Source organism: Armigeres subalbatus, chromosome 3, assembly GCF_024139115.2.
Source record: "Armigeres subalbatus isolate Guangzhou_Male chromosome 3, GZ_Asu_2, whole genome shotgun sequence".
NCBI lineage: Eukaryota > Metazoa > Arthropoda > Insecta > Diptera > Culicidae > Armigeres > Armigeres subalbatus.
Genome location: NC_085141.1, coordinates 398,742,114 through 398,814,202, shown reverse-complemented (window position 1 = coordinate 398,814,202; position 72,089 = coordinate 398,742,114). Strand labels below are relative to the sequence as shown.

General features: G+C 39.6%; 2 protein-coding genes across 2 annotated transcripts; one reads left to right on the top strand and one right to left on the bottom strand.

The window, feature by feature from the left end:
* Nucleotides 1-8,525: 8,525 nt before the first annotated feature.
* On the top strand, nt 8,526-10,000 carry LOC134223012 (uncharacterized). Its single transcript, XM_062702150.1, has 4 exons — nt 8,526-8,661; nt 8,770-9,448; nt 9,509-9,710; nt 9,770-10,000. The coding sequence occupies exons 1-4, from the start codon at nt 8,526-8,528 to the stop codon at nt 9,998-10,000; spliced, it is 1,248 nt and encodes a 415-aa protein (XP_062558134.1).
* A 20,447-nt stretch (nt 10,001-30,447) lies between these two features.
* On the bottom strand, nt 30,448-31,257 carry LOC134223011 (uncharacterized). The gene has a single exon (XM_062702149.1). The coding sequence runs from the start codon at nt 31,255-31,257 to the stop codon at nt 30,448-30,450; it is 810 nt and encodes a 269-aa protein (XP_062558133.1).
* Between the last annotated feature and the right edge of the window lie 40,832 nt (nt 31,258-72,089).

The following is a 72,089-nucleotide window of genomic DNA, read 5'->3' as shown; positions in this document are numbered from 1 at the left end:
GCTTAAGGAGTCCGTATTGTAGGAAATTCAACTATAATTACACATCATCAAAGCCAGTGACACGCCTATTTTAAAATAAAGATCACTAAAGACCGATGTCAACTCTGAAATCGACGGTGACCGCCTTTCCGCTGCAGGTACAGTGCTGTGCAGAAGCTCATAAACAGAAACAGATTCAAACTAAAAGAGTTCATCAACATTAATGGAACTGCTTTGTATTGAAAAGTGTTTTCAAAAATTAACCATTTGGTCAATGTTCGAAAGTTGCTAGTTTACTCTCGGTTTGTTTGAGCAAAATTAATCAATGCGACGTAACATGAATTCGGCCAGCACTGTATCTTCGATACTTCTGTGAACATGATTAGATACATACGAATAAACCGTGTTAGATTAAATTGCCCCGGCGCGTTGTCATTTCGCTGCAGTAAAAGACACCGCGTGGTGGATCAGGGCGGCCTAACGGGGGCTTACTTTCGCGTGTTTCCCCGCTCGGCATGTGTAAGGCAACGACATCGTCGGCGGCAGCAATAAACCATTCCATGTTTTAATCAATTAGAACAGAGAATGGGTTTGGATTTGATTGCAAGATTAGGCGGTATAGCGGATTTCGATGACAACCTGTTGTGCCGTGCCGGTTGGCCGTTTGGGGTGTCGAGTATAATCACAAAGGACGGACCCGCCATAAATCGCTCTTGGTTTCTGTGCGGTGGTTGTCTGTCTCTATCGGACCCGGTGCGTGATTGGACGTGCCGGAGGGCAATGATTAAGCATTCAATTATCAGCCGGGGATTGGCGTCGAAGCTGCTAATAGCTTAATTCTAGGTGGCATTCTGTGAAATTGAACTGCTGCTAGAAGCGCATGTTCTGCCGGCAGATAACGGTCCCGCAGTCATTAAGCTTCAGAAGGATTCGATTTGTGTGTTTTGTGGTTCTAATCACGAAGCGAAATAAATTCATTCCAGTCCAACCAACTCTGCAGAAATGCAAATGTTCTAACTTAGAGCGTACTACATAGTTAGACTCCACCCAAGAAACGTTAACACCCGGTCATTGTCGTTATTGCTTGGAACGCAGAAAACGACCGCGCAAATATCTCGAGAAAAACGCTCACTTTTACCTGATTTAAATTCTAAGTAGAACGTTCCGAGACACTGCGAGAACCGGACCCACAAACACCCACTAAGATCACCGGCACCGCACCGGCCGAGGCAGTGAATGGACACAGAACGCAATCTAATTTGTATGCGATCTAGACGATCAGAATTTTAAATGTGTGTATTGAAATAAATTCTGTCTATTGAATCGCTACCAACTGACTGGCGCTTGGATGCAAGTGCCGGTCGACCCCTTCTCAAGCGAACACTTGCAATTCGAACGGTATCTGGAAGTGAAATCCAATGCGAATGCTGCCGCCGTCCCTTCGTGCTCTCGGTTCGCTAATGCACGGGTGTGGTGCAGTGGGGCCGGGCAGTCGGATCACACCCAAACGGCACCTCGAACTGTGAAGCATGTGAACAGAAAAAAAACATTGAATCCTTATTTCTACACAGTGTATATGCATGACCTGAGCGGTTTATGTTTAATGGGTAACAGGGTTGCATTTAGGATGCTATACAGAACCACTTGTGAAAACGTCTTCTATTGTCTGGCTTTAATTATGAGGGATATGCGGTATTTCGAAAAATTTCGTTTCAGGTTTCGAAACGAAATTTCGCTGAATTTGAGCATGGCGAAATTTGATTTTTTGATCAAGGTTCAAACGAAATGAAACGGAATTCCGAAACGAATTTTGCCATATACCAAACTTTACATGATCAAGACGAGCTCGATAGTCTAGTGGCTACCGCTTCTGCCTTATAAGCAGGAGGTCGTGGGTTCAATTCCAGGCTCGTCCCTTTCCTACTTTGTATTTCTATCTTAGTTCTTTCTGTGTTTCACGTTCTACCAAAACGATTCTTACTGCTATAACACAATCCCAAAACCTCCCGTGGCACCTATGAGAGGTCGTAGAATTCTCTGCATCTTTCTTAAGTAGGTGTCCAACTAACCATCCTTCCCCTTCCCAGCATTCGCAAGGACGTGGCCAGAACAGATCTCGACTATTGGAGAGTGCTATGCTTCCATCTAAGAGATAGTGATTAGTCCCAAATCAATATCTGAGGTAACGGATGAAAGTAATGCTACTCTCTGTTGTTCTTCGCGCGGCCACTTGTTCGATTAAAGGATCGAGATCGACCACAGGGCATGACCACCGGTATGACCCATGAAGCCGACTCCGGTCCCTTGAACCACCTCTTATTTGCTGCCTGAACTAGCCATCCTTGAGTCCACGCGCCAACTTCTGTGTAGCTCCGGGACGATTTGGACAATAGCCGATAAAACGGCGTTCCAGCCAACTTCATCTTTACACATCCTCCGAACTAGGTTGTCCGGGATAGTGTCCAGACCACATGTGGCAAGCATGTTGTCACGCATTGCGCGAAAACGTGGGCACACGAACAACACGTGTTCCGCCGTTTCCTCTAAACCTGCGCACACCAAACACTCGGGCGAGGCCGAGCAAGCCAGCTGCGTTACCTGCACTGTGATTTTGCAGCACGCTTAAACGCCGGGCACATCGAACCCCCCATGGGGTGCTTGCTGTTCACAGCTTTGCTGGAACAAATCCAACAATTGGGAGGGTTTGTGCACCATTGTGCCTTATGTCCCTCCAATCCGCAGCTTCGGCAGAGATTGCTTTTGTCAGGGCCTTTGCAGTCACATTGCTTGTGCCCCGGTTTCAGGCACTTGAAGCAAACTTCGGGTTGCTCGTATATGCCCACAGGGCATACCGACCATCCCACCTTGACGCTCTCTAACTTGACTATCTTGGAGGCGTCCGGCAGATAGCCGAACCAATACTACCTGCGTCCCTGCCGGACCTTTCCGTAGCCGAACGGCTGCGGTGGGCGTCTCCACTTCACACTGTCGCCGCAGTGCCGTGACGAGCTCTTCGACTTCGGTGATCTCGTCCAGGTCTTTAACCCTTAGATTCACCTCCGTCGTAAGTGCTCTCACCTTGACCGTCTCGCCTAGGACTTCCTCCGCCTACTTCTTGTAGGCGGCGCCCTTTTGCGAGACGCCCCGCTTCAGCTCGAGGATCATCTCGCCCATCCGGGTACGTCTTATTCGAAGTACGTCGGCGCCAAGTTCACCGATCTTATCGTCACTCCTCATCGCCTTCAAGACGTCCGAGTACTTAGCCTCGTCCACCGTGATGACTAGGGCATCGCCCCTGGAGCGATTGGCGCCTACCCTAGACTTCTTGCTACCCTTATTCGCCTGGGCCTTCTTTCGGCCCTTGACGTCTTCGGCTTCCTCTTGTTCTTGACCAGGGTCCAGGCCCAGAGCTCTCAGCCTGCCGTAACCCCTTACCACCGTCTTTCCTGGGTGGACGGACCTTTCCAGGTCCTTTCTCCCCCGGTTTTGGAGGTACTTGGCCGGGGTTCAGCTTCCCAGCCCCACTACCTTTGTTCGGGGTAGTAACCCTCCGCGTTTTGGAGCGGCCCCAGGGAGCTCATCCCCTGAAGACTGTCTCCCCCGTTTTTGTGTCTGCTCCGTTGGAGCAGTCACCCCTAGAGATGTCGTAAAATAATCGATTACTTCGATTAATCGATTACTTCGATTAATCGATTAATCGTTGTAATAATCGATTAATTTTGAATCGATCATTACCTAACGATTAATCGATTCAATAATCGAGAGAGATCGAGAGTAATCGATTTGTTACTAATCGATTAATCAGGATTTTACGACATCATAAGGATGTCGCAAATTAATTGATTACTTCGATTAATCGATTCATCGTTGTAATAATCGATTAATTTTGAATCGATTATTATCCAACGATCAATCGATTCAATAATCGACAGGAATCGAGAGTAATCGATTAGTTACTAATCGATTAATCGGGATTTTACGACATCTCTAGTCACCCCCGACGTGCCCGCAAATACTTGAGCCTCAGTCTGGGTAGACTTTGGCACCACCGTCTTCGCTGGCACGCCCTCGGTCGATTCGACCTTGCCCGAGTCCGCGAATCCTTGGGCCTCAGTCTGGGTACACCTCAACTCCACGGATTTCACTTTCGAAGTTTCAGCAAGCTCCTCTTGTGTTCCTTACTGATATTATGCTTCGATGACGCAAAGTCGATGATGGCGTCCAGCTGTTCCGTCGCCACCTCGAAGGCCGAAAGTCCATCGCGTTTGCGGTTCATCGCCTTCACATCGCCATGGGCCGTCTATAACCTCTACCGGCGGAACCTGGGAGATGGTTAGGTGACCCACGCTGGCGCTGCGCACTGAGCTGCCGACTATTTCCTCTGGCCTTCTAGGCGGAGACCTGAACAACTCACCTCTTGCGAAGGGGTTGTCGCCTACTCTACTACCACTAATTGAAGAATTGACTTGGTTTTCCATTTTGGTCCCACGAGTTGCTAGCGAAAAGAGGTCCACCACGCCAGAGCCCAGCATGACGCGGTAAGGGACAATTACTATGGAGGGTGCCCAGGTACCCCACAGGCTCCATTAAAGGCCTAGCTTATTATTTCACCCTCCTGGCCATGCATCTCCTCGGCACGGGTCGCTTAATGCCTTGGGATTAGGGGTTAGGGACGATGGTCCCTTTGGTCGCACTCACTCACTCTAGCTGATGTCAGAAGGTCAACAGTGCCCAGGCTGCACTACCAGCTAAGTACGCAACCCTTAGCTGGCGGTCAATTGTCATCGGAAGATTCGTGGAAGCGTGAGATTGGAACTTGTGAGGACCAGAGCTGTGTAGGTCGCTCCTTCCCAGATGTCAAATCACTATTTTGCAGTTGTAGTAGCAGTAGTAGTGGTAATAGATAGCTAGCCCTAATCTCTCGAAAATGGTAGTCCTGTATTACACCCAAGTTGGGCTTACAATGGGCTGGACACATTTCTAGTGTGCCGCTAAAAAAAAAACAGTTTGCTCCAAATCGAATTGAGCTTGAGCTTGAGCTTGAGCTTGATTGACTGCTCGTAGTTGCTACTCCATTATGACCAGATCAGCTGTTCTTGCACAGGGAACCAACAGATGTTTGCTTGGGACTAGCACACATCTTCAATGTACAAGTACTGGTGATCTCATTTGTTAGGTCATACTGGCGCCTGCCACGTCAGAATGCAAGTCAATGTAGGGAAGGATGATGCAATCACTCGCCCACTGCAAGCCGAATATACCTCTGCACTTGCCACGAGTTCATGCGGAATTTGTTAGAATTTCTGGGTTAGGTTGGAGAGGCAAAGGTCCGTCTTGGTTAACGAGCTGCCAATGTGATAGATAGGAGAAGGTAACTGATGGAATTTCTAATTGGATGTAGGAAACGAGCTCTATAGTTCATTTCCAATTCTAGCAAATTACTGTTAGAATACTCAAATTGAAGGTATAGGAATAGTAATGGAAACGGTATGGAAGTCCATTTCCAGTTCTAGCGATTGCTAGAATATGAGAAATAAAGAGAAAGAGACAAAGTAGGAGAATGGAACGGACCTGGGATTGAATCCACGACCTCCTGCGTATGAGGCAGAAGCAGTAGCCATATGACTACAAAGCCCGCTACAGTTTGCTCCAAATCGAATTGGTTGAAAAAGTATTGAAATCGTCTAGACAGATGATGGACAGAGTTAGAACGAGTGTGACATCACAGCAAGTTGAAACTATTCGCTGAAAAGCTTTAATTATATATACAACCATCGCCTCCCTCCTCTTCAGAAAGTGGCGATACCCTTTGAAACATCTACAGATCTCCATTCAGTAGTCTAACATTTTCCATGGAATTCCCTCATAATTCTGCTAGAGGCAGGTAACCAAGACTGGACCGTTTGAAGCCATCTAGATTTATGCGAAGGAACAGGAAAAATCATACAAAAGCTTCAAATAACCACATTTTACTCGCTTCTTAACTGTTTTTCTCCTAGCATGTACAACTTTGACCCCATAGACACTTTTTCTTGGTTTTTAGAGATCTTTCAACTAAGGTATGGGTCATATGTGTACAAAAATGACCCACAGTCCATACATTTTTGACCATTCTCCTTTGCCGACTACTTTTTAGTGTGCTTATAATTTCTGGAACTGTCGACTGTTCTGGTCAATAATCTCTTATATCTAGACCAGCATTTGAATAGGGCGTAACAGCCAAAATTATTTCTTTCTGATTCTTCGTCTACATATATAGCTTTATATGTGGACAAAGAATTAGAAGGAATACATTTTGGCTGTTAAGCCTTTTTCAAATGTTGTTTTAGAATATATCAAGATCAAATCTGAATATCTCAAAATCTAAAATGTTTAGATATCTTTTAAATTGTGTGTTTAGAGCATCCTCAGACCATGTGGATCAGTTAGTAAGTCTTTGTTAGAAATCCCAAATTTCTTTCAAATGTTCAAGTGGTACATGATAGTGCAAAGCTTATTCATTCATAAATAATTTATGAATGATTAAGCTTTGCACTATATAATATTATATAATTATCATATAATTTTTTGACGATTCTAAGATTCTACCCTGATATTCTAACCTTCAATTTAGTAGCGTATGAGCAATGGTAACGTATTTGCAAAAATAAAAATCAACCAGGTTCAGTGTAGTCCGATTACGTACCAACACCGTCGCAGTTCGTTCGCATCCCAACAGAACGCGATCCCGACGACTAGAAGTGAATGTTCTCAGTCACCCACAGCGACGCCCTCCTTCCAACTTCCAAGCTGCGCGAAACAACAGTTAGGTGATTTGGTGCTTGTCTCGCTGCCGATTAACGACCGCCGCCCGTTGCCGTTGTTTGGTTGATGTGGGGTGTTTGTTGTTGACTGGACTGCAGCCAGCAACCCCTGGTTTCAAATGCCAACCGCCCCACGGAAAGCTGTAGCGAGCGGAGGGGAACCAATTGAAATCAAAACACTTAGGAAATTTTGCACGATTACTTGATAAACAATTCCAATTCCAACCGAGCGTTTTTGTTTCACAGCCAGAGGGCTATATAACGGAGCAGTTGATTCTGGTTCTTAATTGAATTACAAGGCGAAAATCAATGCAACAGCACAAAAAGGGTGTACATACCACCTTTTAAAGAATGTTGGGTGGGGTTCTGTCAGCATCCAGCTCAGAAGCAGGCTTGTTACCGGCTCGGACGTGCGTCTACTTGCTGGCTCCGTTCAGACCGCTGCTGCCCATGTCGGAAGGCTAGTTTCGACTTGAGTGACACATTTGCCTTAGCACAAAAAAGCTGAAATACAGTACAATTATGAACGGTGATGGATTTTGAAAATTTATGTCTAGTTCATTTATTTGCGACAGTATCTGATTCCGTTCAATCAAATTGATATGGTGCGAAATTTTCATTTCATCCCAGCTCGAACACAATCCGATATCAATTAAATCAAGCATCAGCCGGTTGCCAACATACCCGAAGGGAGTCATCACCATCTGAGGCAAATTGATATGTTGAAAATCCAACTGTCATAAGGAATTCTTCTATCATAATTTTCATCGCTTGTCATCCGGACACCTCCCAGGTGAAAAAAACGACACTCCACTGGAAGCGGGAATCAGGAAGCATATGCAGACAGAGCAACTCGGGAACATTGTTATCTCGCGAACGTTTTATGCATGTCGGGTGTCATCGAGTGAAAATTACACTTTTGTCACTATTTTTCCGACATGCTGCTGACGCGTGTTTTATTGTGAACCCGTGTCACGATTCTCCATTTGGCAGTTCAGCACTTCAGCCAGTAGTGCCGCCATAGCGCGACCGGTGAGACAGCGAGTGCAGACAATAAATGGCGCAGGTCAGTCAGTGTGAGAAATGCATTATGTGAGGCTTCCACCTTCTGCTGACGCTCGGTGCTACGAAGCGGTGGTTGACACGTCGGATCTCAGGGATGATGTTTTTACGTTTGTCATCCGTGTTCAACAAGCGCGTCCTGGCAGGACACGAGCATTATGTCATCATATAGTGCGAGTGGATTGGTCTGAGGAAAATAATGATAATGTTCCTAATTTCAAGTGGAAGGATTATTGCTTCGTGGTTTGAAGAAACCATTATGTAGTAAAAAAAAATCATTTAAAACATTTCGTCTTGTATAAGAAATTTGCCTTCGTCACTACATATAGAGTATACAGCTTCTTCTCTTTTACCTACATCGTATCCACATGCCCCTGCAAAAATCGATTCAACGTTTAAAAATTGATATTTTTCCACATGGTAAAATTAAATAATCATAGAAAATAATTTCTAACAGGATATGCTATAAGAATGTACGATTCAGATATACTTTTGGTGTGTCGGTTTTATCCTTAGAGCATATAATTTTCAAATGTGTCACTGTCACTGGTTTGATTTATAACAAGTTATCATTACGAAAATATAATTCGCTAGTTCAAGTAACAGTGAGGATTGACATTTGAACAAATTGCACTCTAGAATTTCCCACGACTACAGTTCAAGTTGAAGCAGCAACGCAGAATGTCCGCTGTTCTGTATTCGTTTTGGATGCGTTTTAAAGCTTGGTGGGCATCAACGAAAGCTAGAACCCACCTCTATCGAGTGCAACAGGAAGGTGATTGTTTCTGGAGTTTGGATGTGTTGCTGCTCGTGGCAGGTTAGTATTTCTGCTTCATATTTTGGCCTAATTTGTAGGTTTTGCATTCAATAGAGGCAAGTAAAATATCAACAAATGATCCAATCTAAACATGTTAACTTTGAACAGGGCTACCGAGTACGTTAACATCTCAATGGAGCAATGAACGCTGTATTCGCTATTCTACCATATGTTTATTTGTAATCCAAGCGATTATGTACATATTGCAAGCAATTCATGTTGTAATTTTGAAAAAGGAAGCATCCTTCATTCTAATGGAAGGTGTAAAAGCTTCCTCCATCGTGTTAATTATCTTGAAAATGGTGGTCATGGTTCGTCTCAGGGAACCGATTGCTTGCGTCAGAAGTTTTATCAACAGTAGTTGCGTGAGCTCCGGAGATGAAGCCTACGATGGACACGAGCTCAATAAATTCAATCGTTCCGCAACAACGATGCTGCGAGTTATATTTGGATTCATCGCCGTGGACACCGTTTTGATTATGATCCCAAACAACACTACCCAAGCAGTGTTTGAATTACCTCTTCAAATGTTGGGTGTCGCAAAACAAGAATCATTGATCGTGCATGTTTTGTTCCTTGGCCTATTACCACTTGGAATGGGACTGAAAGCTTCGACCAATATGGCGAGCATCGGAACTCTGCTCATGGGAATGCGTGCAAAGTTGAAGATTTTGGCTCATCGTTTTGAACTAACATCGCTACGATCATACTTGGACGAGGCGCATTATCTTGAGCACTTGGAACTGGAAGTGCGGGAAATATATGATCAACATCTGGAATACTGGAGGTGATTTATAAATATTACTCGAGCATGTGATGCCACCAACTTTCTGAATATTAATTGCAGACACTTGAAGATCCTGAAAACTATGATCGAAGAAGCATTCTGCCTTGTTCATTTTTTCTCGATTTATGCGATTGGAACAATGTTTTATGTGTCGAAAATAATGGGAATCAACACTATGTCAGCCATGATCATTGCGTCCATGGCGTGTCTGTTGCTGGAATACTACATGTGGTGTCGACTGGTGGACTCGCTCCAAGAAGAGGTTAGAAGCTTTATTTCAATTAATTTTTCACCATTCCTACGCGGTTATGAATGTTACAGGCAGAGCCCATCGGACTACACATTTGTCAAATCTGCACTCGGATGCCATTCAGCAGAAAGAATGCATCGCAATACATCCAGCTGCGTACTTCTTTGATGATAATTTGGATTAACACGCGAAACGGATTGACGATGGACTGTTTGGGCTTGTTTCAAATTTCGACGACTGGCTTCGTCGGTTTGCTGAATATTGTTTACACTGTGTTGACCTTTTTGATTGAAATGAACTAAGCAATATTTTATTAACAAACAAGATGAGATAGCAGTAAATATATCTTGATGTTTTAAATTAGATGTTGAAAGCGAATTAAATTTGAGCAAGTATCCTTAAGGTTTTTGTGATCGTACGGTAATTGCAACTATCCAGTTCATTTGATTGTCACTGATAATAGTCACAGAATGGTGCGAAAAACAAACTTGATTTTGGTTCTTTGAATTTAATCTAACTTTATTTTCCATGACGTTTGTCGCCAAAAACACCTGTACTACCTTTCAATTTAGTATCGTTTTCTGAAATCTATATAACGGGTGGCCACTATGGAAGAAAACTACAAAGAAGTACAACTCAATCTATTTTACGATATATCCGCTGTGCGGCGTAGTTTAATCTTGCAGGTACCACATGACCGCTGGACGGATGCCATTTCCGGATGCTGCTTCTTAGCCAATTGATGAGTTGTTTTGTGTCTTTGGCCTTCCAATCACCTTTGTATTGTAACGTTCGGTGGATATTTTGAAATAAATTTATTGAATTTGCTTAAAGCTTCAGACGTTTTTATCTCTTTAAGCAAAATCACTTGTAAATATATTATGAAATTAGATTATTATTTTTAATTAATTAATAGCTTTGACGTTTTTATCCTTTTGGGTAAAATATCATTTAAATGAGTTGAAGCTTAATTATTAGTCATCAATTAATTTTTGCTTAATTTTTGGTTGTAATTAGGGGGAATGACGGCTTTGGCAGGTTTTGTTCTATTTTTGGCAGGGGGGTTTTTTATGACTGACTAGGCTCAAATTTGAACTAAACATTATATGTATATCAAACAATATTGTGGCCAAATTTCATAAAATTTTATCGGCAAAAACCCCCCCGCCAATAATAGAACAAAATCTGCCAAAGCCGGTTTTCCCCCTATTAGATTATTTGAATTCAATTAGCTTTGGACGTTTTTTCTTTTTAAGCAAAATAAAACTTGAACTTGTTAAGTAGGCTTGACGATTCACAGTCCAAAGCGAGACCACAGACAAACAGACGTAACAGCTAGAACAATTTGTTTCAAAATCCATCGCCCAGTTATTTTACCACCACCTAACGTGCATGTTGTACGAAACAAAGTTTAGTACGACAATGCCAACAGAAGGCGCTAGTGTAAGATGTCAAATACAAAGGTATACGATGCGCGCGCCTCTGGATGTGAAACTCGCAAGTAGTTGAATTTAAAACGACCCACAATGGGGAAATCCGATTTCAAAGGTGGAAAAAATTGATAACTTTCTTCACGAACAACTTACAGAAGAGATCAAGAGCTTATTCGAAAGGGAATTTTGGAAAGAATTCAGTGAGTGCTGTTTCATGGACGTGGAACGCTACTGTATGTAGTTATTGAGCTCGTTTTGCCCTAGTGCCCCACATATCGCGAGTTTCCAAACAATTTGTCATTTTATCTTTAAGACATTGTTCTAAAATTGTGTTTATCTCTTCACTGTGGATCCACGGAAGGGCACTAGATATATTTTGTTGGTAAAAGTTGGAAATTTAATGGATTTTGGGGTCAAATAAGCATCAAAGTGCATTTTATGTGCAATTTTCATGTATTCTGTAAAAAATAGTTATATTTCCAGATAAGTGTTGATATTATTGTCTAAAAGTGTTGAACAGATATTGATAAATGTTTGCCGAACAAAAATTAATGAAATAAATCCTTTCACAAATGTTTTATTTGGTTATTTATTGAGTAAAAAACGATTTTTAAAAACTTTTGAATAGCACCGATGCCAAACATTTCCAAACCATACCCGATTGCACAACTAGACAAGAATAGTCATATGTTATGAGTCTTGATGTGATCATAGATAGGAGGTGATGGGAGATACTCTTTTTTTACCTTTTTGCCCAAATTCCCCTATGAAATAATATAGCTCAATGATTCTGAGGGAGGAAATGATGTAGTAATGTTAATTCAATTGATATTTTCCAATGATATAATGAAAATAACAAATAATCATATAATTCATTAAAAATATTGAATTATAGGGGATTTAGGGGTCATACAGCTCATTTAATGTAACTTTTTATACAAGACAGGATAACTTTTCTCACGAGCGACTCACAGATAAGGTTAAGGGCTTATTCGAAAGCAATTTTTTCAAGAAATTCAGTGGGCAATGTTTTATAGACATGAGACACTTCTGTATGTAGTTATTGAGCTGGTTTTGCCCCAATGTAATAATAATACATCAAAATTTTTCATATCTTGGAATTTTCATTTTTCAAAAATTACACTGAAATTCTGTTTTCCTCATCATTGTAGATCCATACATAGCACTATACATATTTTGTTGGAAGAAGTTGGAAATTTAAGAGATTTTGGGGTCAAATAATCATCAAACTGCATGATTGGCATCGGCACTTTTCAGAAGCATTTAAAAAATCGAGTTTTACCCAATAAATCACAAAACAAAACACTTGCGAAATGATTTACTTCATTAGTAATTGTTTCGCCAACATTTATCAATGTCTGTAGAACATTTTGGCAGAATAATAATATTTTTATTATTTTTTACAGAATACATGAAAAATTCACGTAAAGTGCAATTTAATACTTATTTGACCCCAAAATCCCTTAAATTTCCAACTTTTACCAACAAAGCATGTATAGTGCTTTTCTATGGATCTATAATGAAGAGGAGAACACATCTTTAGTACAATACTTGGAACATAAAAGCACGAAAAATATGATAAGCTATGATGTATGGGACATTGGGGAAAAACGAGCTTAATAGCTACATACAGAAGTGTCTCACATCTATGAAACATATCTCACTGAATTCCTTGGAAAACTACCTTTCGAATAAGCCATTAATCTTCTATGTGCGTCGTCCGTGAAAAATGTCATCCTATTTTGTATAAAAAGTTACATTAAATGAGCTGTACGACCCCAAAATCCCCTATAATTCAATATTTTTAATGAATTATATGATTATTTGTTATTTTCATTATATCATTGCAAACTATCAATTAATTTAACATTACTACGTCATTTCCTCCCTCAGAATCATTGAGCTATATTATTTCATAGGGGAATTTGGGCAAAAAGGTAAGAAAAAAGAGTATCTCCCATCACCTCCTATCTATGATCACATCAAGACTCATAACATATGACTATTCTTGTCTAGTTGTGCTATCGGGTATCGTTTGGAAATGTTTGGCATTGGTGCTATTCAAATGTTTTTAAAAATCGTTTTTTACTCAATAAATAAGGGGTCGTTCAACAATGATGTCACAGGTTTTAGGGGGTGAGGGGGTCTAAGATTTTGTGACACTGCATATACACTGCATATACAAAAAAGCGTGACAGAGGGGGGAGGGGGGGTCTAGAAATCTCAAAAAGTAGTGGACGTCATATTTGAATCGTCCCTAACCAAATAAAACATTTGTGAAAGGATTTATTCCATTAATTTTTGTTCGGCAAACATTTATCAATATCTGTTCAACACCTTTAGACAATAATATCAACACTTATCTGCAAATATTACTATTTTTTACATAATACATGAAAATTACACATAAAATGCTCTTTGATGCTAATTTGACCCCAAAATCCCTTAAATTTTCAACTTTTACCAACAAAATATATCTAGTGTCCTTCTGTGGATCCACAGTGAAGAGATAGGCACAATTTTAGTACAATGTCCTAAAGATAAAATGATAAATAGTTTGGAAACTCGCGATATATGGGACATTAGGGCAAAACGAGCTCAATAACTACATACAGAAGCGTGAAACAGCATTGAAACAGCACTCACTGAATTCTTTGCAAAATTCCCTTTCGAATAAGCTCTTGATCTCTTCTGTAAGTTGCTCGTGAAGAAAGTTATCAATTTTTTCCACCTTTGAAATCGGATTTCCCCATTGTGGCGACCGTTGAGCTCATGATCGATGGGAATTTTCTCAGTGTTACGTCTGTTTGTCTGTGGCGAGACCATAATATAATCAGTATTTTCCCGACTGTTTGATTGTCTCGGGTGAGGAAATATTTCGAACGGTTTGCGTCTCGGCTAAGCAAAGTGGTATAGGGCACTGCACGGACTACTTTGTCTCTTTTTCGCTGCAAAGAAATTAGAAAACAATAAGGCCAGTTAACGTCAAAATGTATGAGGAACGAAAGAGAAAGAGGTGTTTCCGTGCAGTGCCCTATACTGTTTCAGCACAGACAAGCAGACATAACACTTGTCAAATTTCCATCGTTCACTGATTTACTGGTCAATTCAAATAACCATTAGTTGGCCAATCGATCACTCGTGGCGCGCACATCGGATTTGTTCTAGTTTGACGTTTGCTCACTACCGCCATCTGGTTTGTGATTTGCCCAACTAACTGAAATCAACAGATGTCGTTAGTGTTTAAACAACGATTAATTTGATGAGTGAATGTTCAATGTGTTATGTCTGTTTGTCTGTGGTTTCAGTGAGTGCAGTAATGGCTCCTGAAACTAGATTGCTCTTTTTCAACCATTTGCTCGATCCTGGGAAGGCGCCAAATTGATATCGCCATTTGAATCTGTGTACATAACCAGCAATTGTCCTTCAAGGTTTCTTGAAGGTAGAAATCCTTAAGCTCGTTCATTTTCGCTCGCACAAGAGGAAAAGAAGTATCGCGGTTTCCATGTTCCGAACAATTTGAAGTAAAATATATTAAGCTCGTTTAGTGGAATGTATTAAACCGTCTAAGACGAATTAAGTACTGTCCATTTAATTCCACCAGTTAATTTTCGTTATCTTTGCAGATACGTATTTCGACCACAACGACTTTCGACTTCGAGTCGAGTCAAGTACAAGACACTGAAGACGACCACACAGTTGTGGTCGAAATACGTATCTGCAAAGATAACGAAAATTAACTGGTGGAATTAAATGGACAGTACTTAATTCGTCTTAGACGGTTTAATTTGAAGTATTTCTACAAAAGTGAAACGTGTTCCTTCAAAGTTTGCAGAAGGTAATAAAAATAATTGAGAACAGTGGTGTAAAGTGAAGTGCTTGAAACAAAATCTTTTGGTGTTTTCCAGATAGCTGCTTATTTCGGTCAGTGCGTCTTAGTTCGGCCATTTTGACACAAGCTCACGCCGCCATCGTGTGGAGCATCGAACGCCCACTGGCAAGCCGCCGGTACCACGACGCCATCACTACAACTGCGTCGCCAGCACGGTCAGAAGAACCTTCGTCTTCGGCACACCGCCGGAAAACTCTTCGTCTTCGGCGCTCCCCCGGAAAGAACATCGTCTTCGGCACCCCGCCGGAATCCTAAGGTCTGTCTCATTTGGAGAATTAAACTTAAAAGTGACAGTTCGAAAATTAAAAAATCACCCCGTTATAAGAATGGCTGGTGCTACCCAGCAATTCCAATAGGACATCGATGGAAAATGATTCGATATCTGTCAAAAGTAATCTTGCTCTGCGAGCAGGGTTATTCGATAATTATTGAAATGTCACTTTTAAGTTTAATTTCAGTTTAACTATCCAATTGAGACAGACCCTAAGTCACCGAAAAATCCTGCGCAGGTACGTGGAAACTTGTATAATCATGGCCATGAAATAGTTTCCCCCTACCTAGTACTTAAATTCCGTCCAACACGAATGAAGTCGTGTTAATAAATTTGATGAATTAGAAGATCTGAGAGTCAGTTGATTTTGTTCCGGCAGTTCCGTGAGAACCTGCTGTTCTCTTTTACGTTTCCGTTATTCCGTTGGTAGATTGCACCTCAGACTTCTATTCCCCTCTTGGTTTTGCGGTTATTGTTGAGCGAGCTTAAGGCTTCATGACGTGTCATTCAGAATGGCTACCTTGCGGCTTACCAACACAGTCAAACAATCAACCACCCCACCCACCCCGATATGCACAGATAAATTTAATTCATACGTTGCCTACATACCTGACCATTGTCTCACTAAAAAAGTAAAGCTGGACTTAGTTCTAAGTTCAATCTATGCGGCGGTATGATGATATTATCACATAGCGCTAATTTAGGGAAGATATATAAGCAAGCGAACAAAGTGAAAAAAAAATCCCCCTATTAACGCACTATGCCAACGACGTCGCCGGTTTCAACACTCTGCACGTCGTCGGTAGCGTCGTATGAAACATGTAAAATGTCGATTTAATTAATCAATCTTTTCCTAACGCATTATATACTGATGCAACAATAACATCTTATTGATTCTGTTTTGGGGTGCATTGTAAAAATTGAAAAATCGAGGCAAAAAAAGTTTTTGTTATTGGTGCGTTTGAGCAGCTGGCAACAACGGTTGAGGATGTAAACATAAACAGCCAGCATCGTGAAAACATAATTCATAAATATTCACCTAAATCAAAGAAAAACTGATGCTTTTCTGACAAATTCCACCAGTTAATCCCATACTTAGACTGTATTGATTAATACTGCTTCTAAATTGAGCTGAATTCTTCCGCATGCGTGCAATGTTTACTGTTGTCGGATGTTAACAAAAAATAAATCCCACGTGTAAGCTTACTGAATTGGTATTGGAAGTTTCCACCACTACAAATCCATGGTTGATGATTTTTATGACACAATCACATAGCAATTTGAGTGTCACAACGCTTCACCTTAAGTGATTACGAAGGTCACCAGGGCAAAGGATTTAGGGTGGTTTTCCAACTTTCAGCGGATAATTTTGAAAATTCAGCCAGCAACCGTTCGAGGATTTCCCCTGAGGAATTGTCTCAAAAATAGTCGGGCAAGTCAACAGACTGGTAGTCTCTCGAACGCGAGAGTGGCGCTAAAGCCACCAAAGTTTATTAATTCTCTCAGACGATTTGCGAACGGTTACAGTATACAATGGTGCTCAGTAGACCAAAAATACTTTAGCACACGCAAAAAAAAGCGTTCATGAATTCGTGAACTAACGAGTTCACGGTGTATTTTTTCGTGAACAAGAGTCATGGATTCGGGAATACATTCACGTTTTCTGGAACGTTCTGGAAAACGTGACTGGTGTTCTCGAATCCATGAATTTAATCACGGTGTATTTTTGCTGGTTCACGAATTCGGGAACGCTTTTTTTTTGCGTGCAGGTTTCGAAACATTTTCACGCTTAATATAGTCCACCGTGTACTTTCCACACGATCTTTATTTGCTTAAAAGTAATGTACAATGCGTGCCACAGTACTTCCTGTTTTGATAGCATGTTTAATAACTGAACAGTAAAGCTGGAGTAAGAGTTTCTGGGAGACAATTTTCTGAATATTTTAAGGATTCTTTCACATAAGGTATTATTTCTCTGAAAGCATTAATGTTCTCATAGAAAATAATTGAAGTATTGAAATTCCAGATTTTTAGTGGCCACCCGTTAAATACCTGAGAGGTCTCCAGTTAGCGATCAAAGGTGTTGGATTGCCAATCCGGAAATAGCGAGTTTGATTCTCGGCCTGGTCAAGGATGTTTCGGGTGGGAAGCACTCTCGTATAAGTACTCGTTTTTAAAATATGAAAAAAGCTATGATTTCACTCACGGGGGAAATATTTACAAAACAATTAAAAAACTCAAAGGTGCAGCCCAATCGGGTTGTACGCAAAGATGACGTAGAACTACGTGCCAGTTTTTGTGATTGTCTGCTGAGATTGAGTGAGCATTACGAACCCTGGTGATGTATATAATGTTTAGACCAAAATTTGAAAAGGATGATAAAAATAAAATTTTCAAATAATCGATTATGAACAATACTCTCAAGCGATCACATATCCAAATTATCAATTGATAAAAACTCGGTAGAGAGTAAAAGTCGTTCGATAATTGTATCTCGATTCGAAGCATTGCATTGGTAAATGCTACTTTTGAACTTATTTTCCTAATGCTAAAAGATCACTAAGTTGAAAAGCAGGGCAAGTTGTAGTTGGAATGTAGTGCCATGTAAGAAGAAGCTTGCGATGCACTTACGAGTTACGAGATTGATTGATTCACCAAAACCGATTGCTAAACTGTTAGAAAGTGTTCAGTAGTAGATAATCATACATAAATATTGTAACACACTGGAGTCAGCTTTTACGCGGAGGATATGGGCCGCGTAAACTAAAACAATGTAATAAACCGCATAAATTCCAAAATATGTCTAAATGAACCGCGATTATCCCGAAATTCTAGTGAAAAAAATTCGTAAAAAGCGATTCGTGTATAAATAAACCGCGTAAAAACGACTTCAGTGTACATCGGGAATAAAGCGTTGACTCTTCCTTGATCGAATGGTCCAAGAAAATTGAAAATCTATCGAGAAACGGCTGAGATATTAACGATCAAAGTCTATCATATTTTCGTGACGTTTTTCGATTTTTTGCAATCGTAAAGTGTACCCCAATATAGAAAAGACAGACGTAGTTCTACGTCAAAATGATCAATGTTCCCCCGGATTACGGTACTTATCTTTAACCGATTTAATCTCAATAAGTAGATTTCGTCAAGGGATGCTGTTCCTTCAGGGCAAGCCAGAGTAAACGCGACGTGCGATGCGACGCGACGCGACAGTGCAATTTGACAGCCTGTTGATAATGATTGTTATTCTTTTACGTGTGTCGCATCGCTCGTCGCGTTTATTCTGGCTTGCCCCTTCGATCCTCTATTGAATCTGCATCGTATTGAATAATGTGTTTAAAATACACCCGACCCGGAGGATGCGTTCCGTGTAAAATAGTTTTCAGTTCAAAATTCGAAAATCCGTGTAAAAAAGTTTTCTGATTTCTCGACAAATCATGTAAAATAAAGCAATTTTGCAAAAATAAATTTGAAATTTTTTTACACGGCCTTGTAAAAACAGAATCGGGTGTAGCTATGGCCAACATACTAATTTGAAAACGTGTATAGCAAAAATCACGTTCTGCCTTTCTCTTAGAATAAGTGTACATAAAGGCTAAAGGATCACTTTAAAATCGGGTATGCGTGCTTGTGTATGTATGTGAGGAAGGGTCGTTTTGATGACATTCATTCTACTGGAATCCAATTGGCTAATTGGAATCATGAGGCTAACACGATGATACTTTTATGCCCAGGGAAGTCGAGACAATTTCCAATCCGAAAATTTCCTACACCGGCACCGGGAATCGAACCCAGGCACCCTCAGCAGAGGCATTCCACGGAGGCATGCCAGTCGATCCTGAGCGACCATTTCGAAAATATCTGAAGCTTTGTACAGTTTTTCAATTTCGATTCAGATCGTCATTTTTCGATATCAAATCTTCATATTGAGTCCCCAGACAACCAGAATGCATGCATAATAGAATTGTTTTTCTGTTATGCGATGCCTATGCGCACAAATTTCATCGCTTACCAGTCGCGAAAACACTTTTTACGTACAAAAGTGGAGGCGATATATGTGTATTTCTTATCCGACGTTGCACGGAAGTGTATGCGATGTCCACGATTTTTATGCGAGTTTGTTCGTTATGCATTACGATGTAATTTGTGATAACAAACTCTGTTTGACAGATAATCCGATTTCATGTGAGTTTGATTGCAGGAATATGCGATGTCAACAAATGAAGCTGGAATAAACTCGTAAAATAGCCTACTGTGCGGGAAAATTTATAAATAAACTGATAAGCTTTGCACAACAATGCGATTCTGATGAAATTTGGATCGGTAAACGATTTTGATCGTGCATTCTTATGCGATGTGTGGTTGTCTGGGTCACGACTAACTTTTCAAAAGGGTGTATGTGAAAATAGTTCAAAAATATTCAAAACGCTGCACAGTAAAAACGGAATGTTCGATTGTCATGATTTTTTCAGCAAAGTTAGACAACTAAATGGTGATTCTTAAGAAAATGTACAAAGACAATTTTTTTAAGATTTAAAAGAATATCATTTTTGTCAGAAAAACTCAAATATCTCAAAACCCTATCTTTTTACGAACGTATTTTTTAGGGAAAACAGTCCATTATATTAGCTATCTACCATAAAAATTTGGTGATGGTAAACTAATAAACAAAACAGTTATGACATTTCAAACATTTCACAATTTTCACATTCAGTAAAAAAAAATCCATTTAAATTATTTCGAGAATTGCGGTTTGATGCTGATCTTATTGTTAATGGCTTTGCGTGATTTAAAGTTGTTTTCATGATATTTTGATTTAATTATTCATAGCATCTATTAGACACTTAGACGCGATCCAGTGTTGTGATCAAAAGTATTGATAGTGTCATAATATTGTACGTGACTGGCGAAAAATTCTCGTAATAGTGTTGAAACCTGTTGAAAACCTCTTAGAGAATAGACTTTATGATCGGGAGGAAGCGGGTAACTCCAACAACAACAAGTACATGATAGGTACATACCATGACAATGCTCATGAAAAAGCCAAACTTCAAATCAAATGCGCCAGCTTATGCCATAACCGATTGAACTGAAATTTGGAGAGATTGTTTTTCTCACCCAAAGACACAATCCTAGGAGGCCCCGTGGAATTGGACAACTTTTTGTTTTCTGCATCTTTCTTAAGTAGGTATCCAACTAACCATCCTTCCCCTTCCTCAGCATTCGCAAGGACGTGGCCAGAACAGATCTCGACTATTGGAGAGTGCATTGCTTCCATCTAAGAGATAGTGATTAGTCACAAATCAATATCTGTGGTAACGGATGAAATTGATGCTACTCTCATTCAATAGTCTTGGCTTGTACCACCTACGAATTTGAGCGAATTGCTCAATGCCAATGCTAATGATAAGAATAAAATAGTCAAAAAGATATATTTCATGTCTGATGGAGCAGCGTCACAGTACAAAAATTGTAAAAGAAATTCCAGCCTATGTCAATTTAAATCAATGTACGGAATTGATGCAAAATGGCATTTTTTTGCTACGTCACATGGCAAAGGTCCTTGTGATGCTATTGGAGGAACAATAAAGCGCATGGCCACAACAGCAAGTTTAGTCAAAGAACGTGAGAATCCATTAAAACTGCGAAAGAACTTTTGATTGGGCGAATCGTAGAAAAGAAAAAGATTTAACCAAATTATCATTTTGTTTTACTACTACTGAAGAGTACGAATTAAAGACTTCAGAGCTCAGCGAGCAATTTAATAACGCGAAAACAATCTCATCGATAATTCTCTGCAAAAAAAAATATTCTGGTACTGATATAAAATGCCAAATCTAAGATTATTTTTGTGATGATGATGAAATTAAGATGATTAAGATGAAACTGAAAAACTGTGCAAAGTTTGAACTCAATAGAAAATCATGAATTAAAAATTTTCTTAAACTCTGATGTTGTTGCTTGGAATCGCTCAGCATGGTTTTGCTTTGCAGCCATGCGCCTTAACGCACAACTAAGGATGGAGGGTTGTATGCATTGTATAATCGTAAATTATTTATTATTTATTCATTAGTGACACTTTACCAAAACATTGGCATTCGTTAACACACACAGTGAAAAGTTATAAATGAGAAGCAAAAAATTTACAGTGAGAAACGGGAAGTGAAACGTTTTTCTTTTTATTTTTCCTTTGTTCAGATTTTTTTATTTTTAATTAAGTTCAACAACGCGGGAAGTGAGATGTCTTACTTCAGTGATTGAACGGCCCTGACCCATGTACATATTTTGAAAAAGCAACATTTTGTCAAAATTCAAATTAGCATAACTTTGTTTTAGATAATCCGATTCCAATAAAACTGGTACCATTAGACGCAGACGTTCTTCTAGTAGTTTACTTTGAACCTGGTTACCAAAGATGTTTCGAGTTTTTTGAGGTTTCACTCAGAAACTGTAACTTATTTCAAAATTAAAAAAAAAATTTCATACGATGGTGAATTCATATCCAGAATTCGTTAGAAGTATGCGATATAAACTGATCGATAATAAGCAAATATGGGTATCGAACTTTATTCTTGATGATGATTACAGAAGCAGGGTTGTGCTGAATCATTCTCATACGATAATGATTGGAATTATCATTTGATGACTTCCCAGGTATGAAAGTAGTCGAGTTGTCATCGGCGATAACTTTTCAAATTTTGGAATCAATTGATAATAAACACAAAATTATCAATCAAATGTAAACCTTACAAATACAAATTCAATGTCAACAATGAAGTTCAATCTGATGTTTGGCATTGTGTTTTAGTGTTATGTAGAAAAATTAGTTCAAAAAGTAACGGTAAATGTTTAAATCGAGATACAATTATAGAATGATTCTCACTCGCTTGCGAGTTTTTATCATTTGATAATTCGGATATGTGATCGCATGAGAGTGTTGTTCATCTTCAATTATGTGAAAATTAGATTTTCACCATCCCTGTACAGAAGGTTTTACAGGATCGTTGTGGCCATTGTAATTGGCATTGTAGTCTCGCAGCAGGTTCTAGGTGCTCCAGAGAACATATTCTTGCGTATTTTTGGTGGGTTTTAGTTAAGCAGCCAACATTGATCGAAAAATGAGTATTGATTCTAGGGTAAAGCTAGATAGAAGATAAAAGTTTACGCCACAAACAGGAAAAAATACATTTTTAACATACCCTTGGAACTCCTTCGGTGTCTGGGGACCGATCAAATATATAGAACAAAGACAGAAAACAAGGAGAATTTGGGCTACAAATGATACCTTTTTTTTGCCCAAAAGTTGAAAAAAAATGTGCACTCCAATTGTTTGTTTTCGATAGTAATTTGGGATTATGGTGTTCTACAAGTAGTAACCTTTACAAAGAAATATATTCTCTCTATGCCAAAACTACATATTCTTTGATGCATTAACTTTGTTACCATCCATTAGCCATAGTTTTACCATAGTAGCCAAATAAGATTGCCTTAAATCTGCACCGCACCTAATTGATATGTCAGATGAACAATTCAATGCTTCAGATCATCCTTGAAAGGGTCACGACTAGCTCTCGGTGGCGTGTACGCACGCCAAGCCCATGCCGTCACCCTGAGAGCATGTCATCCATGCAATTAATCGAACGTCATTCGTCGATCATAGGTCACTGAGCTCTGCCGATCGACAATCCATCGATTCGCTCCGTAGTCTGCGGTCGTCGCGATCTGATGTGACGGAATAAATATTTATGGATATCCTCGCACTCAGACGGTAATTCTTCCGCATTCGATTTTTGAATTGGTGCGAATTAAGCAACTATATTGACGCACCTTTTCTTGTCAGTTTTGAATTCTTTCGCACCACCGCCCGACCCCAACCATATAGTTGTTATGGGCGTTTGTATCTGGTGCGATACTTGAATAACATTCTTCACACAATTACGGTTCAGCGAGCGATTTGTGGTTCCTTTATTAGCACGTATACTGTTTAGTCAAGTTTATATGCTACCCAAGTGATTAAAAATTGTGTTTGCCTTATGATTGTGGGAGTACTTCGCCTTCCGTTTCAAACGATTCAAAGTAAAAACCATCGAACTATGGGAGTGGCCTTGACAGCAGAGGCTACAGGGAGGTACATTAGGATCGGCTTGGAGTTTACCACCTAACGTCCGACCCCATAAAAACCGGTGATTTCGAATGCTCGCGATTAAGTAGATGTGCAGTGCGTGGTGTGGGTCATGGGCACTCGCTCAGAGTCCGGTCATTAAAGTTTGGGGAAGGCCATCATGAAATGCGACACTTCGAAAGGTGTCTGGTGAGAGATCGTACGTTTGATCCGTAGTAAGGCGTGGAAAATAAGTTGGACAGGATGTGAATGTTTGCGAGAATATTGTGCGAAGCCATTGACATTTACTAGAAACATTACCAAAACGTAAAATATTGGTTAGTTGGCAAGCAGGTTACGTTCATATATTTGTGTACTCCAAAATAATTGAATTAAATTTGATTCGATCAGAAGTGTATTTTTCAAGAACTTTCTAATAGATTATTTTATGCAGATTCCAAAATGGTTGGGGCCCCTTTGGCTGTGCCGTAAGATGCACGGGTTGCCTCAGCAAGACAATGCTGAGGTCTTAGTCATTCGGATTGGAAATTCCTGGGCATAAAAGTATCATCGTGTTAGCCTCATGATATACGAATGCAGAAATGATAACTTGGCTTAGAAACCTCGCAGTTAATAACTGTGGAAGTGCTAAATGAACACTAAGCTGCGAGGCGGCAATGTCCCAGGGGGGATGTAATGCCAATGAAGAAGATAAGTTCCAAAAAGTCATTTACTTCTTGTTTTTCGGTACAAAAGTGTCAGTCATATACAGTAATCATTAGTTGGGCACCTTCAATAAGACTCACTGCATTCCGTGACCCTCGCAGATTGTAATTCCTATGCCTTATGCGGTGAAACTTAAGGAAATTGCAGTCCCCCTCTAGCAGCCTCCTTGGATAATAAGGTTCAACCCGTCACGATCTCAGCTTCCATTCGGGTAATGTTTAGTTCCTATTCGCACTTCGAAAACAACTGATTCGAAACACCATCGGCATCGAGGCGGCCATGCATCGTAAATGGTTCGCCCCTTTCCCGGTGGAGCAACACCACCACTCCTTAATTATCGGCACTTAACACATACCCACGGACGGTGCAGTCAGGCACTCGTCATGACCGACCGAATCATTCAGATTCAATTAAGCAAAACTCTTCCTTATGCACCGCGCAGATTGTTTCGAACTTTTCTGTTAATTAAGTTAACATTTGAACTCCATCATTTCACTTCATGCCGCATAGCTGAGTTTTCTTTTCCCTTGGTCACAGCGCTGTCGAATAAACTTCTATGTCTTCTTATTAGCGTTACGTCTCCCCTACTGGGGCATTGCCGCCTCGCATACAATAATTCCACATTTTTAACTACGAGGTTTCTGAGCCAGTTTACCATTTTGCATTCGTATATTATGAGACCATCCAGAAAATTTCATAGAATCGAACCAAGCCACCATCAGCACGGGTTTTCTTTGTAGCCGTGCATCTTACCGCACGGCTAAGGAAATGCCTTTCGAATAACGTGCCACAATAAAAATGAAATTTTCGATTCACAAATGCAAAAAATGTACAACGAGACCACTTGTCATGAGACGCGTTTGTAGGTAAGTGAAGACATTCCACTACAAGCTCAAAATAATTTTCTTAATAACAGGATCATCAAACATTAAATAAGGTATTGATAGAAGATTATCAGCGATCTAAGCGAGTAATTTTTTTGAGATAAAAAAAATCTATTTTGTTATGGCGCGTATGCATTTCATTTTTCATAGTGTCAGATTCGTGGGCTCGATCAGCCTCCAACGATTTCTAACTCGTGATGTGTTACAATTTCCTGGTTGCTTGCGCAGGGGGTTAGAACTCGGTCACACTGTGGAGAAGCCTTCACCGGGTTCAGGGTTCCACAGTCCTTCTCCCTGGGTGACTGGCGCGCAGTGAGCATTATTGCCATCGCTCCTCGGCGCGGCGGTGTCGGAATGCGAGAACTTTGACAGCCGTCGATTAGTGAAGTCAACGTCGCGTCGTCGTCGCCATCGCCGTCGACCCCATCGTCATCGTGGCATCGTGGTTCTCCATAGTTGGTATGAAAGGGTGCAGCTTTTCGATCCAGTTTACGATGTGTTGCACGGTGGTGCCGTTCTATGCTGACAATGGGGTCAAAAATTAATTCTACTTGTTCGTAAAAATGAATCTATGACAAAAGGTCGAGGGACAAAAGGTCGACAGACAAAAGGTCGAAGGACAAAAGGTCGAATGGACAAAAGGTCGAAGGGACAAAAGGTCGACGGGACAAAAGGTCGAATGGACAAAAGGTCGACGGGACAAAATGTCGAAAGGACAAAAAGTCGAAGGGACAAAAGGTCGAAATTACAAAATTGGTTAAAATTGAAAAGCTATAGTATTGAGAACAAAACAAATGAAAACTATGATGTGAGTACCGTCATCGGGGGTGACACTTGGCCAAATAAGGGTCAGATTGGCCCATGTTTTCAACAAATTCAGCACAAGGAAAATGTAATATAAGACCCTTTTCGAGCGATTCAGATAGCCGACCTACAGATTCTAATTTCTACACAAAACTCTATCACTAATATGCAATATGCATAAGCACATTCATTCATTTATTTAGCATATTTAGCACATCTAAACAGAAACCACTGAATCAACAATTTGACGCCACAATACACGAGTTAATAATTCGAGAACACGGAGTTCTGTTTAAAAAAAAAATAAACTTCTCACTACCTTCACTGTACACAACCAACTGATAACTTAACTACATTACAAGTATGCTAAGTCTGCACTGGCTCGGTAGGTACAGGTTTGATGATCGCCCTCGATATCGTTCGCCTGGTTCTGCTGATGCGCCTCGATGTTGCCAACTCCAAAATGCTGACACCGATGGGAACGTCGATGGAAATTCACAAAGTCCGGTCGGCAACGACGTTAACTCACGGTTCGATACCGCATATCTCCAGCCTCGAATGCGCCCTACGCTCGCCAAGTCGTTTTACACTTGGTCTGCCCTCGCTCGCTGTGCTCCATGCCGTCTCGTATCTGCCGGATCTGTAGCGAACACCATCTTTGCAGGGTGGTTGTACGGAATTCTTGCAACATGCCCTGCCCATCGTACCTTTCCGGATTTAGCTACCTTCTGGATACTGGGTTCGCCGTAGAGCTGGGCTTGCTCGTGGTTCATAGTTCGCCGCTACACACCGTCTTTTTGTACACCGCCAAAGGTGGTCCTCAGCACCCGTTTCTCGAATACTCCGAGTGCTTGCATATGCACAATCATGATTTTATCCTGAAACACTAAGGATCGTTCATGCTGTGTACCATGAGAGAGATTTTTTCGTTAATGTTGTTCAATATACAACATCACGCATGTTTGAGTGTTAAAATGATTCGTACGGTTGAATCACCGAATAATGTGCATAATGTAAACTGTTATGTACGGCTTAAGGCCAGTCTTTGTGTACATAATTCAGTGTTTATTTCTTATTTAAAACCAATAATAACGTCACGTTGAATTAAAACCAATAATATTCCCATCTAATACATGGTGATGAGTGGAAAATGAATTTGACACACATTTATACAAGAGACTTCTGATTCTCCATGATCGACATCGGAATGTAATGTATAGGAATGTGTAGGAAGTCGCGTTGGTGTAATAATTAATTATACGACACTGAATCAAAGATACCAAAACCAACGTATTTCACTCAAACATGCACTCGTAGCGACACGTGTTACAAGAGCACGATCTAACAAGTTTTAATTTTTCAGTTCTCGTCCCGAGAACTAATCAAAATCATACAATGCTCGCCCTGGCTGTTGAATATTCACCGTAAATTGGTTAAAGAACTGCCCATGAAATAAAGAAGGAGAAATCTCTGGGAAATGTAACTAGCTAAATTTTTTTTTAGAAACATGTTTTCAAACTTGTCGTATATTTAGTATTTTTCATGTATACAGAATTATAGATTTTTAAATTTTGTCCATTCGACTTTTTGTCCCTTCGACCTTTTGTCCCGTCGACGTTTTGTCCCCTCGACCTTTTGTCCCGTCGACCTTTTGTCCCGTCGACCTTTTGTCCTTTCGACCTTTTGTCCCATCGACCTTTTGTCTCTTCGACCTTTTGTCCGTCGACCTTTTGTCCTTCGACCTTTTGTCTTTCGACATTCTGTCCCAAAGCCCGTAAAAATACTGCGCTGAATTGCAAGGCCACGCATTTCGCATGCAAAAAATAGGAAATAAAAAAATTCGAAACATTTAATCCGATTTAAGAATAGTCCAATTATTTTGACTGCCATGAGCCAAGCGATTGCCCACCATACGGCGCGACGGCAGTCAATAATTGATAGCTTATTGTGTGTGAAGCTGGGTTTCAGATGAAGACGAAGGAGCGGCCCTCTCTAGCGCGTTGAGCACGACCGACTGCTCGTGTAGCCTTTGATACACTTTTTTTTGTTTCACTAAGCGAGCCTTCGCATTCGACGGGGATAGAGCGCGCTGCTTTGAGCGGCGCATTGCGTGGTCGCGGGTGTTGATAGATGAAAGGGCACGAGCTCCGCAGGGAAGGTCCTAATGAATGAACAATGAGCTGTTTCGCGGGCGGTGCGGTTCACCGGTGGTCGTTAACTGGTGTGGTGAGTTGAATAGTATAAATCAAATTGAAGCTGTTGCAATTACTCTAATTCCATGTTTATGTAATTTATACGGCGAAGGTTGGACGGAGCCACCGTGATATCCGTGTGGGGAATTATTTTGTTGTGGCTAAAACATTTAAATCAATTTTCAAGAAGGCTTCCTGTCCTTTAGAAAGTGTGTTCTAAGTATTGCTCGATCGATATCTTGCAGAAGCTTGGATGGATCCTTCCAAGAGATCCATCGAGGTGCCATAGAAAGTTCAGAAAGCTTCTGAAGAAATACTTCTAAGCTACTAACGAAAGGTCAAACCATATCCAAGCTTCTTCTATAATCTCTCTTTTTGTACGGATGGTTCTTTGCGAACTGTGCTGACATGGGTGAACAGGTGGACCCAAATGTTGCTACGTCCATAACGTAGATTTGTACGTCATCAGAGGGCTTGTCTCGCCAGAGGAAGCACTGGGAGAGTCGATCCTGTTCCCTAATTTTTATTTGGTGGAACATTTCTTTGACATCTCCACAAATGGCAATCGGAAACTGTCGGAATCCGCTTAATACTGCAAGCAACGGTGTTAATAAATAGGGACCTTTCAGAAGATTCGAATTAAAGGAAACCGTACCGACCGTTGCCTTGGCGTCCTAAATGAGTCGAACCTTTTGCTTACGCGGAAATTATCAATAATTTCGGTTGTACGGTATCGTAGCTTTCCATAGGGAGTTCTCGCATGTGCGAGAAACGCTGAGCTAGTTCTTTGTAATTTAGATGCTGGATGGGTAGTACCAAGCAGCTTACAGTTCTGGCATGCCGAAGTTTGAAGCTTGCGGTGCAACCTTTCCCTGATATACCCAAGTCAATTTCCTGCGATTTCGATTCATTTCGTTTTACGTTGCCCGTCCACTGAATAGTGAGTGGATTGACGGAGCCTGTGGCACCTAGTTGTTTGGCGACATTTTCTTCGAGCAACGTTATTTCCGACCCTTCGGACACACTTTTCCCTTGGTTATAAAGAACAACAGGTAATATCCGAAACAGTGTCTGACGTTTTGTAGAAAGCTGGCTCGAAGAATGGTTGACAGAATGTGCCGTCGCAGGAGAGTGGAGAAGAGTATGGTGCTTTAGACGACATCCTTCTACCGCACACCCGTGCTAAGATTTGCATGGCCATTTTCCATGACTGTTCAAGCATGTCCTACATAAACCTCTTTTCTGGATCGTCTTCCATCGCTCATCGACACAGAGTTCTTTAAACCGGGGGCAGTCCGCTGCTCTATGATTTTCGCGTTCACAAATACCACATATTTTAGTAGGCTTCCGGGTTTGTCCTGCCGCAGTCCCCTGTTTACTGTTCGAGCTCCTTTCCTGCAGATGTGTGTGGATTCCAGCGTTTTCTCTCCCTCTCTGCTTCTCGATTCTACTTGATTTGTCGAAAACCGGAAGTTCAAAACTAACTTCCGTTGCTGCACCTACCTGCTTCTACATAAACAGTCCGAAAGTTGCTAGGTTTGCCATCGGCTGTGTGCCCTTGAAGGATGCCCACTCCATTTTCATTGGACCCGGAAGTTTCTCAACCAGCTCCTGCATCAACACTGGTTCGACAGGTGTTGTTGTAGCTGTGCAGCTTGAAGGTGGTCGACGAAGTTTCCGACTGTTAAGCCAAACTCGATCACCGTCTCTAGTCTATCCTGCCGCGGTCCGGGAGTACGTCGCACCTTCTCCAAAAGCGATTTGAGGAGAAGCTCTTGCCGAGTGTTTCAATAGCGTTGGGATCGCTAGCTGGCTTAAAAAGCTTGCTGCACACTGACTCTCTCGCATGTCCTGACAGGGATTGCTGAAGCCGGATTAAGTTTTCGGCATTTGAGTAGCCGCACGCGTTTGTTGACTGCTCGTAGCTACTAATAAACATTGGCCAGTCTGTTGGGTTTCCATCGAACCTTGGAAGTTGCTTCCCGACTACCTGGCGTGCCGCAATATGCTTCGATTGAAGTTCAATTGCCTCCTGTTGTCCAGCAGGTTCATGTTGAAGCCTAGTTTCGCGGGGGTATGTCTGTTGAGCTTCTGGTTTGGGATGATCCTCGGGTTGCTGGAATGATTCAACAAACATTGCAGGCCTCGAATGCGTTGTATTGAACCGCTCGTCCCTTTCGGATGGGACCTGTTGCATCCGTTGTTGGTAGACCATTTCAGGGTGCATCGGTTGACATCTTTGTGGTTGCGGCCACGCTTGTCCTTGACGTTCTCTAGTCGGCGATGGATGATGGGGCTGATACATCATTTGCTGATGTGATTGTGGGTACAATTGTGGCATCTCCTGGAAATGCGGCCGTGACTGCACCACGTATTGATGAAAAGGTGACGATACAACTGTTGATCGAGCCTGCTGTATTCCTGATCAGATGGTCTGTCTTTGTGGTTCACGAACTGATGTCCGCGTAGCTGCAAGGATATTTCGGTATGACGTCATGCGCTGAAGAGCCAACGGGTCTATGGAGACCATTGGTCGAAGGCCTTTATGCGTTTCCTGTTCCCCCGTTGTTTTCTCCATAGATCTTCCGTCGGTATGGTGGTCCTCCAGCCAATCTTTCAATTTGTCGCCTGAGTCGGGAACCGAGCTTGTTTCGCTCCCTCGCTCTGATACTTGTTTGATTACTTCATTCTTCTTTTCCATCGATTCTCGACGGATGAATTGCTGCTTCTTAAGCAACGCCCGTTGTTCTTCTAGTCTTCGTTGGCGTAGCTTCCTTTCTTCTTCCAACAGTTGCTTTTTCTCTACGATCATCCTTCGTTCTTCTTCCAGTTCAAGATTCTGCAATTCTTCTTGCTCCTTCAACTCCTGCCCTTTAATTTGTTTCTCCTCTTCAATAAGCTTCATTTGCGCTTTCAAAGCCGCCGCTCGTGCACTCGCGGTTTGACTCACAGTAACGGAGGGCAGCTTAGAACTCTTTTTCGAGACCGATCTTCCACCGGATTTGGCGGACCTATTGTCGGCTCGTAACTTATTCGTATTTTTCGAGTTATCGGCACTCACCTGCGCAGCACAAGCCTTACATAAATACGGTAAATCTTTGACCGTATCGTCTACGCCTGCACACGTGAAGTGCTCCCAAAGCTGACACTGATCGCATGCAACCATTCGAGCGTCCACCGTATCTGACTGATTGCACCTTTTGCAATTAGATATGGTCTTGTCGTGATTATCCATTTCCTTCACGTACAAAAATTCTTATAGAAATTGTACGGATGGTTCTTCCAAAACATTTTAGCAAACCAGATTTTTGTGGTTAGCTATAAACTGAAATGTTTATTTCTATTTTAGTGCACGCTTTTTATCGCTTTACATGGTACTTACAATTTTTGGTGTACAACTTTGCAGAATGGTATCACGTTACAAATCTTTTGATCCACACTGTGCTATATTCCTGCATCATGAAATGACTGATTCAGACTAATCTTTATACCTAAATGAGATTTCATTATTACTTACAGTAACTAAGATTCTATGTCCACGATAAATATTTGCACGTTTTATGTTTAGTGTAGATAGCACGAAACCTAGAGTAAGACCAATTTGACCATGTATTTCAATTTTAATTTTCTTCATAAGTATCTATTACCTTTAATGTAAACCTAGTCCAGTTTAGTGAGTGAGTTCAAATTACTTTTAATTTAGGAGAATAATTAAGAATTTGGGAATGAATGATTTAATGTAAGAGACACGTTTGAGCACAATTTGTTTTAGAGAAATAGAGAAACATAACGTGGCTTTCACTTGTTTGGTATGTTCATTGTTTTACCGAAAGCGGTCAGCAAGAACTTTATCGCTCGTTTTGTTGATATATGGTCATCCTTTGGTCATTGTAGTGGAGATATCAGTTTTCGGCTGTCCTTCGTACCACTGTTCTTTACGCATTGATCGACCGCCTCATCGACCGATATAACGTTACGACAGGGGTTCACATCGTGACACTTTTCTAGAAAAAGCTTTTTGAACACGTGGTAAAGCTTCTAGATAAAGCCTTCTCAAGTTTCAAGAAAAAGCTTTCTCAAGCTTCTGGAAAAAGTTTTTAAATTTTTTTTCTAGATCAAGAAGAAGTTTTCTAGAAAATGCAATTCATGTTTCTAAAAGAAGCTTTTCGAGCTTGAAAAAGAATTTTTCATGCTTTAAGAAACAAACTTTTTTTAGTTTGTAGAAGAAGCTTAAATAAAAGCTTTTCCAAGCTTTACGAAAAAGCTTTTTTGAGCGTCAAAAAGAAGCTTTTTCAAGCTTCATGTGGAAGATTTTTCAAGCACAAGTCTTAAGATGAAGCTATTTAAGATTGAAGTAAAACTGAGTTCTGAGAGGGTTTTTCAAGCTTCAAAGGAGCTTTTTTGAATTTCAAAACGAAGCTTTTTCAAACTTCAATATTAAAATATTTTAAGATTCGAAAAAGTATTTTCATTCTTATGAAACAAGTTTTCTTAAGCTTGAAGAAAAAGCTTTTCCAAGTTTCAAAGTTTTTTCTGGCTTGAAAAAGTTCTGAGAGGGGTTTACAAGTTTTGAAGAATCTCTATCAAACTTCAGAAAGAAACTTTTTCAAGCTTCAATAGAAATCTATTTCAAGCTTCAAAAAAGCTTTTACAATCTTCAAAAAGAACGATTTTCAAGCCTGGAAAAAGTTTTTCGATGGCTAAGGAGGTAACTCTCGAGAAGATTTTTTTTCAATCTACACAAATAAGTTTTTCAATCTTTTAGAAGAAACGAAAAATCTGTTTTGAACGTCGAGAAAAAGCCTTTTCAAGCTTCAAGAATAAGCTTTTACTTGTATCAAGATTCAGCATCAAGAAATATCGTTTTAAAGTTCTGAGAAGGTTTTTAAAGCTTCGAAGAAGTTTTATCAGACCTCAAAAATAAGATTTTAGAAGCTTTAATAAAAATATATTTCAATCTTCGAAAAATTCTTAAATCATCAAAAAAGAAGGTTTTTCAAGGCAAAATAGATCTTCCAAGCTTCATGAGGCTTTCAGATTTTTTTTTCAATCTGCACAAACAAGCTTTTCCAAGCTTCTAGAAGAAGGTTGTTGAGCAAAAGGAAAAAGCCTCTTTGAGCTTCAAGAATAAGCATTTCCAAGTTTAAAAAGATTCTTTTTCAAACATCAAGAATAAAGCTTTTCAAAACTTTAGCAAGATACTTTCACAAGCTTCAAGAAGGATGCTTAAAAAAGTGCAATTGTGATGTCAAAGAAAGTTTTTTTCCTTAAAGTCTGAAAAGGCTTTTTCTTAAAGTGACGAAGCTTCTTCTAAAAGCATATAAAGCTTCTTCTAAAAGCTTATAAAGCTGCTTCGAAAAAAGTTTATGGAGGTTTTTCTTATTGCTTGATAAAGCTTGCTTGAAAAGCTTGAAGTAATTAAAATCTTCTTCTTGAAGTGCGAAAAAGCTTCTTCTTGAAGTTTGAAAATGTATCATCGTGAAACTTGAAAAAGCCTTCCCTTGAAGCTCAAAACAGCTTCTTCTTGAAGCGTAAAAAAGCTTCTTCTTGAAACTTGAAGAAGACTTTTCTTGAATAAGCTTCGTCTTGAAATTCGAACGTTTTTGCGTAGATTGACAGAGCTCTTTCTGAAATATTTGAAAGCTTTTTCTTTATGCTTGAAAAAATCTTTTTCTTGAAGCTTGAAAAAGTATCGTTTTGAAATTTAAAAAAGTTTCTTTTGGAAGCTTCACAACGTTTTTGAAGCTTGAAAAGTAAATTATTACGGTTTAGTTGCTTAACATTGATGAAGCTTGGAAAAGCTTCTTTTTGAAGTTTTAAATTTTTTAATGCTTGCAAAAGCTTTCTCTTAAAGCTTGGAAAATTCTGATAATCATTTCTCATTCAATTTGAAAAAGCATCATCTTGAGGGTTGAGGAAACGTCCTTGAAGTTATAATAAGCTTCTTTTTGAAGTTCGGAAAAGATAATTTTTGAAGATTGACAAAGCTTCGTCTAAAAGTTTGAAAAAAATATTTATTGATGCCTGAAAAAGCACTTCCGCGAAATATGAAAAAACTTTTCAAAACGAAGCTTCTTCAAGTTTCAAATGTAAAATATTATAAGCATTTTCATTCTCATAAAACAAGTTTTTTCAAGCTTCAAAAAAAAACTTGTTCAAGTTTCAAAATTAAACTTTTTTTCAGGTTTTTTCTAATGCTTAATAAAGCTTGTGCTTGAAGTATTCAGAAGCTTGCTTGAAAAAGCTTTATCTTGATGCTTGATTAAACTTCTTCTTGAAACTTAAAAAGCTTTTTTTTCTGCTTGAAAAAGCTTTAAATGTTTAAAAAAAACATTCTCAGTTAGTTTGAGAAATCATCTTCTTAAAGCTTGAAGAAGTGTCCTTTAAGTTATAAAAAGCTTCTTTTTGAAGTTCGAAAAAAAGATTTTTCTAGACTGACAAAGCTTCTTCCAAAAGTATGAACAAGCTACTTATTGATGCCAATTAAGCTTTTTCTTGAAATATGAAAAAAAAAACTTTTAGTGTTGTTACAAAAAAACTTGGGGTTTGATTTCTCCTTGCAGCTTGAAATATCTTCTTCTTGAAACTTCAAAAATCTAATTGCAAAACCTTAAAAAAGCTTCTTAACGCATGGATGAGCTAAAACGTAAAGATTGAAGCTTAAAGCATCGTGGTAGTTTTTTTCTAGGAGCTTGAAATGCTTCCTCTTGAATAACACAAAACTTCTCGATGCTTGGAAAACTGCTTCCTGAAGCTCAAAAAAGCTTTTTCTTGAAGCCCAGAAAAGCTTTTTCTTAATCCTTGGAAAGGCTTCTTGTAGAGGCTAAAAGAGGCTTTCTCATGAAGCTTGAAAAGCTTCTTCTTGAAATTTAAATAGCATGCTTCTTGGATATTGAAAAAGTTTCTTCTTGGAGCTTGAACAAACTTTTCCTTGATGCTTGAAAAATAAAAAAATCTTGATGCTTGAACTTGAAACTTCTTCCTCAATTACGATGTAGCTTCTTTTTGCTTGAAAAAGTTTCTTCTTGAAGCTTGACAATGCTTTTTCTGAAAGCCTGAAAAAGCTTTTTTTTTTGAGGTTCGGATGAGGTTCTTCGTCTTGAAGTTTGAAAAACCTTTATCTCGAACCTTCAAAAAGCTTACTTTTTAGCGAACATTTTCTTCTTAATGTTTGGAAAAGCTCTTTCGCGGTGTTTTAAAAAGTGTCAAGCTTCGAGATAAAGTTTTTTTTTTCAAGAATCAAGAAGAAGCTTTTTAAGCTTTAGAAAAAAGATTTGTCGAGCCCCAAGAAGAGGCTTTCGTCAAATTTCATGAAGAAGCTTCACAGCTTTTAAAAAAAATATTTTTAAATATTCATGAAGAAGCTTTTACAAAGCTTCAAAAAGAAGCTTTTTTAAGCATCACTCACAACTAACCTGTTTCAAAGCTTCATCAATCTTTGAAAATTAGTTTTTCCATGCTTCTAGGAAGAAACTTTGTCAAACTTCAAGCTTAATAAAAAAATCATGCATCAGATGGTATTTCAAGCATCAAAACATACCTTTTCAAATTTCAAGAAGGATCATTTTGAGACTTCAAGATACAGCTTCTAAGCTTTTTCAAAGCTTAATAAGGCTTTTAAAGCATTCAGAAGCTTTTTCAAGCTTTTAGAATTAGCTTACGAAAGAAGTTTATCAATCTTTCAAGAAAAAGCTTTCTCAATCATCAAGCAAAGGCTTTTTCAAGCATTTAGAAAAAAGATTAATCAAGCTTTTAGAAAAGGCTCAATCAAAAAAATATATTTCTATTGTCAAGAGGAGGCTTTTTCACGCTTCAAGAAGCTGTTTTCATTTTCCACTGAAAGCTTTATGAAGAAGCTGTGTCAAACTGCAAGAAGAAGCTTTTCCATATTTCAACAAAAAGCTTTTTCAACTTTTTCAAAGTCTGGTCAAGTTTTAAGAACAAGCCTCAAAGATTTTCGGAAATTTTTGTAAAAAAGCTTTTTCGAAGCCTTTCGAAGAAAATTATACGAAGTTTCAAGAAGAAGCTTTTACGAAGCTTCAAGAAAAAGCTTTCACAAGCATCTCAATTAAGCCTTCTCAAGCAACAGTAAGCTTACTCAAGCTTTTAGAATTAGCAAGAAAAAGCTGTACTTTAAAAAACTTTCTGAAGCATCAAAAAAATGCATTTTCAAATTTCAAGAAGGAACTTTTTTAAAACTTCAAGATGGAGCTTCTAAGCTTCTTTAAAGCTTGGTAAGTTTTTTCAAAGGTTGGTAAGGTTTTTCAAGCATTATAAAGCTATTTCATTAGCTTTTTAATGCTTCTACAAGAAGCATTGCTTAGCTTCTAGTGGAAGCTTTTTGCTTCTAGAAAAAGCTCTGCGAAAAAGAAGAAAAAAAGCTTCTTCAATCTTCAAAGAAGTTTTTTTGTGCTTCCAAAAGAAGCTTTTTAAATTTCTTAGAAAATGCTTCAAAGCTTGAAGAAAGCTTTTTCAAGCAACACGAAATACCTTAATTAGGCTTTTAGAATAGGATTTGTTAATCCTATAAAAATCCGATTGTCAAGAGGAGGCTTTCTCGAGCTTCAAGAAAAAGCTTGTTCAAACTTTTAGAAGAAGCTATTCCATGCTTTGTCAAGCATCAAAAAGAAGGTTCAGAAGCTTTCCGAAGCTTTGTCAAGCTTCAAGAATATGCTTCTTTAAACTTTAAGAAAAAGCTTTTTAAAGCTCCAAGAAGAAGCTCTCACGTAGCTACAAGAAGAAGCTCTTATAAACAACACAATTAGGCTTTTTCAAGCATTTGGAAGTTTTTCAAGCTTCTAGAAAAAGCTTTATCATAGTTCCCACGAGATGCTTTTTCGAGTTCGAGCATCAAGAAGAAGTTTATTTGTTTATTTAAGGACAACCATTTCGGAATCCAAAACAAAATTCACTCGCGTTTTCAAGGGCACACCGTTCAATATGAAAGCATCGCACAACTGTCATTTTTATTATTCAACGCATGCTGCGAGGTAGCAAAGCTGAAGCTTGAGCTTGTGCTTGATTGACTGCCCGTAGTTGCTACTCAATTATGACCAGATCAGCTGTTCTTGCACAGAGAACCAACAGATGTTTGCTTGGGACTAGCACTCATTTTCAATGTACAAGTACTGGTGATCTCATTTGTTAGGTCACACTGGCGCCTGCCACGTCAGAATGCAAGTCAATGTAGGGTAGGGAAGGTGGAGGAAATGATGATGCAATTAGTCGCCCACTGCAAGCCGAATATACCTCTGAACTTGCCACGATTTCATGCGGAACTTGTTGGAATTTGTGGGTTGGGGTCGAGGGGCAGAGGTTCGTCTTGGTTAAGGGGCCATCCAGAAACCACGTGGTCATATTTTTGAAGATTTTCAACCCCCCCCCTCCCCCCATGTGGCTTATCGTGGTCATTTGGCAGACCCCCCCCCTCCCCCCCTATGACCACGTGGTTTTTCCTCAAGTACAAAAATTAAAAAAAAAACTTATGTAACTAAAACATATGGTTAAACCGATCAATTTTGAAGATGGACAATTTCAACTGATTTAAAATCAACCCAGCATGGAATTTGTAAATTTTCATGAATTCGAACATTTTGATGATGTTATCATGTTATAATGTGTATCGTGTATTAGGATATCTAGAACTCGTACACCTTCGATGCATCAGGAGGAAACAAAAAAATGCGGACTCGCGAATATGTTATACAAATTTCGAGAAAATATCCCTATATTGTTAATATTTAAAAAAAAAAAATTATCAGTGATTTTTTTAAATTAATTATAAAGTTCATCACTGAATATCCTATAGATTCCTAAGAGTATTTGGGAATTCCGTAGCTCTGGAGGAACTAGAAATTCTTAGGATATATTAACCTCAGCGAAGCATCTGAACTGAAATCTTACAACAAAAAGTTTGTCAGAGAATCACAAAGTTAATATGTAATCTTAGAGATGCAAATAAAACCTCCTACTGTTGTTTCTTTTGAGTAGCATTCCTGTAGAAATTCCAGTTTTGCTTTCAGAATCATCAAATTAGTTTACATTCCAATATTAACAGGTATTGACAGGTTTCAGTATAAATTAGAAAAAAAAAATCAGCTTACTTTTTTTACAGAATCTCTAAAGATTTTTTTTCTCAAAATCCTGGGCAACTTTAATGAATCTTCAAAGGAAATTTTTCTAAATTACCAATGGAATTTTTTTTCGTTTTCCAAAAGAAATTCTTAGACATTTTCAGCAGTTTTTTTTAATTTCCAAAACAAATTATTCGGAATATGCCAAAATATTTCCGATGGAAATTCCTAAGATTTTCCAGTAGAAAATCGAAAAAAGTTCATCTGAAACACCAATAATGAATTTCCCGAAGAAATTTCGATGTTTTTACAAGTGAAAATAACGAAAAAATTATACTTTTGAAGGAATTCCTTAAAAAATTAAATCAAAATTTTAAAGATTTTCTGATGTGAAAATTCCTTAAAATTTCTTAATCATTTCCTGTGCATCTTTGCATGGTAAAGATTTAAAGCAATGTTTAGCTGAACCTACAAAGAAATCAAAATGACTTCCCGAAGAAGAATGAATTCCCGATGAAATTTTGGAAGAATTTATGGTACAAATAAAAAAAACAAGAATCTCTAGAATTCTAAAGATTTATTTTTTGAAAATCCATAGAATTTTTTGAAGATAATCCATAGACTCTTCCGTGGAAATTCTAAATAATGCCTCGAATAAAAAAATACTTGGAAAATTTTAAAAAATGTGATAGAATTCACAAAGAGCGTAAAAAAGTATTCCGAAAAATTTTCATTTCAAAATTCCAAATTTGAAAAAAAAAATCCAAAAACAAAATATCAACGGAAATATCAAAGTGTTTCATGTGGCACTGGTTGTTTAATATCTTAAGGAAATTCAGAAGAGTTTTTATTGAAAAAATTAGAAGTTTTCTCTTCTTCTATGGCTCCATATTCCAACTGGAAGTTGGTCTGCTTTTCAACTTAGTATATTCTATTAGCATTTCCTTAGTTATAAATTGAAAGCTTTTATATGCCAGCCATTGCACGATTATGTATCTTGTTTAGCTATTACGATGGATACACTATACCTAGGATGTCGAGAATGTTTCCCACCCGAACACATCCTAGACAGGAACGAGAATCGAACTCGTCATCTCCGGGTTGGCAACCCTACGCCTTTTCTTGCAAGGCTAACTGGAGACTGAACATTTTGAAGTGCACTCCTTAAAATGTTCGAAAAACTTCTTTTGGATATAAAGAAGAATTTCTGGTGAAGATTCGAAAGAACTTGTGGTAGAAAATTTCATTAGAATGTAAAAGAAACTGTTTTGAATTTTCAGTCAGAATTCACATGGATTTTTTTTCGGAGTTTCAAGGAATTTTTTTTCGCAATTTACACTGGAGATGTTTTGTTTTTTTTTTCATTAACAATTTGTAGCAAAATTTCCAAGTAAAATTTTTCAGAGAGAATTGTTTAAAAATCATTCTGAATGCCAGCACTTTATCAGGATGATATGAAGTAATGTCAATGTTTTTACAGGAAATTTCTTCACTGGATTTTTCCTGAATATCCACAAGAAATTCTTTTGAAGTTTTTTCTTGGATTATTGTAAAAACATGAATATTTTTCAAATTTGTAGCCGCAGTCCGCTGATGCAAAAGTGTCGGCGGCGTTATGCTAAAAACCATCTGCAGCGGTGGCGTGGCGCGGAGGAATTTTTTTATATTTTACCATTTTTCCTTTCCTTTTTCCTTTTTGAGACTGAATCGCAACCTGTTCTTTCCTTTATATTTTTATGGAAAAAGGATCTAAGGCTAAGATGGTCAAATAGCGTAGATATGCATCGGCGTTACGACCGACGCTGCGTTACTGGTTTTCTCGATGCACACCTGCGTCTTTTCAACGCTGAGTTGAAAAGACGCTACGTCAAACATCTGGCCTAAGATGCGCTTTGCGTTTAATGATGAAATCATTAAATTTTAATGATTTGTATTTTTTACACCGCTATTGTTATTCACCAAAAGTTTTTCGTGTAAAAAAACACGTGGTTCGAGAGCAACACCCCCTCCCTCCCATGTGGCTTATCGTGGTCATTTTCCAACCCCCCCCCCTCCCCCCATATATGACCACGTGGTTTCTGGACGGCCCCTAACGAGCTGCCAATGTGACAGATAGGAGAAAGCAACTGATAGAATTTCTTATTGGATGTAGGAAACGAACTTTTTCGTTCATTTCCAATTCTAGCCGTTTCTACTAGAATAGTCAAGTTTGAAGGTATAATATTAGACATTGAAACGGTATGGAACTTACGGTTCTAGCGAATGCTAGAACATGAGAAATATAGAGAGAGATACAAAGTAGGAGAATGTAACGGACCTGGGATTGAATCCACGACCTCCCGTCCAAGCCCGTTCGCGACGCAGCAAAGAACAAATTTTCTCCGCTGCCTCCGTATTGAGTGTTGTGCCCTTTAAAACGTGAATTAATTTAGTTTTGGATTCTGTGATGCTTGACCTTAAGCTCATAAAACCTTTTTCCAAGCATCAAGAAAAAGTTTTTTTTTTAATTTGTTTAAGTTTATTTAGGTCTCAAGCAGAAAAAGGTCCAGAAAAAGAAGCTTATTCAAGATTTAAGAAGGAACTTTTGCAATCATCATCTCAAGCTTATATAATAAGCCATTCCCAGCTTCAAGAAGAAGCTGGGTATAGCTTCTCAAGAAACTTCGTGAAGCTTCTGTAAAAATCTTTGTCCATCCTCTAGAAGCAGCTTTTATAAGGAGTAGCCGTCGAGCAAGTGAGTACAGAGTGCTGCGCTTCCATTCGGTCGTCCAAAACGCGATTCTTCTCAGTTTTCATATGCTAGTTTTCATATGGGCATGCATGTTTTATTTATTTTACTCGTCGCGAGACAGCGTATTAGTGTTATTTCCCATCCCACAGATCGTTTCGCTTACCGAAGTGAATCCAGTTAAATTACCCTTTGTAACTAAACCGAAATCCTATCCCAAGACAATCGTGGAGATGAAGAGGTATACTCGGTCTCTTGTAGCAACGAGAGTCGGACTAACAATCCCTCCCCTCCTATATGACCGTAAGGACGTGGCCGACGCCGTTATTGACTTTAAATATTTGAGCTTCCGAGCCGTGTACATTGAGAATGGGTAGCTAATCCCAAGCCCCATTTATTGGGTTCTCTGTACAATTTAGCAAGTTTAGTTAATTTCTCTCTCATGCTCTCCTCTAGAATCAGCTTTTATAAGTTCTGATAAGAGGTTTTTTTCAGGCCTCTAGAAGTTACCTTCTCAAACTTCAGGTAAAGACTTTTCTAAGCTTAAAAAAGCTTTTTCAAATTTTTAAAAGAAGCTTTTGATATCTTCAAGGAGAAGCTCTTTTAAGCATCAAGAAGAAAGTGTCAATTACGAGACATTGAAGACGGCTTTACTGTTGAGGTCGAAATACGTATCAGTAAATTTACAATCAAGTGGTGGAATAAAATGGAATAGTTCTAACTTGTCTTATGACTAGTTGTTATGTTTTGACCCTTCCTTCGGAAGTGTCTATAATTTCACTTTGTATGCGTTACGCAGGTGTGTTACGTATTAATCTATCAAGAAATCTCGTGAATTATTAAATAAAATGTATGGTATTTTAAGCAAATTCACTTTGACATTGAAAATATAATTATAACAAATGATATGACATGGAATTTCGCCTATTTTTCTTATTTGTTTCAAAGAAACAAATGATTTTAAATGAGGAACATATAGAAGCATGTACAAAAAAATCTTCTCAGAAAAGCAAAAACGTAAAAATTGAAAGCGATTTCAAAAATTTCTTCAGTGGAGGCTAGATAGCAAATGTGAGCATGTTTAGAGACACTAATAGATCACTTGTATGCATGTATGTGTGCGTATGTGTGCAAATTCTGAAATTTACTACCATAAAACTCTCGCTCATTTTTAAGGTATTGTACAAGTTTAGTTTTACCCAATTAGGCATCCATAAGGCGAAATATATGTTATTATTGAACGCTATTGAGTTTCGCTCAGATCAATGACTGATTTAGTAAGTTCTGGATTAATTAATATCGAGGTCTCTGGAAATTACGAGTACAATATATGCAACCAGCGTTACGATAGTTACTATCCATCTTACAATAGTTATTCAATCTGACGAGCGCCTTATAGATAGGCAGCATGAAGTACAGAACGTTATCATTCGTTGAGTTGTCAATCAACCCATGACATCCGCCTTTGGGTAGGCAATTATTTTGCACTATCACGGTAAATCGCCGTGGGAAGCTGAGTAGTTTTATCTCGTTTTAAATACTGGAGTCTGGAAAAAAATTCCTTATAACTAAGGAAGGGTCAAAATCTCACTGTAGGTGGATTAATCTGGGTTTTCCATCCCAGTCCACTCCAACCTGCACTATTCTGTTCCCACCGTTCAGTAGCTCAGCTTGGCACGCATTCTGATGGGTAACCTCCCACTTCGATTTGAATTAATTCCCCATCAATTCAAGGAGTGTTCTCCGTTCACCTCGCAACCTCTCAATCTCAGCCTACAGCCGTGCACTATATTTACACAATCAACCTCAACCGTCGATGTGACGATGCTAGCAATGTCTGACACTCCTAGATTCCACTTCCCCGGGTACGAAACTTATCTGCACTATTGAATCATCACGAATGCGATGACAACGGCAAAAGAATTGCCACTGAGTGCAGTCTCGGCTACATCCATAGGTCGTTCCCTCCTCGAAACGGGAGAAAAGGTTGGAAAATGTTCACCTCTCACGAGCCTCCACGTTCCTTGGCGTTGCAGGCGCTGTGGCCGACGAGGAATGGAAAATTATGAATCACTATACAACAACAAAAGCTCCGTAGGATCTGAGTAGAATAATTTATAAATAGAAGCTCGGCATGGATCGGCGGGCTCAGTCAGTGCACCCAACAAAGCCGATTTAGCTCATCTCATTTTAAGTCTCGAGTGGATGACGATGATGAGGGCGATCATCGTCAACATGTGGGACGTTGGAAGTTCGTTGTGAAACCCGTGGCTGTAAAAGAAGTGTTTTGTTTTCGGAGCGAAGATTTAGTCCTATCAAGATGGAGAACGTTATAAAAATGAAACTCAATTGAATCCGATAATCGGATCAGCCTGTGTTTCTGAAACGTTGCAGTGGAAGCTGGAACGGATCTCTTCCGGTCGTTGTTAATGAACCGATGAATCGGCGGCGATGGCTGTTGGGTGGGGGAATTTGTGCAAACGTTGTCCTTTCCGGAATTAAATCCTCTGCCCGGGCGCAGTGCATACTGAGCATCAATCCGTGAACGAAAATATGTTGACCATATAATTTGTGTTTTGGAACTATTGCTTCTATATATGGTTGTACAATCGTGTGAAATATGATTATTTTAGAATTTTAATGCAACGATTTTGTATGTGTTCAATTTGATTAGATTGGAATTTCAGTCATCTAATCGTAGAGTAGTGTCAATCTTTAGTCTCTGAAACTCATTAAAATGTTTTTGATCATAGATTTCAGCGTCACATAACACTGTGCATTTTATTCAGCCTTGTATATGTATCATTTGCCGAGCCGAGCAGCATCTCCAGATTAAGAAGCTCCTGGCAGACGACAATCCGAAGGGGCAATATTGAAACTCAATTCAGCGGAAAAAATAATCCTCTTTATCAACAAAACCTTCCCCCGTCATGGCCTGTTCAGTTGGCGGCATCAGTGCCGGGTCAGCACTACTATCGTTCTCGAAGATGACAGCTTCCGGAAGTGCGGATAGAAATTTATCTTCTGCAAAGTGCAGCACAGTTGGCGCTTGGAGATTGTCAAACGGAGCGCCGAAGCTAATCCATCATCATCATCATCGCTGCAACGAAAGTAAGCTGCCCTCGACGACTCACTGCACGACGACATGGGGCGGAGATGTCAGTTTGTAAGCCGATTTCGGCGTTGTTTCGTCAAATTTGTGGAAGTCAATCCGTTTGGCCTGCTGGAACATCCAACTAAGATATATTTTGGCCTACGGGAAAGAACGGGATGAAAGTGTCATTTTACATGGGTTGATGAGTTTGAATGATGTTCGGGAAGGATATGCGAACTGTGAACAAGCGTTTGAAATAGACCGGGCAAATCTCCAAAAATGCGCATAGATTCAGCGTGACGAGGATTAGCGCCATTTTAAGTAAAGAACAGAAGAGTGTTATCAAAGATCAAGATTAAATCACCTCACTGTGATGGTGCTTATTTCGCTTATTTAAGGGTATTTTTTGGGATACATTCTTTAATTCGAAATCATGAGAATATGTCCAAAAATATCATTTTTGTATATGTGTGGGCTATAAAGTATTTGGTTGATAGATATTTGGTAATGCAAGAACATGGGTTTCCGGCGGAACTGATACGGCTGATTCGTGTTACGTTGGACGGATTGAAATCAAGTGTAAGGGTTGCGGATGGAATTTCAGCATCATTTGTAGCCTTAGTTAAGTTGAAGCAGAGTGTACATGGTCGCTGGCAATCAACGTGGCTGAGGTGGTGGTGAAGTGGTGATGGATAGTACATAATTTGTGTACCTTGGAACTCTAGTGACGTGCGATAATGATGTTATCCGCGATGTGAAAAGACGTATTGCAGCTGCGACTATGGCTTGTTACGGATTTCGTAACCAGCTGAGGTCCCTTAGTCTGCGAACGAAAACGAAATTTGTGCTGTATAGTACTCTGATTTTTTTCCGGTGGCTTTGAACGGCCATGAATCATGTGTCTTAACTTCTTGCATAATTACATTTCTGGCCGTATTTATGTAACAAATTAGAGAAAATATAGCCGGAAGTCCAAAAAATCATCGTTACCGCACACAACAAACTAAGATATACACTGATGTTAGGTTTTACCCAGGGATACGTTCCGCGTAAATCAAAACGGCATGAAAACCGCCTAAACCTCACAAATTTCCTAAAAACAGCTTCATCGAATATTGGTTTTGCGTGGTTTTTACATGTTTCCCGACCTTTTTGAAAATAGACCTGTGCTCCGTCGTAACTGGTGATTTCCTCACGCCGCCGTCAAAAATGTTTCGGCGCGCCGTCGCATAGAAATTTTCCACGCCGATGGCTATTGAAATACTAGTAGTTGACCAGTAGTTGAGTATCGTATACTTTGCCTTTTGCCTTTCTCGTACAACAAAATTGTACCGAAAGGCTATCATTTCACTCTGGAAACGAACTTTTTATGTAAGTATCCGAGAACCATAGTGTTATATACCAATCGACTCTGCTCGACGAGCTGAGCAAATGTCCGTCTGTCCGTGTGTATGTGTGTGTGTGTATGTGTGTGCACAAAATCTAGGAAAAACATTAGACAACTTTTCATATAGTAATCCTAAACCGATTTTCTCGCAACAAGTTGCATTCGAAAGGTAGTAAAGCCTAGTTGATCACTATTGAATTTGATAACGATCGACCGTTGCGTTTAAAAGTTATTAAGAAAATGGTACATCGAACTATATTACCGCCATATAAGGTTGGTGTCTTGGCTAAATGCAAGAAAGGCAGTATCACTACTCGGTGAATTAAGTTGGGTTTTTCTGGTAAGTTCATCCTATCGGAAATACATATTTTCAGTCTTATTATATTTATCTATTTCTAAGAATGCAGACATATTGGGCGGCGACCCAACCACAACTGTAACTAGCATTAAGTTGATTTTGCTCAAGTATGCTCAGGCAAACATAAAAATATTTTGTCTAAGGCTGCATCTCAGTTACGGAAACTCAAATTAAATTAAAAGGGACAGTTGAATAATTTCCGAATAACAGTGCTCACACAACAATATTACGTTTGACATATAATGAATTGTATTGACATATTGACATATATTATTGTATTAGCAGATGCCTTATCGGTCTTATTGGACAACATCTGCGATGTTTATGACTGGAAGATTTTTGATTTTCGAACTGCCACTTTCAAGTTTAATTTAATTTCAAACCAGGAAATGAGACGCAACCTAAGAGGTGCAATGTTGTTCGGGAATTTAATGAATTGCTCATAGATTTCGTTGGTGTTTTGGTCTGAAATTATTTCAAATTAATTTAATTTGGAAAATCAAAAAGATTGTTTCAAATCTTTATATATAAACATTGAATGGTCTGTGACTGTTTCCGCATAACTAGAAAACGGATGCATGGATTTTATTAATTCCTTCAGCAAATAAGTTCATGGGAGTTTCCGACAGATTTATACCTATGACCTTTAGGTTGAATGAATCGTGAAAAACTAGAATTGACATTACACGCAAAAAAAAGCGTTCATGAATTCGTGAACTAACGAGTTCACAGTGTATTTTTTCGGGAACAACAGAAAACGTGACTGGTGTTCCCGAATTCATGAATTAAATCACGGTGTATTTTTGCTGGTTCACGAATTCGGGAACGTTTTTTTTTGCGTGTATTTCGTATATTCAATGAATTCTCATTCTCTTCGAAAGTGCTATTCTGAAATTTGAACTGACGCATTCGACTGAAATAGTTAAACAAATTTCATCATTAAGTTCAATTCCATACTTTAGAAAACCAACCGACAGAAGCCACTTTGTATATGTATGTTTTGAACAAACTGTGATCAACAGCGATTAATGCGCTCACCAACAGCAGAACTACCCAACATTTGAAGAACTGCAATTTCTCTATCCAGCTTTTTACGCAGGTCGTGCTATAAACTATGAATGACCCCCTTTGACATTTTCTGTGTCCACTATAATTTTTGTTGTAATTGGATCAAAGTAAGTGATTTAAAAAATGTAGATTACATGAAAATGTCACAAGGAAAATTGATTTCTGCATCCAGGACTTTTACATAAGCTACACCGGGGCAAGTTGAAATGCGGGGTAAGTTGAAACAGAAGCTGTAATTTAAATCGAAAATGACCGGATGCTCTGGTTATTTTTTTAAACATACGGATCCCCTAGACGCACATTTTGACTGTCATTCCCGGAAGATTGCAACTACTAAACCCACTTCCTGCCATTGTTTACTTTTCGTCCTTTGTAAAATTCAACCCACCTTTTAAGTTTGCCAATGTAATAAGTCTTTTAATATTGTTTGGTAGTATCTTTTCATCAAATTTTCACGGTAAGTCATCATTCAATGTTATACAAGCTTAATGCTTATGAAAAATTGGTGGAAAAAATCGTTAATTCCTTAGATTTTATACGTTTCAAATTGCTCCGAATTTTCATCCTATCGGGGCAAATAGAAATGAGTAACGCGGGGCAAGTTGAAACAACGAATCAAAACGTCATTCTTGCAATTAAAAGTAATGTTTTAATCCAGAATTCAACATGGTTCGTAAATACATCCGTAAAACGTTGTCCACATATTCTAAGGAAGCACTGAATGCGCTGCAGCTGCCGTGTGGGACAACCGAATGTCACTAGCAAAATTGGCTCGTTTCTCCAACACACCCATACCTACTCTGTTCCGGCACATCAAAGGGGTGAGCGGAATTAAAATCAGCTCCATATGCAGATCTACTGCCATTCCTTTCGAAGTGGAAGCAAGGATGGCATCTTGTATCAAGGCTATGGAGAAGTATCCCGTCTTAGCGAAAAGGAAATAATTTTTGATATGGCTCAGTTTCTGAAGAAAAACTATCAAGACGCCTTTCAAGGACGATATTTCAGGTGTCAATTACTTCCTGAATTTCAAACGACGGCACGGACTATCCCACAAAAAGCCACATTTGGTCGAAATTGCCAGGAAACGAGCTGCTGATCCGTTCGTGATCTCCGAATATTTTTTCAGCTACTCAAAGAGGTTACCCGTAACGTTCTTCCAGAGAGAATCTACAATATCGACGAAACAAGCTTTTGTTTGGATCCAAGTCGCATCAAAGTGGTCGGTGCCAAGGGAAGGGCTGCTCACAGGCTGACTGCAGGCCCCGGAAGGGAAAACTACACTGTTCTCATGGGAGGAAATGCGTTTGGAGACAAACTTGGTCCACTTATCATCTTCCGAGGCAAAAATCTGTGGGACAGCTGGATGGCTAAAGAAAAAGATGAATTCTCTGGCATGACGTATGCTGCTACTGAAAACGGTTGGATGGAGAGCAGTATTTTTTTCCAATTATTTCCGACGAAGTTTTCTGACTGGAATTGGAAAAGCTCGTGGTATTAATTTATGATGGTCATTCCTCACATGTTTCGCTGGACATCATCGAGTTGGCTTTGAAAGAAAACGTTGTCATTTTGAAGCTTCCCCCGGACACCAGCCACCTTGTACAGCCAATGGATCTCTGTGTTTTCAAACCACTGGAACAGGAATATGACAACGCTGTTATCAGATGGCAGCGCAGAAACTATGGCGTGAAGATGTCGTAACAAGTATTTTTGACCATAATTTCCCGAGTCTGGAAGGAACTTAGTCCGCAGATCATCAAAAGTGGTTGAAAAAAAGCTGGGATTTATCCCAGCTTTGCAAAGGTCCAAGAATTTCCAACAACGACCAGCATCGCCAATCATATCGGAACCAAATCCTCCGGAGTTTCCTCCACCGCAAGTATTGGATGAATCAACACCCGGGGTCAGAAAACAACTGGACATCACAAACCAGAGCTCATTTTCTGAAAATTCGTTTGAAGCCATGCTGCTGGATCATGTTAAGCAAGATCCTGTTCTCGAAAAATCTAAAAGGCATCGAGGCGGAGCGGAGGTCGTTACATCACCAGAAGTCGTAGACCGACTGATTAAGAATGAGGAAGACAGGACAGGACAGGAAGAAAAAAAGCAGCGACACAGGAAGACAAGAAGAAGAAACCACAGGAAAACAAAGCAAGAAAGAAGTTTAACAAGAAGAAACCACAGAAAGACAAAGTGAAGAAATGACCTGTTAAACAATTTGTAATATTTTTTTATCGTTTTTTCGAAAGTCGAATAAATATCTTTTTTTAATTTAACAAGCTGAAGTAAGTACTTAAATTGGTCGATGCTTCCCACTGTTATTGCTTGCATTTTTATAACTATTGATACTTATTCGCACATAAAGTGCACTATGTTATAATGAATGATTATGAACTGAATAAATGGGTTCAACAGATTCAAAAAACCTTTCTGTAACATATAAGAAAAAACTCTTTATTTGCGATATAAATTTATAAAATGGCCCACATTTCTGAAATTAAACTTAATCAATTTTCATCCCTCCCTTTCCTAACCATGCATTCAACCCTAACTAACCTACACTAAAAATATGATGAAAAAGGTTCTTGTTTGAACTACTATTTAGTTTTGAGATTCCTTATCTACTTTTCCTCGTAATGAGCACTTGCTCTCAAAAAATTATCCCCATTACTCGTCCCTACCAAGGATGGTTTATTAGGGTGAACTTAGGTATGACGAAGTCGTAACCAAATTATCGAGCGCACAATTGAAGCTAATCAAATAATGAGCTATCCTGAAAAGTAATCTGAGTGGTAACGAACAGGACTTTCAAATTCGCTTATTCGCTTGATGAACAGTCACCTTAGCAACCTCGTGTATCTTGAGTTTCACTGAGTTCATGTATTTTGTTTTCAGTACGGGTACATTAGCTTATATCTATATATAGCGCGGTGTTTCAACTTGCCTCGCTATGCGGGGTAAGTTGAATCGATGCATATGAAAAAATAATTTCGGAATACAAAATATTTTTCAAGAAGTTTGGCAAGGTTGCTTATTTTCTATGAGTAATCGTTGGTTCGAACTAGTAAATATCGCAAACTGATCCAAAATTTATCAAAAGGTGATTTTTTTACAGCACTTCAAAGTTCAACTTTGAAAAAAACGTTTCAGCCTACCCCGGTGTACCTTAACCAACTTCGATTTTTTTTAATTCTCCAAATAATTTTTTATCTTATTCTATGTGTTACAAGAGCTGCTGATTGTTGAACATAATACGTTCAATCTTTGGTCAACCGAATGAACTTCGTGGTTTTTGAATTTCGTTGGTTTTTGATGATCAACCTTGGTTTTTCCATCAAACGTCCAGGCATATTGGTACAATCGTTTCGGATGTTTGGGGCACGGTTCTATTATATAATCTTTTTCGAAGGTTAACAGGTTGGTTGATGATTTATTCATTCCAACTATCCAGTACCCCACAGCGGTTTTCCAGAGTTCAATCCTACAGTTACTAGAACCTCTCTTCATTGACATCGAGTTCACCAGAAGTAAAACATATTTCCAGGGCGCAATTGGGGTGGAGGACCCGGTAAAAATGGGGATTTTCGGAAGGAATTTCTGTAAATGTTTCTGTGGGGATTGCCGCCAGAACTTCAAATATTTAATTTTCAGAGGATTTTCTGAAGAAATGACTGAAGAATACCAAAACTATTTTTCTGGCTTCTTGGAGGAACGTTTTGTGAAATACCTGGAGGAATTCGCAATTGAATTTCCATAAGTATACCGACAAAAACTTCCGGGTGGGTTGGGGTAGTGCTGGATATTCTATGAGAGGTTCTGAAGAAGTTAGGTGAAAATTTCTGGAGAGTTCTCGAAGTAATTAGGGAAAAAATCTTAGAAGAGTTTGTGCAGAAACTCCAGGGAGAATTTTAGGAGATTCCCTGAAGAAAAACTGTTGGACATTCTACAGGAATATCCGAAAAAAATCTTAATTTCAGGAGGAATTCACGGGGAAATTTCGTAACAGCTCCTATGGAATATCTGAACTGCAGAGATTTTTTTTAAATTTTTGGAAGGCAGGAATTTACTGATGAATTATCTGAGAGGCTTTCGGACGAACTCACTGAAAAACTCATGAAGGAATTCCTGGTGAAACTGACAACATTTTCATTAAGAAGCTTTCTGGAACATTGTTTATGGAAATTTTGTAGAATTCCGGGAAGAACACTTAGAGGAACTTCTGCAGCAATTTCCAGAGAGTTTCTTGGAGAAACTTCCTGATAAATTCTTGGAGGAATTTCCGGAAAAAATCCTTGAGTAAGTTCCGGAGGATTTCCTGGAGGAACTTGTGAAGGAACTTCGCTGATGAAACCTTCGAAAAAAATTCTGTCGGAACTTCCGGACGACATGCTGGAGGAACTTCCGGACAAAATCCTGGAAGAACTATCGGAAGAATTCCCGAATGAACTGTCGGAGGAATTCCTGGAGAAACTTCCGAACGAAATCCTGAAGAAACTTCTGTACGAAATCCTAGATGAATTTCGAGACGAAATCCGGGAGGAATATGAGACTAGATCCTGGAGGAAATTACGGACGAATTCTTGAAGGAACTTCCGGACAAAATTCTGGAGGAACTTCCGGAAGAATTCATGACGAAACTTTCTGGAGATGCTTCCGAAGAAATATCCGGGAAAATTTCCGGATGAAATCTTGGAGGAATTTCCGGAGGAACAGTTACAAAATCCAATGGTTGCTGTTGTACCGTAGTTCACTTGAAATCAATCTATGGCAAACACATTCTTGACTGCTCAGGCAACCAAGTGAACTCGAATGAATATTAAAATGTTCAAAATAGAATTTAGGCGATAGTAACCGTGTGAACTTAAAAAAATTACCTACGATCACCAAACTTAGCTAAGAGTCAATGTATTGGGGACCGCGTCAAATCGGATAACGAATAGGGAATTTAACAACTAGGAAAAACCGAGATAGATTATCAGAGGTGGGCTTGAGAGTTGATTAGAAGAAAGAAGACAAACACTGATTACCAAGCTGAATATTATAACTTCCGCCATAGATCGGTTTTTAGTATTAATAAAACTTGTGGTCAGTTGTACCATCCAAATCATGTCTCTTAAAGAACTCAAATTTCTAAAGTTCGCTTAAAACCATCTAGATGCTTGTGCTCAAGTTTGTTGGAAAAGTTATTTCTCCAAGAAAAAGTTCTTAAATCAATAGTGAGAAGATTAGACGGAATATTTTACTCTAACTGGTAATTCACGAGGTGTATAGTGATCATCCGTAGAATACTCGTATTTTGGACATACCAATAAACAGAAAACGCCGAAGGCGTTATTCAAGGCAAATGGAAAAGTCACACCACGTGGCTTTTTCTTTCTGGTTTGGTTTAGTCGTCAATCGTGCCGGTTTCTCTCCAAACGTTGCCCCCGGCGTGCTTGCATCAAGGAATTATTGGCATCGTTAACCGCGCATCTTCGCGAAGGACCTCACTTAAGACCGCAGAGGCCAACCTTTTCGACAACTCTATTTCGGAGTCGCGAAAGGGAAACTAGTCACCCGGACAGATTGGGTTTAAAGCCGTTGGCAATTGTTCGTCGATCGTTTAGAATCGACCCCGCCGACACCCAGAAAAACTGTGCTAACGATCGAAGCACCACGTGAACGCAAAATAGAACGATGACCAAGCACCAACATCGTACACGTGTCCGTATATTGAGGTCCGCCCAATCGGCGGAGACCCGCACAAGTTCCTGGAGGTCCGTAATTTTGGTAGCCCCAGACCACCCCGATACTAGGAGCGCAGCATCGAGAGAAGAGTAGCAGACATCATCGGCCGCAACGAAGAATCAGGTACCTGTAGTGAGAAGCCATAATCAAACACACTCAAGAAGAGCGAGAGCTAGGAATGGTTAGCTACAGAAAAACTAAAACTGTTAGAAGGCATTAAAAGTAATGACGTCACTGAAAATAGCAAAAATAGTATTGGTCTGATTTATTGAAGCGAGAAGAGTTTTTTTATTTCGATTCGGTCACGATTAGATTTGGGATATAAGTTCAATTCTTTGGCGAGAGTTAGAGTGAGTAAGTGCAGGTATTCGTGGATTCGAACCTGGATTCTGAGAGATTGGAGAACCTGCCCTAAGGATTACTCTCGGCTTAGTGGGGCAAAGAAACACGATACTGACAATCTTGCACAGGAAGGTTGGCGCGTAAGTCAGTATTGGCATTGATGATATTCAAAAAACACCCTCACTTTACAAATTCCTGGAGGAACTTTCGGACGAAACCCTGGAGGAACTTCTGGATGAAACGAAATCCTGGAGGAACTTCCGGACAAAATCCTGGAGGAATTTCCAGGCGAAATCCTGAAGGAACTTTCGGACAAACTCCTGGAGGAACTTCAATACAAAGTCCTTCAGGATTTCGTCCGGAAGTTCCTCCAGGATTTCGTGCGGAAGTTCCTTCAGGGTTTTGTCCGGATGTCTTTCAATATTTCGTCCGAAATTTCATCCAGGAATTCTTCCGACAGTTCATCCGGGAGTTCTTCCGATAGTTCCTCCAAAATTTTGTTAGGATTTCGTCCGAAAGTTCCTTCAGGATTTCATGCGGAAGTTCTGTCCAGGAGTTTCTAGAGGATATCGGAGGAATTTCCGGACGAAATCGTATAGTAACTTCTGTTCGAAATCCTCTAGAAACTCCCGGACGGAACTTCCGCATAAAATCCCCACGAGCGAGATGGAATAACAAAATAATATGTTCTTAAAGTAGTCTTGTAATTGGATTCTGACTTGATTCACGATAATAGCATCCCTTTGGTTTCAACTTGAAGTTCCGCTTCTATAATCAAAAATTCGTTTCTAAACAATCAGCACGTTCGGCCGTATATTGAGCTCTGGTCCCTGCATATGTTCGCAAGTGAAGTTTTCGAGTTGTACTTTATTCCATCCCACCAAACCATGGGCAAGCGCAAGCCTGGAGTACTCGATGGAATACTTCACCTTGATAAGAAAATTATTTTGAGCTTTTTAGTGGAATGAGTGGTGGAATTCAATGGGATTGTATTAACTCGTCTTATGACAAGTGATACTTCACCTTGTTACGCAGTATGCAAACTACCTTAACGTTGGTCATTAGGTCCAAAACTGACGCATGCACTGATTGTGGCAAAAATACGTGGCTGAGGCTCCCATTACTGCAACTAGATTGAAATGCCAGGCCTACCCAAAGAGATCTCCGAAAGCAAGACAATCAGTGCAATCACCGCACGAAGTAGAAATAGGAAATTATAGATTTCGGTCTCAATTACCTCACGGTGCTGTCAACTCCTAAAGGTGGTAACCCGGCTCTAAATCAAGGCTACGGCGGTCTGCCTCCAGGATTTTGAGGCAATGCTCCGCTGTCGGATGCGCTATTCAAAACGGAAAGTCGATCACTTGCGCACCTATACGGGGGCGACCTAACGTAAATTATCATCCTTCTCTAGTAGCGTCTCTGATTATCAAGCCGCAAAATATTCGCATCCAAGCTTCTTCACTGGAACGTTCTGTTGATGTGGAAAAAAAACTACCGAATTCTATCGATTTTATTCAAAAAGAAACGAGCGATGCTGCGTTTCTGCTAGAAACTGAAAACAAAACAATGAATCATAGCCGACGCTATGAAAAGCTGTGTGGAGTAAGGGCTGCGATATGATATCGATTATTAGCATGTAGCCAATTTCATCCACACCATAGCAAGCCCTTCATAACCTATCCTTTTCTGTTCCACGTTTCGACTACAGTTTCGAACGATGAGTAGCTCGCGAAATACTTGCATCCAAACATCAGCCCTTACAAATTCACATCCGTCCTAATATTCATTTCCTTGTGATATACTATTCTATACTGAAATCGACCAAATATTTTTTGTCAAAAATTTATTACTGACTGTATCCACCAAATTGTCCACACACACGTAGTTCATAACCAAGGCCATCATCTGCATCGCCACACACTACAGAGCAGCTCTGAGTCATCGAGGTCCGTATTCCTGATTTCACCAGGATCTTATTGTAGAAATCCCTCCTTTAGCGATCGCGGACGAAATTTAGAGTGCTGCGCTGCCTCTCGAGAAAAATTTGGTTCAATTAGAGTTGACCATTATTGACGTTATTGTTTTTGCTTCATTGCCCTCCGGCGTAGCTCTAGAAAAATCCTTCACAAGATACATATGTGTGTAGAAACGCATTAAAACAGACAGTTTTTAAATGAAATTTATGATCTGCCAAAGTACTTTAAGCCCTTCTGGCGTTCAGCTGATAGATGTTTTTTTTTTCGCAAGAATGATTCGATGGGATATATGACCTCAGATCTCCTGCATATTTGTTTTGAGAATGGAGGAGTTTTTTTTATCTCGATCTTGCTTCAACGTTTGACGATCTCCGTACCATTAACCTCTCCAGTCTCGACTCATCAGTCGAATTCTAAGAAGCTTAATAATTACGGCCCTTTGAAAAACGCATTTCTTAAAATGTAATGAATTATCGCGGTTCTTTTATTGGTAGTTATTTACATTCATTCCGTTCAAGCAAAAAAAAAGATCCCAACTCAGGACCGAACAAAAAATGCGTTTATTAATTCCGTATTCAACGGCGATGATGAATACTCGACAAGGGCGACGGAGCAGCAAACATTTCTCGGAATTTTATTATTCTGCGCTGCTGCAAGCGTTTTTTTTATCTTTTCTCCTGTTGCTGATGAACGCGTGCGGGGGAGCTCTTACAAATTGCACAAGATTGCAATTAAGAATCTTTGCCTGCGCTGTGATACCTGAGCTGATGCGGAGAAGCACCAACCCGAAAGAACGAAACGGATAATTAATGGGACACAGGAGCTATTCAGGCGTGCAGTTTGTTCCTCGTGGCTGACTGGGAGGGAAGGTCAGCGCAATATGGTGGTGGGTTCAACTGTCTTCAGATTAAGATTTTAGGTTGTACAATCTTAATTGCGTGGTCTTACATATTAGGAATGACAAAGACAGGTTGAAATCCAATTGAGATGTAGTGGTGGCGAAGAAAAACATAAAAGTTATTTGCTGATCCCGCAGGATATTTGAACGCTTCTTTGCAAGCAGAAGTGATATGTACGTAAATAAATGGATTTGCTTGATTTTTGTTGTTGTAGAACTTTTACAAAAAAATAAAATGAAGTTTGCTTAGTGTTGCCTTCGAGGGTGCACATTTAAGCAAGTGAGATAATTTTACGAAAAATGCATACTTTACGAGCCAGATGGAACGTGACATTGAGACGGTGATTTATAACCATCCTATGTTGCGTCGGGTGACTTATCGTGTGCTCTACAAAGCACATCACATAAACCGACCGACTGTCTGTCTGACCAAAAGTGGTAGGAAATGTTAATCCGACCTCATTAGTTCACCTAATATCAGAAAAAAAATTATCTAAAGGATTTTGATGAGCGAGCCGTTCCTCGTTTTGGCACGTTCTTCTGGTAGGTCATAAAGATGCACGATGAAAAATTTACGACACGCAAAGCACTTCAAAAGATCGAGTGATTTGGAATGACATCAACGCGTGCGCAAACGACGAACAGAATGATGTCTTAAGATGATTTAGCAGTTTTTTGGAGAGATGCTAAAAAGGTTCGATGAACTTCGAACGATAAAAACAATCAGAAGTGATGAGAAGATGGAAGTCTGACTGATATCTTCGATAAGCGTTATGTGTAAAACATACATCGATGTAATTATCAACGCCAAGGCCAAATACTCCCGATAGAATCTATGAAAGTCAAAGAATAGAACGTCGCAAGAACAGAAAATATGAATGATAAAAGATTGGAAGTTTACTTGGTAGTTCGCTTCAAATTGCTAGATCTATAACCATGTTTGAAAATTAATAAAAATCTTAGCAGTTAGCAATAATTTATTGAAACCACTGAAGATTTTGACAGATTTCTGTGAGCCGTGATCTCTGCTGGAAGCTTATAAAGATATTCGATATAATTCCTAGATGTATTTCACGCTTCTTGGAAATCCATAAACAATCTTGGAAAAAGAATTGTCTTGAAAATTGAAGTAAATTTAACTAATTATGTCAGGATTCTGTCCGCAAAGATCTTTTTTAGTTATGATTATTTTAAAAATTACTGTCGATTTTACTGTCGTGGACAAGTAGGTACCCAACTAAACATCCTTTCCCTGCTAGCATTTCCAAGGATGTGGACTGGACAGATCTCGACTGTTGAAGAGTGCCTTGCTTTCATCAAAGAGATAAGTGATAAGAAATCAATGCCTGGGGTAACGGAGGAAAATAATGTTTCTTTCATACAATAGTCTAGGCTTTTAACACCTACAATTTTGTACGAAATGCTTCATATTCGGTCGATAACTGCAAGCCGCCTTCCACGTCATTTATTTGTTCATTAAAATAATCAAACTGACCATAAAATTTAATGTCTGAATGTCTAATTTGAATATAACTTCAACTAATTGGTTTCGGCCAGCTGGCGGTACGTAAAAAGTCTAGTAACTGATGACGAAAAGCGTCAACTGATAAGTCGAAGTCAAACTTTTTGAAGAACTCGTTGAAGCACCAATTGATTGATCTTACTGGCTCGTATAGTGCACAGTTGCTAGTCTGTGGTTCTTGATGCAATTAATAGGCGTTGACAAAGATGTCTTTCAGGTGCGTACATATTTAATTACGACAGTAGTGCTGGACATTCGAGGTGGGCCGTGAGCGGGTCAATAAAATTTCTTGGGCACCAGTCAGCAAAAAATACACATCATACTTTGCAGGTCGTTTGCCGTCTGTCATTTTTTTATAACGTTGAGAAAACGGATGGTTCTTCGGGAGGAGGGCTGGATGCTTGGATTGGTATGGAAGTTGGGATAAGTTGAGCCGACCTCCAACGCGCAAAACTCCTTCTGGGTCAATGAATGGCGACAGACGACGGACCGGTGAAGTTTTGGATATAGGTTTTCCTCGCTGCAATTCATTGAGCTCCGCTTTGAACGCATCTTGCTGTGCGAAGCGGATTAGCAGAGCATTTGCATTCGCCAGTTCCTCGATGGTAAGTGATTTTGGGTTGATGTGGTATGCAAATGGTTGGTTTCTAGCTTTGGAAAGCGCCCTAGTAACAAAACGTAGGAAATAACTGATTGTGTGGAGGAGGCGCGAATAGGAGGAGCACCGGAGAAACCATGAATTGATTTGTGGTGCAACTTGGCAACGACGACTTTCATTTCTAAAACATCCTCGGAAACTATCGCTGGGTTTAATATCGGCCAGGTCTGTGGAGATCGAGCTAGCCACGATAGACCATGCTTCCATTTCTTGCTTTTGATGAAATCCTCAATCGACCTTCCGCGGGATTCAAAATCGGCTGGGTTTTCAGATCCAGATGCAACTTGGCAAGGACGACTTGTGGTGCAACTTGGCAAGGACGACTTTCATTTCTAAAACATCCTCGGAAACTATCGCTGGGTTTAATATCGGCCAGGTCTGTGGAGATCGAGCTAGCCACGATAGACCATGCTTCCATTTCTTGCTTTTGATGAAATCCTCAATCGACCTTCCGCGGGATTCAAAATCGGCTGGGTTTTCAGATCCAGATGCAACTTGGCAAGGACGACTTGTGGTGCAACTTGGCAAGGACGACTTTCATTTCTAAAACATCCTCGGAAACTATCGCTGGGTTTAATATCGGCCAGGTCTGTGGAGATCGAGCTAGCCACGATAGACCATGCTTCCATTTCTTGCTTTTGATGAAATCCTCAATCGACCTTCCGCGGGATTCAAAATCGGCTGGGTTTTCAGATCCAGATATGTGATACCAATGGTAATGTAAATGAGCAGCTAGGACACATGCACACTGCTCCAGCCGAGCTATGCTAAGCCGTTTCAGAGGAGAAACCTTGCTTTTTGAAGCTAGCAACCGAATTTGGACGTTTCCCAGGGTGTCCTCATAGCGGACATAAGTGCAGGGTCCATATGCAATTGTTGAAGCATCGGCGAAAGTTTGTATCTCTACTCGAGCCTCGGGCAGAAATGCGTACCGGTCAATTCGGTAAGTTGCAATCTTCGGTAGTTCAGTTCTAATGCTTTCCCACTTCAGTTGAACGGTGTGTGGTACTGGTTCGTCCCAGTCGCAAGAAAGAGACAGCTCTTGGATCAAGATTTTTGCTGTTACAATTACAGGCGCAATGAGTCCGAGTGGATCAACCAATTTAGCGATGACGGAAAGTATTGTTCTCTTCGTGGGAGGATCCAAACGATGCTGTATGTGGGAGTCGAAGCGGAGTTAATTAGATCTCGGCTTCCAACCAATTCCCAAAGTTTTCACTGATTCATTGGGTACGAATTGAATACTTGACTGGGTCCCAAGTAGCTGGTCTTCGAAGCCTTTGAACATCTAAACGGTTTGAAGTCCACTTTTTTAGGATGAATATTCCTTTTTCGAGCATGGCAGATTACTTCCCTCGAAGCTGGATAGCTTCCTCTATCGAAATCGCACCTCCTATAAAAACGTCCACATAGAAATTCTTTCGTGGTGTTGCAGCAGCTATTGGATATTTTTTGCCTTCATCAGCCTCGATTTGTTGAAGTGTACGTGTTGCCAAAAAGGATTACGGAAACAGGCCGTATGTTACAGTTTGCAGCTCATAAGTTTGGATGGAAGGGGGTATCTTTAGAAAATTGGAAAAGTATGCATTGTAACGGGCAATCTTCCGGGTGTAGAAGTACTTGGCGGTACATTTTCTCTATATCACCGACGAGAGCTACAGGATATGAACGAAACCGCAGGATAACAGCAAGAACATCCTCTTGGACTATTGGACCTCTGGGCTTCATTCAGCGAGAAACCGGTGGATGTTCGTGCCTAACCGCCGAATACAACCCTTAACTTGGTGGTGGTGCTTGCTTCCTTCAATACGGGGTGGTGGGGAAGATAATAGGAGTGGCGAATATTGCGGTCATCCGACTCGACTAGACGCATGTGCCCGAGATATAGATACTCCTTAAGAAAGTCGTGATATTCCTTTTTCAACCGTTGATCTCGATCGAGTCGCCGTTCTAGTTGTTCGACGAAGAGCTCTGATCCTTGATTCACCCATCATTGTATCAAAATCTGGCCTACGCGGTGGATGTACTATATAGTGACCAGTGTCATCTCGGCTTGTTTTGGATCGATAAAAATCTTCGCAGAAGCGCTCTTTGAAGAAGTAATTGTCGTTGACGGTGAGTACCTCAATCTTCCAGAATCTTTCCAAGCTCTCTTCGATAGTTGGCAATGAAACTGTGATGATGTTAAAAGAGGCGGATTGCTAATGAGAGGGGTGATCCGTACTTGCTGACCCTGTGATAACCCACCCGAATACGCTTTCCATACACCCAACCGGCGGTTGTTAGATTTTCTAACAATTCTGTATAAGAATCTACCAAAACCTGTATAAGAACTGGGCATATGCGAAATTGTTATATTCTGTTATAAAAAATGTAAGCTCTCAAACAAATATTGTTAGAAAAGCTTACAACATTGTTAGATTCTTATACAATATTTGTGTAAGAATCTAACAATTTCGCATATGCCTAGTTCTTATACAGGTTTTGGTAGATACTTATACAGAATTGTTAGGAAATCTAGCATCCGCCGGTTGGGTGTAAGTATAGGAAGATTGTTAAACAACCAAACACGAGCGGTACTCGATAAAAAAGGAGTGGGAATGTTTCGCGCCCAAAACCATGCCTATTTGTTGGCTTTTGTTGAAAATTGGATCGGCTAGCTCAAGTTCCTGAGGAATACGCCAATTCTTGATTAAGGTATCCTGCATTCAAACAAACGTTTCTTGATTTAATCATTGTGAATATTGATTCATGCACCTCCTTTGAGAGATTATCACCCCTTTGAATTGTTATGTGCACAGAGCTCCTCTTGATATGTAACTTACGGGCAAAACGGTCAGTGATAAGGTTTGGCTGAGAAGCGCTATCAAGCAATGCACATGCTAAATGGTCTTGACCATACGCGTCGATGACCCTCACCAATACTGTTAACAGGCAAACGATTTCTAGAGAATGTTGAGTGATACAATGGAGAAATTGCTATCTGAATCTGCAGCAGAAGGCGCAGTACTTTGGATGCTTTGTTTAGGCAAGGAAGGAAGGCAAGGATAACAGTGGAGTCGTTGGTTATCCTAGTGTTGTCTTCCGTATGAAGCAGGGTATGATGACGCCGGTGACACCGCCTACAGGAGTTTCTCGAGGTACAATTCTGGACAATGTGGCCACCTGTAAGGCAGTTGTGAAATAAATGATTGCTCAAGACGAACTGCTGCCTTTCGGGATGTGACAGCTGGTTGAACGTCTCACAAATTCCAAGCAGGTGTATTTGATCGCTTGCCTGAACCGGACGTAGAAGCGCAAGATGATAGTAGAAGGAATAGGCCCAGACGATGACTGATGATGATTCACCAAGATGGATTCCAGAGCTCGCATACGACGCTGAAGGAACTCTATAAGGCAATCGTGATTCGGATCGCTAATACTGGACGCGTACTCTTCCCATGCTTTGAGTGTGTCATCAGGTAGCTTCGTGCATAGAAGGTGCTCTAGAATGGTGATCCAAGATCCTGTTGGTTCTCCTAACTGACCTAAAGTCTTCGTGTGACGCTGAAATTCGTCTACCAGCGCGTGTAAAGATGCGGCAGTTTCCTTCTTTGCTGATTGGATGTCAAAAAGAACCTGAAGATGTCGCTTCTTCATTAGATACTCATTGGTGTACCTATCTACCAAAGTCTGCCAAGCCAGATTGTAGTTTGCAGAACTGATACCAATAGATTTGATGAGCTGCTCTCAAATAGTGAAATTTCTGAATTTCTGCAACCTCAGGATTGGAATGGATCAGCGCCAGAAAAGTGTCATGGAAACCCAACCACTGCATGTAGTCCATCGAACTCAGGAAGCGAAATTCTCGGAAGCTTCAAACCAGAAAGAGCGGGCGTAAACGAAGACGACTCAGGGATGCGCGTTTGATGAGTAAGAACAGGAAGTTTGGAGATCAAATCGGCCTTTATTCGAAAGAGCCGAGGCTCAAAATCGGCTCGCACTGGTACTCCAGACGAATAGGTAACTGACCTCCGTCATGTTGATCATCAAAAGAATCCAGGAATGCCCAGTGCATTGATGATCGTTTTCCTTCGGGATAGCAGAGACGCTTTCTGCTGTTGTAGTTCCATGCTCAACGTAGGGCCACGGTCCGCACCACGGCAGATGGTACTCACAAGTTTGTGTATGCCTTGTATTTTAATAAAACTGCCAACCGAAACAAATTTCAAAAAAAAAAAATGCGGGATCAAACAGCCCTGCGTTCAGCTACCTTAATGGTGACAGATTAATAGCAGCGTTTGGCACCACAAAAGAAGATAATGGAGTGTCTGCGTCTGCGGGCATCTTGAAAGAAGGCTTCCGTGCCTCTTGAAAGGAGGCTTCCGTGCCTTTTGAAAGGAGGTTTCCGTGCCTCTTGAAAGGAGGCTTCCAGGCCTCTTGAAAGGAGGTTTCCGTGCCTCTTGAAAGGAAGCTTCCGGGCCTCTTGAAAGAAGGCTTCCAGGCCTCTTGAAAGGAGGCTTCCGTGCCTCTTGAAAGGAGGCTTCCGTGCCTCTTGAAAGGAGGCTTCCGTGCCTTTTGAAAGGAGGCTTCCGTGCCTCTTGAAAGGAGGCTTCCAGGCCTCTTGAAAGGAAGCTTCCGGGCCTCTTGAAAGAAGGCTTCCAGGCCTCTTGAAAGGAGGCTTCCGGGCCTCTTGAAAGGAGGCTTCCGTGCCTCTTGAAAGGAGGCTTCCGTGCCTCTTGAAAGGAGGCTTCCGTGCCTCTTGAAAGGAGGCTTCCGTGCCTCTTGAAAGGAGGCTTCCGTGCCTCTTGAAAGGAGGCTTCCGTGCCTCTTGAAAGGAGGCTTCCGTGCCTCTTGAAAGGGGGCTTCCGTGCCTCTTGAAAGGGGGCTTCCGTGCCTCTTTAAAGGAGGCTTTCGTCCCTCTTGAAAGGAGGCTTTCGTGCCTTTTGAAAGGAAGCTTCCGTCCCTCTTGAAAGGAGGCTTTCGTGCCTCTTGAAAGGAGGCTTCCGTGCCTCTTGAAAGGAGGCTTTCGGGCAATGAGTTTACCCATTTATCATTTTCCACTAAATACGCTTCTCGTTTCACATTTTTCATCTCATTCTTGGTAAAAATGGTAGTGAAAAGGGAAGAATGATAATTTAGAAGTGAGAAGTAAAAAGTGTTAAAAAAAAAAGCAGGAAGTAATAACACGAACTCACTTTCCACTACTTCCTTCTCACTTCTCACGTCACATTTATCACTTTTCATCGAGAAAAGAGATGTGAAAAGAAGGAACCAAAAGTGGCTAGTAGGAAATGAAAAATGTAAAATCACACATCACTTCTCCCTTCTTATTTATTTATTTATTTATTTATTTTTTTTTTTTTAGCTAATTTTATTTGCTAATTATCTAATACATGCATTCATCTCTTAGACTAGGTGTTCCGTGTTTTCTTAACACTATCATCCTTATTTGCTATGTTACGCTTTTAGTTATTATTAATACATTTCAATTGCCTCTGGCAGTTAGAATTTTTTCCTCTGGTTGAATTGAACCATGTAGGAATTACAATGTTTTCAACTTAAACTAAACTTATACTATTTTATACTAAGGGTACAAGGAGTTAATCGTTGCAATAGAAGATTGCGACGATTTTTGTCTAAAATTGGAAATTATTTTGTTGGACATTTGTTGCAATGTCTCAATATTAGAAATTCTATGAAGTTCATTGGTACTATACCACGGAGGCAACTTCAAAATCATTTTCAAAATTTTATTTTGAATCCTCTGGAGTGCCTTCTTTCTGGTATTGCAGCAACTAACCCATATTGGCACAGCATACAACATGGCAGGTCTAAAAATTTGTTTGTAAATCAAAAGTTTGTTCTTAAGACAAAGTTTTGATTTTCTGTTTATAAGTGGATATAGGCACTTAATATATTTGTTACATTTGGCTTGAAGGCCTTCAATGTGATTTTTAAAAGTTAATTTTTGATCTAGCAGAAGTCCTAAATATTTAGCTTCTCTAGACCAATTAATTGGAACCCCATTCATAGTGACAATATGTCTGTTAGAAGGTTTCAAATAAGAAGCTCTCGGCTTATGTGGGAAAATTATAAGCTGAGTTTTGGAAGCATTCGGGGAAATTTTCCATTTTTGCAAGTAAGTGGAGAAAATATCCAAACTTTTTTGCAATCTACTACAAATGACACGAAGGCTTCGCCCTTTGGCTGAAAGGCCCGTGTCATCTGCAAACAAAGATTTTCCCTTCTTATTTATCATTTTTAGGTTCTCACAGTTAGTAGTGGAAAGTTTTTTTTTCGGATGAAAGACACGTTCGGCCGTATGACCTGCTCAGTCATCTTGCCAAGAATAACATATCGGCCGAAAATGTCGTTCGGTTGAACTGGTCATTTTGCCAAACGGTTCATACGGCCGAAAATGTGGTTTGGCCAAATACGTAATATGGCCGAAAATATTATTTGTCCGAAAATTTTGCTGCAATAGTCGTTTGGTCGAACAGACCATTTGGTCAGAAATGTCGTATGGCTCAGTTGAACTTTTGGCCAAAATGTCGTTCTGTGACAGATAGAAAACACTGTACACGCGAATCAAAACCCGATCGATCGCGTTATGATTTATTTACTTTCCGACATCATAAAACAGGTCGAACCATTCGGATCTTGCGAGAGTTCTGCGTTCGATACGAAACACATTTATCGCGCACTGATTGATTTACTTTCAGACCGCATTGATTGGTTTACCGACCACAGTGAAGGGACAGGGACAGTGAAGGTACTTGATTTCAATTGATCCTCCACAGTTTACATATGCCATCAGGCATCCTTCTTCTTCTTATTGGCATTACATCCCCACACTGGGATAGAGCCGCCTCGCAGCTTAGTGTTCATTAAGCACTTCCACATTTATTAACTGCGAGGTTTCTAAGCCAGGTTACCATTTCTGCATTCGTATATCATGAGGCTAGCACGATGATACTTTTATGCCCAGGGAAGTCGAGACAATTTCCAAATCATCTTCAACCTTGCTCTCTGCGCACCTCGCTTTCATGTGCCCGTCGGATCGTTGTAGAGAACCATTTTCACTAGGTTATTGTCAGACATTCTGGACACGTGCTCAGTCTACCGCAGTCTTCCGATTCTCGCGGTGTGAAGGATGGATGGTTCTCCCAAAAGCTGTTGCACCTCATGGGTCAATCGCCTCCTCCATGTACGTACCGTTTACCATCTGTACCCCACCATAGATAGTACGCAACACTTTCCTTTCGAAAACTCCAAGCGCACGTTGATCTTCCACGGGTATTGTCCAGGTCTCGTGTCCGTAGAGGACTACCGGTCTAATGAGCGTTTTGTAGCTAGTCAGTTTGGAACGGCGGTCCAAAGTACGTACGGTTTCCTGCCATTATGCGTCAACGAATTTCTCTGCTGGTATCGTTATTGAAGGTCATCAGTGAGCTCATGTACTTGAATTCTTCAACCACTTTCAACCGATACAAACTCGTGGTGGGTGGCTTACATTATTGTTCTCTCTTCAGCCTCTTCCTATCATGTACTTCATCTTAAACGTGTTATGTTGTTGCTACTTGTGATATTGTTTGCCAAACCCTTCATGTTTTTTCCTGAAATGAAAAACTACTCCGTTCCAAACTTCTGTTTTAGTCTCGTTTCTATCATATATTTGATATATTTATTTGCGTGACTTGTAATGTGATCTTTGTTTCTACTAGAAATCCCTAGCAGCTCACATGTTCCACATAGATTACTGTAACTTATATGTGATCGGATTCAGTCACAATCAAGTTGCTGCAATTATTTTTGTCCAACTTGTGCTGCTTGGGATTCCTTTAGCTACAAATATGGTGGATTATAAGAGATGTTTATTACGTCTATAATAATACAAGCTGACCCGGGAAACTTTGTCTCGCCAAAAATTATAAAATGTAACGAAACCAACCATTTAACCGAAAAACCATTTAATTGGATTGGATTTTGATTTTCAATTTTTTTTAGTTTCATCCTAAATAGAAGAAGAAAACGAATATAAATTAGCAAAAATGTATCGTAAAAATCGGTTGTACAAATTCCAACTTTGTTTTATATATCAATTTTGAAATCAATGAGGTTTGAAATTGTAATGTTTGAATTTCGATTAATTGAACTAACCCCACTATATTGATTTGATCCCGGATCCATTTTCATTCAAGTCAAGATTAGACTTCCAGCGCAATTTTCGACAAACATTGCATGATTATTCAAAATGTAGGATGACTCAGTGTAATTCTTTATACACTCGCTTGATTGATTACCACAGGGAATGTTACCGCATGCGAAGATTAATCACAATTCTACTGACAATGGTCGCTGAAAGTGCTTCGCAAATCATCATTGGACTCAATTGATATTTGTTTTATTACTAACTCTATGGAAATTGTACATACATGATATGTCTAATTATACATTAGTAACTTACACAAAGCCGATAATTAATGTGTTTAAAAAAGAGAAGGCTCCTCAAGATTGGAAGTTTATTTTAAGTTCTGGCAGGTTTATTACAGCAAAGGAAGGGATTTACAAATTAAAAAAAAAACTAACATGTACTTCTTAACTTGTTACTAATCTCAGATAAAGACACAACAATTGCAGAAAAAATACGTTACATTGATGTTTTGAAGAAGGTATACATTTTGTCAGGAAGCAAGCTTTTAGCGATTTGGTTTGACTAAAGAGAGGCAGAATGATTTGTCATACAACTGTTTTAGTTACTTCAAAAACATCTCATATGACATAAGCAACTATTTCGTTAAATACAGCTGACAGCCAACTCTATTCCCACCAGCGACGAGGCGCAACAACCGATTTCCTAAGCCAACAAATGAAGTGATAAAAAGAATTAATAAACGAAAACATTCTTCGCATAACCAATTCTCCTTATTCAGCAACTGCAGTCGAATGCGCTCACGACACTCAACTCGAGCTTATTCAATCCGAAAGCCACTTCGCCGCACCAACTTCACGCACAACTGGCAAGCTCCAGATGCCGCTTCACGATCCGGTCCGGTGGGCCACTCTTCAGCAACTAAGCTGTGCTTTACCGAATCGATCGTCAAAGCTCTCTTTCTCAAGAGAGATCGCGCAAGCGCTGCACTCACGCCGAGCATACCCAAAACTCACCACACGGCATCCAACGCACCGGTGTCGTTGCGGTGGGTGGTGGGGTGCCCGCTGACTGCAGCATGCCGGTCGTCGTCGTCGTCGTCCGTCGGTCATCCAACTGATCGATCATCTGGTCCAGAGCAGGCAGGCAGGCGGCGATGCAGAAAAACACAAATGCGCGCGCGACTTTCGCTTGTGCGCAGCAGCCGTGGCTGCGTTGTTGGAATGATGTTGGTGGTTGGTATTTCGCACGCTGAGAAAGTGACCATGGGGATCGCCACGCGCAGGCAGAGTCCACTGAGTCAGTCAGTCGGTCGGTCGGTGGTGAATATGCTGCGCGGGTTCGTCGCCTACGATTTGTCCGCGATCGCGAGAGTCGTTCGTTTGCGGTTCGCTGTGTCGTGGCGAAGGTGCTGTTGAGCTCTGTGCGCGCGCGAGCTTTTGGACTGTCGAGGCTCGATCGAACGGTTATTAGGTTGCGCGAGTTTAGTTGATTAGGTCGCGGTCTGGGCGCAGGTTCCTTCTCCTGAAATTGCGGTTGGCATTTGACAATTTGCAGTTGCTGTACTGATCTTTTCCATTTTAACTGGTTGACTATTGGTTGAGGAATTAGAGTTTTCGGAGGTGCGGTCGCTGAACAATTCGTGACTAGAACCGATCGTGCTGACATTTGCACAAGAACCTTTTGAACTCGACGTTGCAACTATTTTTGGTGTGACGAAACGAACGACATCGCGAAGAAATCTCCGGAGTTAGTTCCGTTCCGAGGGTTTTCTCTGACGGCAAACGGAAGATTAGTGACGGACACGTGTGTTAGTGCACCGGACGGACAGACTGACGAGCATCATCATCACACCATCATCGCAATTCGTCCAGGTGTTTGTTTAGGTTTCCATTATTTAAGTTTCCTATTTGCTGTATCGCGTTTTGGATGATCTTTCGTGAGTAGAAAGGTGTGTTTACGCGAGCGTCGACAATTGATTTGTACGGTGATTTGTTTGTTGCTTTGCGCCGAGTTTGTGCAATGCAGTTAGTGTCCGAAGTGCAGCAGTGACGAAGCGAAGAGAAAAGCGAAACAAGGTAACGGAAGGAAGTGGCGTCGACGTTTCTTGTAGTGAGAGTTGTTAGCTGGAGTGAATTGATTTGTGCATGGTTGAAGCTGACACACATATTCCAATCGAAGGCAGTGGGCTTACTGGGAGGCAAAATTAATTCCGAGGGAAAGATAAACAAACGCGGGACGGATTCCTCGAAGGTTTTCCCAGTGTTGTTCGAGTGGTGGAAAATCGTGACTGGTGAGACTAGCGAAAGAAAACGTGGAACAAAACAAATAGCTCAACCAAACAATAAGACACCGTTAACGAGAATCGATAGGGTTTGCAACACTTTTGGGAGACGACTCTGCCTTCAGCAACGATAGTGGGAGAATCTTGTCTTGAAAGGTAAGTTATGTCGCTGTATGCTGGATAGTGTTTGGATGTTTGGTACGCGAATCAAGTAGGGATCATCGTTAGATAATCGAAGAGCGTGGGATACACTGATCATTAAACTTATTACAGTTGGTGAATGGTTCGTTACCAAACACCGAAGCTTTATTGATCAGTGTTTTTGTTTCCACGGATTTCCAGTAGGCTGTAAAACACAAAACTTAACAACTCTTTTTAAAGTGATAGCTATTTAATCGAATTATGAATTAAAAATGAACAACAGGTTATTGTGATTAATTGTGATTAAAAAAATGTTATTAAAATTAGGAAAATCTTACTCACAAGTTGTGATAAGGTGCACGTCATGTTATAGTGTTTATTTTTCCTGTAAAAAAATATTATGAATCTCTAGAGTAATTAACTTAAGTTCATGCTTTGTTATTTATATTACTAAAGGTGTTTTACTTGATTTTATTGTTTTTCAAAGTTTTAAGAAAATCAAACAATTTCATCAAAATTCCTTAAAAGAAAATGTTTCCTGATTAGTAATGGTATAATTATACTTTACTAAAACGGTCATCTAAAACTAAACATTTTAAGAACATCTACTGATTCATATGCAAGACATTTTAGTTCATCCTAAGCACACGAGGATTTTTTTTTTAATTTTTAGCCCTTGCAATAAAACAAGGAGTTATTTAAAAAAAATCAGACAGACATCACACAGATTTGCTAAAAAAGCATCAGCGATCAAAATCCCTGATTCAAATGACTAAATTTTGGTTCAGCTGAATTGAAGGAAGCGAATGTGAAAAAAGCTTCATGAAGTTCTTACCAATTTTGTCCTGGGACCAGCAACTATATTTATCTGTAAATAAAGTTTTAATTTTTATGGAATACAATTTTAAATTAAAGTTTTTTTTAAACTAATTGAAAAAAGGAATACGAACTGTTATAGTTATTACTAGCTTCCAAATCTTACGAAAAACCAGGAATACAATCTGATTGTCGATGTGCGTTACTTATTTCCATTTTCATACATTATTAGAGCAAATGCTTTTTGTAATCTTTTTGACCCAGAAAACTTTTTCAATTCTACTTCCATATCATACTTAAATCTTGATTCAAATAAATAATATTGGACAAATATTGCCTTCAGAAAAAAGATGTGTAATTAAGCTGTCACAACGTTTGACATTTTTTTTCTTAGGATCTAGTTCTAATGATTCAGCTGCTTATTTTCTGTATTATATACCAAGTAATCAACCGTCTAAGACGAGTTTGGTACTCTCCATTTAATTCGGAAGTCGAGTTAAGTATGAGACACTGAAGACAACCACACAGTTGTGGTCGAAATACATATCTGCAAAGATAACAAAACGTAATGGAATTAAATGGAGAGTACTGAACTCGTCTTAGACGGTTGAATACATTCCACTAAAAAGAGTATAAAATATTTTTTCTACCAAGTAATATTATTCTTGTTTTCAAGCATATCTGATTTGTTTAAATCGTTTTCCATTTCAATTCTATAGCATTAACAAGAATGTACAATTTATTCTAGTTATTGAAACCAATGATGTATACTTCTAATGCCCGTCAGTGCATCAGCATAGGCATCGTGGAAAAGTTAATTGATTTTGCTAATCGTGGTCATAGCACCAGTTGTCGCACTAATGCATTATATACCAAGTGTGACACGACAACACTTTCAATCTCCTCCAAAACAAATAAAACATAATTGTTAAAAATGATTTTGCTTAATTTTTGTCCTCCTTTGCACCGGTTGTCGAATTAGTGGTCCCATTATGACCAATCACATAAGAAAACAGTGAGATTTGCCATAATAGGAATTAAAATTAGGAATAGTGCTACAACTGGTACATGCTATTATGGATTGAGAAATTTTGGGCACTATCACGAATTTTAATGCGGTTTTCACATTTGTTCTAAGGAGCAGAAAGGGAAACCTTTCGTTAGACATCTCAGCACCACCCACATGCCTTTTATTTACACGGTGTGTCTGTTATGGTTATTAACGAAAAAAATGTTCATCCATTCTGAACTCGCCTTTCGGAAGATATAATATCCAGGCGCCTGCTATGAAAATTTCAATATATTTTATTGTTCTAATGTCAATGACAAAATAGACAATACAACCACAATACAGTATTCAAATTACAGAATTATTGCAATTCAATCTCCTAATCATACCAAAGTGTGACTATTGTCTATGAGGGACAAGTAACTACACTCTGTATGATCATTCTGCTTTTATTAAATATGATAATAGTTGGTAACATAGAATACCGCGCTGAAACAATTTTGTCTTTCATGGGTACTGGGTAGTTAGTAAGACTAGTAACCAACATTTAAACAACAATGTGCATGATTTGTTGTCAGTTATACAACCATCATCCAGTTCGATTCAAGCAGTGGTACGAAAACGAGTTCCATTTGGAAAAAAATGGGAAAGGCTAGATCACACGAGGAAAACCGCCTTTTCCGAGAACGGTAGACGGAAAGAGCATATATGCCCCACTTCGGAACGTCTCAACAATTTAACTGACTTGTTGAACTAAGATGCATTTACTTCATAAATTGATGCATTTAATGAGAGATAATAAAAAAATGCCATTTCGATGAAAAAAATTAGGGTGTTTGTGAAACATATTTTGTTGTGCAAATTCAATCCAAAATTTGAGCAAATCGGAATCATTGCTCTGCTATGTGATTCTAAAAATATTCAGGCTATCATTTTTTTTATCTTCTTATCTTTTTATTCTTCTGTAGCTCTACATGCCAAATACAGCTCGGCCTGCTTTTACAACTTGGTATTCTATTAGTATTTTCTCAGTTACTGTGGAAAGCTTGTCTTCACCTTGTTTTTGCCTGTCGTAAATAACGGTAGCAAATTAAAATTTCCGTAAAGAATAAGAATTTTTACATAGAAAAATAAGAAATTGCCAATAAAGAAATCAGAGTATACAAATGAATATAAAGCTTCCACAAATAATATACATTTTCCATAAAAAATTAAGAATGTTCCACAAAACAAAAATAAATACGCACTTTTAAAAGCAAAAATTGCAGTTATAAAAGAAGAATTTTCCATAAAGAAATCTGAATGTTTCATTGTACGAGATAGGCAAAAAACACAACATCCATAAATTAATCAATATTAGCAATGAACAATTTCAAAATTTTCCACAAATTATTTGTTTTTTTTCATAAAAACCTAAAAACTTTTCACAAAATAATCAATACAGAACAATAAAAAATAAGAAAATATCTATACAAATAATACAAAAAAGCAATAAAATTGATTAAATTTTCCATGAACAATAAACGCTTTTAAAGAAGGGGTCATCTATAGAAAATGCTCAGTTTTCTTGCTTTTTTATATTTGTTTATGGACATTTTCATATTTTTTTATTGCACTATTATATTTTTGTGGAAAATTTTAATTGTTTGGTGGAAAAAAAAATCATTTTGTGGAAAATTTAGTAGGGGGAAAGACGGCTTCGGCAGGTTATGTTCTATTATTGTCAGGGTTTTTTTTTATCTTAGCACGAGATGCATTGATATACAAATAATGTTCAGGCCAGATTTGATCATAATCTTTTATAGATAAACTTGGCAAATTATAAAAAAAATACCAATACGTCGTT

Excerpts from the sequence above, each read along its gene's own strand:
- LOC134223011 (XM_062702149.1), bottom strand. The coding sequence starts at position 31,257 with ATGGATAATCACGACAAGACCATATCTAATTGCAAAAGGTGCAATCAG.
- LOC134223012 (XM_062702150.1), top strand. The coding sequence starts at position 8,526 with ATGTCCGCTGTTCTGTATTCGTTTTGGATGCGTTTTAAAGCTTGGTGG. Across the intron at positions 8,662-8,769 it reads TGTGTTGCTGCTCGTGGCAG|GGCTACCGAGTACGTTAACA; the intron begins GTTAGTATTTCT and ends AACTTTGAACAG. Across the intron at positions 9,711-9,769 it reads TGGACTCGCTCCAAGAAGAG|GCAGAGCCCATCGGACTACA; the intron begins GTTAGAAGCTTT and ends TGAATGTTACAG.